Below are 67,225 nucleotides of genomic sequence, written 5' to 3' on the forward strand. Positions count from 1 at the left end.
TGACTCCTATAGTAAGAAAACCATAATACAAGGAATATGCAAGCCTCAGAGGAAATGTATTATATTTAATAGATGAGAAATATGAGAATCAAATTAATCACTATCTTGCACTTTCAATGAAAGAAAAAACAACATAATTAGAAAAAAAAAAACTTCCCATGCTCAAGAACGAAGGATTTGACTGAAAAATATCCATTCCATATAAAACTATTTTTTGACTATTCCAAGTTAAATAAACATGAAAGTTCAAATGATCAGAAACAGGTAAAGGTAAAAGAGTTCCCTCCAATTTAAACAATCTTGTCCCAAAAACGGATGACTAAGTGAGCTTGATTTAAAAGGGGAAAAAATATATAAAATTGGAGATATACATTAAAAGGACTCCAGCATAGTTACAATAGCGCATGCCATAACAAAAATTTTGAAGATGAACTTGATTTAGCTCTTTAACTATGTAAAAAGGCAGAAGTTCAAGCATGAAATGCACAGAAATTCATGTCTTAAAACTAAACCAAGCTCTCTGTACCAAAAGATAAAAACTAAGTCAAGATTTCCTAAATACAAAAAACTTAGAGAACCAGAAATCACAGTACAAACTATACAAATAAGAAATTTATAAGCAGTAAACTCGCTCATCAGTATAAAGTCAACAACCACAACTACACCTTGTTATGACCCAGGGCAGCAGCCACAGCATAAATCACTCTCGCATCACTCAGCTGTTTTATGGATGGCAAAGTATCATTCTGCTCTGCGCTATAAGAACAAGAGACCGAAGTTTTGGTATTTTTCGAGACGCATTTCCTCCCTGATAATAAATGCTTATAGACCCTATGCCCCGAAAGCATGGTATTTACACTAAATCTACAATGATTCTTCCATTGTTGCACTTGGTTTCGAACCAAAAACATCATAGTTCCTACACCAATTGGAGCCAGCTTTGATAATTAGAACTACATAACCACCTTATTATTAGCACACTGATTCTGAATTTGGTTGAAACAAGATTCTTTTCTTTATATTCTTCCATGTCCAGTGCAAGGTCCAATAAACTAACCTTGTAGAGGTCATAATATTTTCAACAAAAAATATAGATAAGCTAAAATTAAAAAATAAACATAAAAAAAGGGGTACAATCCCAAAATATGCAGAGAAAATGAAAAGAAAACAAAGTTAATTATATCCTGTTTCAATGAGAATGCCATAATATTAGTAATACCCAAAGTTCCATACTGACCATGTATATATATAATCTATGGGTTCTTCTGAGAAAACTAAAGCTAAGGAAGGATCGAAGCTAGTAGGAACATAAAAGTTACCTGCAAAAGAGGGAGGGCGAAAGGTTTGAAGCTCCATTAGATGACTGAGCCCGAATATAATAAATAATTTTTTTATATTAAGTTTGAATTTATACTAATTACTCTTTATTTTATTTCTAATTATTATAATATAAATATAATAAATAATTTTTTTCCTAACCAAATAAGGCATAAGAGTTTTGAAGAAAAGGAACGGAAGTCTAGAATAGACCTGTCCATGGGCCGGGTCGGGCTGGGCCCGAAAAAAATTTCGGCCCGCCTCTTAGGCCCGGGCCAGGCCCGGCCCGAAATATGGGCCTAAAATTTTGCCCAGGCCCGGCTCGAGAAAAAATAATAAGCCTGTGCCCGGCCCGGCCCGATTTTTAATAAACACAAAAAAATATTTTAAAAATAAAAAAAATAAAAAAATATTTTTAAAGTGTTTTAAAATTAAAAAATAAAAATAAAAAATATATTTATTATATTCAGGCCGGGCTCGGGCCAAAAAAGTTGAGCCTGAGCCCGGCCCATTTTTTAAACGAGCCTCGTTTTTTTACCCAAACCCATATTTCGGGCCTATATTTTTACCTAAACCCTCCCATATTTCGGGCGGGCCGCCCGGCCCATGGACAGGTCTAGTCTAGAACACTTCCCTTTATTTTATTTTAATTGTTATCCAAATAAAAGTAAGGAGGATTAACTTACCTTGCTTTCATATCCTCCCTTCCACTTCTCTCCAAATCGAATGCTGTATAAATTATCTAAAAACATACAAATAATGTATGGTCGGCATGTAACAGACGACGGAAATGATTACATTTATTTGGAGTTTCCTATGTTTCGTTAAACAATATGCTCAAATTTTACTTTTCATTGGAGCTCAGCTGAGATTATTTTGACTAATAATGATAAAAATGATTCAAGAGGGACCACGTGCTTCAAGCATAGTCGACCATACATTAATTATTTTTGCTACCTCATAAAAATAACTTTTTGTTAGTCTGTTAGAGTAATTTATATAACAGTTGACAAGTTTAGTTTACCAATTCAGATCAAAACAAAATATTAGGTACTAAATTAGGAAAAAAGTGTCCAAATTTAAATACTAAACTGGACTAGAAAAATATTGAATATCAAATTAAAAAAAGTGTCGAGTTTAAGTATCAACTGACCCTAAAAATCTAAATATCAAATTAAGCGAAAGTGTCGAGAAACTAAAAAGTTGTAGTAAACCTTTGTATTTAAGAATTGAATTTTTAAAATTATAATTTATAATAAAGGGGGGAGGCACCGGAAGCAAAATTTAGCTAAGGTGGATATATACTTATGGCTTTAGTTCTTGATGCCATTAATATACTTCAGTTCTCCACCACCATTCCAACTTCCTAGTTTGGTTATGCGTTAAAAATTCAAGCAACTACTGTACCACATTAACATGTTTTTTGATAAACAGCTTTTGGATTTTTCATCATTTATGGGATAATCATCACTGAGCCCAAGATAGAAGTTTTGCCCAGAAAATCAAAGAATATTTTATTATAATGGATTGTGAAAGGAAATCCCTACAGCTGTCTTTAATTGTTTTTCTTTATCAGTAAATCAAGTCTGATAAAGCTTAGACAGTACATTTAGGCATTTAGGCTAAACTAAAGCAAGACCATGAAAACATTGGTTTTAGAATTGTTTATGGGTTGGGTCGGGTCCGGATTGAACTCAACAAAAAATTTAGGTCAGTTTATTAGACCTGGATTTCGCCCAAAAAATGAGTTTAAAATTTTGTCAAAGTCCGATTCGAATAAAAATGTTAAAATTCGGGTCAGTCCGGCTATATTAATTTTTTACATATATTTTTTAAATATATATAATATCAGAATTACATAAATATTTCTCAACAAATTGAAAATAAAATTTAAAAAATATGTATACTTAAATAACACTAAGATAGATGTAACTTAACAAGTAAATGTCTCTAAAATAATAACAAAATTAACAATAAAACAAGTGCTATATAATATCCAAACAATAGTAACAAAATAATAGTAACATAATAGTGAAATGATAACAAAATAATGAGAAAACAACAAAAAAATAGCAATTCTTATTTGTCTTTTTGTGAATTCGGGTTGGGCCGAGCCTGGAACAAAAATGTCTTACACGAGGCCTGACCCGTTTTTTCTAAATAGACATTTTTTTGTCCAAGCCCATTTTTCGAGTCTATATTTTTTCTCAAACCCTCTCACTTTTCAGACGAACCTTTAGGTCCACCCATGAACATTTCTAATTAGTTTCATGTAAGAAAGATTAACAAAATAAACTAATATTTGTTTAGAGTGTGGTAAAAACTGCTGTCAAGATTCATGCGCAAAGGAACATAATTAAGGTTTGCAAAACAACTAAGGTTCGCAGAATAATCTATATCTAATTCTTAAAATATTATGAAAAATCTATTTATTTGAAGCTTAATCACCCACTAATATAATCAAGTAAATTATAGTTATGAAGATAATTTTATAATTTTAAGGACTAGATTATTGAGCACTTAAATTCTTTAAAATTTTATCTCGTAGACGCACTTCAATCTAAATTGATGTAATTGATTTGTATCGTTAACTATAAAAAAAACTTAAATAGAAATAGAAATCTTCGTTCTTATTTATTCAATCTTGTAATCAAAGAGTGTATTTTTACTCTAAAAACTTTCTCGAGTCTTTCTTCTTTTTTGTTTGCTTCACTTGACATCAATGGCATAGAGAATTTTCTTTGATATGCTCAAATTTCAAGGGCAAATTTGAAGGGAATTCACCGTCTAAGGGTGGGTTTGGATGGGCGATTGGGTGCGGTGATGTGCGTTTAGCTTACTTTTTGTCTCACGCTACAGTATCGCTACAGTATCCAATCTCACCGCCACCACTGTTTTTACACTAACCGCAGCTAAACGCACCGCCTATCCAAACTCACCCTGATGAGGCTATATGGCTTGCTAGGCTAAAGTCTAACCCATGACCTTTCCATTTGACATTTAGATGATGCGAGGTCAAACTTTGTCTTTCCCTTTTTCTCTCCCAATATTATAATGATAAAAAAATATTTCTTTTGTTGACAATCCAAAAATCAAGTTTCGAACATTATTATTATTTTCTCTCTCAATTTGTAATATATACTAAAAACATATATCTTTTTCAAGCCTCTCAACATCTTGTTCTCAAAATTTGGGATTATTTTTAAAAGTATTATTATATTTCACATTTTATTCATATAAATTTTGTATACAATTTTTTTAATAAATTAATATTAATGTAAAAAATTAAAATAATTTTATTCCAGTCTTTTTCTATTATTGTCCTAAATAAAGATAAGTTAATCACCTTATTCTTAAAAATTTATCCATTACTCTTATGTATAAAATTTTCGAACTATGCCAACCGCCTATAATAGTAAATTTATTATGTTATAAATATAAGAGTTTAGGTTCAATACTAAGTATACATTTCGATCCTCACTTATGATTGTCACATTGTTGGTATATGCATGCATATTTTACTAAATGACTTATTACTTACCTTGTTTAGCTCAACATGTGCTAATAAAGAAAGTTTGATGACATACAAAATAATATAATACTGAACCCTACATCTACATATTAGAGCTAGATTCAAAAAATTTTCTTACTGGTTTTTTCTTCACATTATTATTTTCTTCCAGATTGGCCAAGATTGTTGACAGCCTACCCACCAACCAACCCAATTATAGCCATTCAATCCACCATGTTCATGCCTTATACTTACCAATCATGCAATTCATTTTGCTACCATAAAATTTGCACTTCTATTCTAGGCAAGTTTACTTGTACGGATTAAAATCAAGCAAAAGTTAACAATATGAAAGAAGGTTCTTTTTGGAGAGGAAGAAGAGTTTGGAGTTTTAACTCAATTAATTAACATTGTTTTGTGCTGATTTTGAGGAAGGAAGAGTTTTAAGCCGTGGTGGCTCATTGGCTCCTTACCTGCATCGCATTATAGAATGAGTTAAATTTAGCATGAAATCAAAGGCTAAGCAGCTAAACAATGAGAATATTAAATTGCTCAACCACATATCGCTTTACATGCATGCATGTCTTGCGGTGTTAGTATTATTTTACACAAAACTCTTAACAATCTCAAAGTTTTGTCCTTAATATATTAAATTTATCTCACACTCAGTGATAAGTTATAAAAGTAATTTATTTTAATCTCATTTTTAATGCATTTTTGGATGATTAATTATGCAAATTAGTGAATTGATGTTCCTAATATTTTAAATTCATGTTTCTATACTTAAAAGAGCATTTGGGAGCGAAAAGAGTGAAAAACGAGCCAAAATCGGACAAAAAGAGTTCTTTTCAGGATCCACACGGCCTGGACATTTCCACATGGGCTGGACACACGCCCGTGTGAGCCACACGGGCTAGCCACACGCCCATGTGTTAGCCCGTGTCGATATCGCACCCTACTTTCCAAATACGCAGAAAACCCAATTTTTAGGCTTTTTGAGCATTCTAAAGTCTATAAATACCAATTAAAAGAATACATGAGGGGGTAATCAAAGAAGATCGAAGAAAGCACTCGAAAAACACCATCGGAATCAACTCGGAAGCGGATCTCCTTCAAGATCGAAGATCTCCTTTTAATTTCTTTCGAAATTTTATTGAGTTTCTTTATGTCTTGTGGTTATTCTGACTTTGAGATGTGTTCATTTAGGATTATGAACTAAATTCCCTAGATACCTAGGGAGGATGAAGCCTATGATGAATCCTTTTATTTAATAGGACAACATAAATCTACCGAATTAGAGTCAAATCTAATAGGGGAATTCATAGATCAAGTTAATGTGACAATAGGGGTGTTACTTAGAAAGAATTTCAATTAATCAACCTAGAGTTAGTTGTTCTTACTCTCGAAAGAGATATTAACATAATTTAGGAATTTCTACGGATCAAGACACAAGTGAATAAATCGTTTAATTTAGATTCATAATAATAGATGAAGTCTAGGTGGATTCTTTCCTGGGTATTGTCTATCTCATTGGTTATCTTTGATTATTTCTTTGTTTCATTCTCTGTTGCGTTTTTAGTTAAATTAGTTTAGTAAATTTTAGATTAAAACACAATCACTCCAATTTGTCGGCTAAATAATAAGAAGACGGCAATTACTAGTACTTTTAGTCATCGTGGATACGATATTCTCTACTTACCATAATTATACTACTGTTCGATAGGCGCGCTTGCCTTTATCATAGTTATAGTTAGTTTAGTGACCACCACTCAGTTTAATTATGTAGATTGCCTTGCCCAAAACATCTCACCAATTCAATTACTTTGACTTCAATTTTGAGAGAAAATTCATCTCATTAAAGCAGACCCATTCTTGACATTTTTGGGTCCTAGGCAAAACAATAAATTAAGATTTTTTTTCAATGGGACCCCTTAAAGTTGGTAAAATTTTTATTTTTTTACTTTTAAAAATTAAAATTTTTTTAGACCCCTTAAAAATTAGAAAACAATATTTTAAACTCTTTTCAGCCTTGAGGCCTGTACGGCCGCACCTCCAAATGACCCTCAAGCTAAACCTGCGTCAAAGGCGAACTTGCTTATGTACGTTGCCTTGTCCAAAAACACCTCACCAGCAAATTGAATCTTTTTTCCGTCAAATCCAATCACAACTTGACAAAATGTCCCATGAATCTACTACCAACGTTCTATGGTAGAACAACCGTCCATTAAAATTCATTGCCGGCTCACCACTAACATTTTCGTCTATATAAGTTCCCTTTCACCACCAAGAATGGGATAAATCTCTTCCTTTCACTTAACTATCAAAACATTCTTAGAAACTTACCACTTGATCTCTCCTCTCTTACCAACTCTTAATATTATAGTGTGAGACCATCAAACCTCAAACACCATATTAACCATGTACAAAAAAATCTCTAGTCTAAAAATAAATATTAAAGAAGAGCTTAAAATTCAATTTTTGTAAACACCCAATATCAATTATAACATTCATTTTCCTTTCCTAATATAAAAAATCATGAGAAAGAATAAATTAATAATTAGAACAATATTTTTGAGTACATAAACAAAAAAAATGAATATAAATATAAAAATTATTAACAACATAAAATCTAACGAAATTACAATTTTATATAATCCTTCTTAATAAAATTATAATTTCATATCGTTCTTATCCTATCCTACTGATAGTTTCTTTTTTCTTGGGGGAACCATCGCATTTCTGGCTGTACACAGATGACGAAGGTTGGCGGTTCACGGGCGAAACCTGTGGGAATAGAGCAAAGCCGAAAAGCAGGTGGTGATAGTTGATAGGTGGAGAAAGTGGGGCCTTCTTCACTTACAATAATATTTTGCTTTTAGCAACAACACTTCACGAGTGCTGCCATCCTATTTATCTCCGATCCTTCTCACGTACTAGAAAATTATTTATTATTTTAAATTAAATAAAAATAAAAAAGGTACAAGACAAGTTAATTTGGTCGGTCCCTATGAAAACTCACCACGAAATTAGAGCCCAACAATGTGGAAAATTCAGATATTTTCTCTTCTTCTCAGCCACTAAAAATATTCACTCCTATTTTTCTTTTATCATTAGTCCCTATACTATTAGTTTATTCATTTTAATTCCGCTTTTAAATTTTGAAATATCAATTTTAATTTAACGACAGCCTTAAATTCATTAAGGCTTTGTTTGTTTTAACGTAAAAGTATTTATAGAAAATATTTTCAGTCTTTTTCGATATTTGCTTTATGTAAAATAAGATGGTTAACGTAAAATTATCCCTTTATTCTTATAAAATATCTTCCAAACTGATAAAGCTATACTCACTGTTACATTTTCTACTACATTCTTCACTTATCAAATATTTTATTATAAACTTTCATTATTTTTCAATTTAGTCCCTTTTTGTCATAAAAGTTCAATATTCACTAATTAATCATATTATAAACCAATTTTCTTTCTTGTTACACTTTAATCACATAATTTATCTCAATATATTGTTTCACATCTCAAATTTCTATGTATTTCAGTTCTATTATTTCATCCACATATTTTCTCAAGTTTAACAATTTAGTCCTTGTCATCATAAAATTCCATATTTTCCACAATTTCACTTTTACAATATTTTATCCATATTTCACCATCTCAGAACTCATTCATTAAATTTTTATCATAATTTCCTTATTAACATATTAAATTGTTTCACACTTGAACTTTTGTACATTTTTAAATTTAGTCCCTATTGCCATGTAATTTATTTTTCACCATATAAGCACTTTAATCAAATAATTCATTATAATATCTTATTTCGCATAACAATTTTTCATGCATATCACTTCTCTTGTTTCAATTATAAATTTCACAAAGTTTACAATTTAATCCTTAACATCATGAAGATTCATTATTTACTATAATTTCGCCTTAACATCACTTTGTAATCAATTCACTACTTATCATAAATCTCAAATGTATGTTTGTTTCATTGTTAATGAAATATTTTCAGAAAATCTATCAAACAACAGAAAATATTTTACACAAATTCATCAAAACACCAAAAAATATTAGCTTCCCTAAAAAAGTAAGTCATTTTCTAGAAACCATATTCCGGAAGCCATTTTTAGTGAAACAAACGGAGCCTAAGTTTTATCATTTCCAAAATGTTGTGCAACAAACATATTTCACATGAGTAATATTTTGCTAACTTGTTATTTTCACATATTACTTACAAAAACAATCCAATTAATAGATTTAAGAATTATTGTTTACATCAAGACTAAAATTTTAAAATTCGAACAATATAAAAATTAAAAATAACCAAATTGAAAAATATGAATTAAATTTAAAACTTTACATATAGTACTGGAACTTAACTAAATAAATTTAATTACAAATTTCAAAATTTAAAAAGATATATATATATATATATATATCTCAAAACCCACACCTTCTTAACAGAAAATTTAGAAGTTTGTCAACTTTATTTTTCAAATCATTGCAATTGTTTTGTTTTCTTTCCTATGATAGTGATAAAAAAAAACTCTTTCTTAAGGATAAGAGTATATGAAACTGTGATTTCACGTCATCTTTATCCATTTCCAATAAGAGGATGTTAAATCAGTTTTTCCTCTTAATTTTTAACTTTTTCGCTTAAAATCAAGAGTAAAAATTTAATTTATCATTCTCCTATTGAAGAAAGATAAATATAACATGAAATCATAGTTTCGTACAGCCCTTCCTCCTTTTATGCTCATTCATTTTTCTTATCTTATCTGATAAAATATTGGGTGAGCAAAGATGATTTGACTTGAACAAAGAATTTTGAGGCATCTATAATTTTAGTTTAATTAGAGCCACAAGTTAGATAATTCATGGGGACCCCTTTTGAATTAATTTGGTCTACACCTCCCCTTCCCTTGCTAGCTTTTTCAATGATTGTAGTGTAATAGTATTTCAAAATCTACGTACAAAGTCCATTGTTTACTTTGTTAAAGCCGTTACCCAACACAGTAGACCACAGCTCGTGAAGCTACGAATTCCCATGCCAACACACACAAATGGGTCACGTGAACCCTCATTCAACATTAAAATTCCATCATTTATGTATTTACATTTACACATTTGTATCCTATAAATACTATTTTTGCATACGTAAAAATATTATGTAAGTAATTACAATTAATATGGTAAAACTTGAATAATAAATATAACTAATACAATTCGAACCCAGATTACACTTGAGACACTGAACACCCTTAACTTACATATGATTAGCTAATTTATTGTAGCTTAAATAGTTGGAATCGTTTCATTTAACAGGCAAATAGGGAAATAATTAGGTTGAATTAAATGTAACTGTTTGAGTTTTTTTAAGTTACGATATGTCGGGCCACTTAAATATGAAATGATAAAAAAAACAATCATTGAAATGTACTTAATTTGCATTCTAGTATAGGGATCTATACAATATTTTCCCCATATATATTTTTATCATATTAAAATTACAGGTTAACGTAACTTTTAGTCTATGAACTTAACAATTATGTCTATTTCGGTATATGTAATTTTTAGTCCATTTTGGTACATGAACTTGATAACTAGGTCTATTCTTGTATTCAAACTTCACAAAAATAAAAGTTCAATGATATGATACTATAAAATTATGTCATGTTATTACTTAAAAATTTAAAAAATATACATCAAATTTTAATGAAATTCAAATTTAAGTACTAAAATGAATATAATCGCAATATTTAGATACTAAAATAAGAAAAAATAATTTCAAGGCTAAAAGTTATATTATGTCAAATTATTGTCGTAAAAGAGTGGATGATATTGCCAGACAAGTGTAGTTTCACTTTTGTTAAGTAAATTGAGACCATAACCTTTGGATTATAAAAAGAAACTCTGAAATTAATAATAAAAAAAGAGAGAGAATATTTTAGTACTTATTTCAGTACAAGTTGAAATAGACAAAGCTGTGGTAGTAAACTAAAAAGAGCGAAAGAAAGAAAGAAAGAAAGAAAAAACAAAAAGCAGGGAGAGCTTTCTTCAATGAAGAAACAAGGCTGTGAGATTGAAGCTGTTGGCATCAATTACAAGATCTATAGACAAAAGAGACAGAACCCTTTTAAAATCTTCAAAAAAAACCAGCAAGAAGTGGCTGATCAAGAACTAAAACAACAACAGCCATCATCCCAGTTTCAAGATGCATGTCCTGGGATCAGACATGTCCTAAAGGATGTAAACTGCAAAGCCAAACCATGGGAAATCCTCGCCATTGTTGGTCCAAGTGGAGCAGGGAAATCTTCCTTGCTTGAAATCCTTGCTGGGAAATTCACCCCACAAAGTGGTTCCATTCTCGTCAACCAAAGCCCCATCGATAAAGCTCAGTTCAGGAAAATCTCTGGCTATGTTACCCAAGCTGACAATCTTTTTCCCCTCCTTACAGTTGAAGAAACCCTCATGTTTAGTGCCAAGTTACGTTTAAGGCTTCCTCAAGCTCAGTTGAGTAGTAGGGTTAAGTCCTTGATCCAGGAACTTGGACTAGAGCATGTAGCCATGGCTCGAGTTGGTGATGATCGGGTTCGTGGGATATCTGGTGGTGAAAGACGACGGGTTTCTCTAGGTGTAGATGTGATTCATGATCCCAAAGTGTTGATTCTTGATGAACCAACTTCAGGTCTTGATAGTACGTCTGCACTTCAAATTATTGATATGCTCAAGGTCATGGCTGAAACCAGGGGAAGAACGATAATTCTCAGTATTCACCAGCCTGGTTTTCGGATTGTTAAGTTATTCAGTTCGATGCTTTTGATGGCTGATGGCTCGGTTTTACATCATGGAACAGTGGACCAGCTTGGTGCAAATTTGAGGGGAATGGGATTACAGCTTCCTCTTCATGTCAATATCGTTGAATTTGCTATCGAATCTATTGAAACCATTCAACAGCAACGAAAAGGACAGCTTCAAGTGCAAGAACAAGGATTTTCAGCCCCACCACCACAAAAGACAGGTGAAGAAGGTGAGAGCAGAAGTGGTAAGTTCACCCTTCAACAGCTTTTTCAACAATCCAAGGTCGTTGATGAAGAAACAATGAATGTTGGGATTGATTTCCCTAGAGATTTCGCCAATTCAAGGTTGAAAGAAACCATGATTCTCACCCATAGGTTCTCCAAAAACATATTCAGAACCAAGGAGTTGTTTGCTTGTAGGACAATCCAAATGCTGATTTCAGGGCTTGTTTTAGGCTCTATCTTTCACAATGCCAAAGATGATCTCAGCGGAGCAGAAGAAAAAGTGGGTCTATTTGCATTTATATTAACATTCTTGCTTTCATGCACCACAGAAGCATTACCAATCTTTTTACAAGAAAGGGAGATTCTAATGAAAGAAACCTCGTCTGGAAGCTATAGAGTTTCATCCTACGCCATTGCTAACGGGCTTGTATATCTACCCTTCCTTCTCATCCTAGCCGTTTTATTCTCAACACCATTGTACTGGTTGGTAGGACTAAACCCAAATTTCATGGCATTCATGCACTTCCTGCTACTCATTTGGTTAATTCTCTACACAGCAAATTCAGTCGTAGTATGTTTCAGTGCTCTAGTACCAAACTTCATAGTCGGAAACTCAGTGATATCCGGCGTGATGGGGTCATTTTTTCTCTTCTCGGGATACTTCATATCAAAACATGGGATTCCAAAGTACTGGATTTTCATGCATTACATATCATTGTTCAAGTATCCATTCGAAGGGTTTCTAATAAACGAGTTCTCAAAATCAGGGAAGTGCCTGGAATACATGTTGGGAAGCTGCTTGGTGACGGGAGAGGCAGTGTTAAGAGAAGAAGGGTATGGGGAAGAAAGCAGGTGGAGGAATGTGCTGATAATGGTGTGCTTCATCTTGGTTTACAGGTTCGTTTCTTATGTCATTCTTAGATGTAGATGCTCACAGAGGGGCCTGAGGGCATCACTTTCATGACCTCTAATTAATTCTCTCTCACTCACGTGAATGTCGACAACATGGTTCACATGATTTTGGAACTACATAAGATAGAAAGGCCAAAAGGACAAAAACAAAACTGTTTGTATTGTAATTTGTAACAGAATATTATTATAAGGAAAATAAATGTATTAATCTACCTGCAAATTGTTCTAACATGACCTCCTCTCCTTGTCTTGTTCTTCTCTTCTTTTATGAGGCTTGTTTATGGTATTCGTCTATTTATTTTACTTTTTTTTCAAGCCACGAAATATATAAACTTTTGTTGAATTTTGTTTTGTGAGATATGGGATTTTGTGTGTTTGATGTTAAAATTGTAATCTTTTTCATAAAATTCATGTTTGATGCTTTTTAATACCTAGAAGGATAAAAAAATAAGTAAATATAAAGGTAAATCCATTGTAGAGTAACTTGTAGGAGTTAAATTGCATGTTGTTTCTTTTACTTAAAAAATGAGTAAATTAATTCATATATGATAGATCAAAAAGTAAATTGGTTATTTTTATTAAAAAATTCATCCTTTTGTACTATCATGAACTGGTGTGGTGGATAGAATAACCAGACAGTGACACTTGGTGTGCCATGTGTATCTCATGCTTATATACAAAGACCAACTTTTAACCGTAGAAAAGAAACAAAAAAAAAACTAGTTTACTTTTCAATTTAACATATAATAATTAATTTATTCAATTTAATAAAATTGTCAAAGTGCATTCTAATTCCAAATTCAGTGACTTACCTTCAAGATAATTAGATTCTAGAAAAGGAAAAAGTTACTTTCTCATCTCTTTTTCTTGTGGCTAAATTTTTTTTGTTTGAATATGAAACTGTTTATGGTTTCAACTTTCATTTTGTCTAAATTAATTATTGATTTTAATATTGTTGACCTAAATTTTATTTTAGTTCAATTTAATCTTTAAATTTAACATTTCACGTTGAGGCTTAAACTTTTTTTAAAGAGATATCAGGGTTTAATTTAGACAAAAAAAGTTTAAGTTCCAAAATAGAAACAATTGTCAAGTTTAATGATTAATTTAAATAAAAGAAAAGTTCAACTCTAATATAAAAATAATTGTCAAGTTAAGAGAATCTCTCTTTAATTTGTAGTTTATAGTCTACTAGGAATTTGGAAACTTACAAGAGTTACCTGTTTTCGATAATTATTTTTATTTAAATAAATAGAAATACGGGATCACGATAATATTTTAAAATAAAAAAATTATGATATAAATCAGGGTGTTCAAACGATTAATCAATTCGAACTAGTATTAACTGAACTTTTTAATCTTTTAACTGTTAACCAAACCGAATTTTTTTCAAAAAAAATTTAACCAAATCGAAATATTTCAGTTAATTCGGTCAGCTAACCAAATTAACCGAAATTTTTATGTTTTTTTATTAAAAAAATTATAAAACATATCAATAAATAAATAAATTGATAATGTTCATTTGACCGAATTAACCGAATTAAAACTACATATAATTTGTATTATTAATTATTAAGTTCGATTAATTTGGTTAATTACTCGATTTCGAACCAGATTAACCGGTAATTGAACTTTCAAAAAATCATTAACTAACCGAATTAGATCGATTAATCAAATTAAATCGATTCGATCGATTAACTCCATTTTAACATAAATTTAAACACCCCTAACCATTCCTGTACTTGCTTAGGGTAGAAATATTCGTTTCTTGATAATTTATACATGTACAATTAATTTTGTTAAAGCTTGCAGAAGTTCATTTAGAGCCTTATATGTTTGATGAGGATATACTTTTTTTCTACCCAATTGGGGCTTCCAACTTAGGAGATCTTTTAGCTCAGGGACAGAGAACAGTAGTACAAACTTTAAATGCTACTTTTAGCTTATGTTTTCTCGGCTTGATTGTCCAATGTGTTGACCTGCTTCTGCTTCAACTTTGGTGTCGACGGTTTGAACATTGGCCGTCTTGTCTTTTGTTTTCCGTTAGCTTTGGGGTGGACTATCTTGTCTACCTTTCTTCTTGTTTCGACCATAAAAAAAACTGGTAAAATCTTAAGTTGTATTCCATCTTTGAATAGCGAAATGATTAAACTCTTGGAGCACCGTTGGTTAAACTCTGATGAGAGGTGTAATATCCAGTAGGCACTTTCCATCTGCATTACTAATCCAAAATTTGAAACCAACCAAAAGAGAGCAAGAACATAAGACCAAAACTAAGAAAGGACAATGATTACTCAACAGACAAAAGGCAAGTTGGTAGTTATGATAAAGGCGGATCCGTACACAAGAGATGGGTGGCCCCTCTGGTCATTGCTGCAGGGACAAATGTTTTTCCTTCTGTTTCTTTCTTCTTGTTCATATTATTGGAAAAGAATATAATGGATCCCAGAAACAGACAATGCAAGAAAGAAACAATTTCAAAATATGGCACCACCGTTTTCAACAAATAAGCAAGGGTTGAGAGATGTGAATATATTTGCTCCTATGCCTACATTTTGGTCGTGTTTCACCATTGAATCATTTCGATAACCCATATAACTCAATCCAGCTTTCCAATTTATATTTCCCCAAGGCAATGTTGGCACTTCATGTTGGTGTTTGAAGGCAGTAACAAGCAGCCTTAGTCTTACTTGGGCAGCAAGCCTTGAGACTTGCAGAAGAAACAAGTGAACAAAAAACAAAGAACAAAACTTTGCAAGTGGAAAACAGAAAATGAAAGAGAATTTTTTGAATAAAAAAGCTGAATTCTTCATTAACCACAAATAAGGCATAATGCCATTACATATATGAGTCAACAAATACAAAGTAAACAAGTTACCACCTAATTACATACCTAACACCACTAATTTGCCTAGTAACTTGCTAAACTTGCTTGCATATGTTGCTTTGCTGAATCATCAGTCATTCAACACCTAATTACATCAAAATTCAGCTACCAACTAATTTTAAAATAAACTACAATACAAAAGGTTCATTAGAGTAACTAAATGAAACAAAACAAGTTTCGATTTGCTGCTTGCTGCACATTCCCTGCATGGCCACCTTGGTTACTGCTGCATGGGAGCTGACTTCAACACTCCTCCTCAGCTTTCATGCTGCTAACTCCCAATTTCCTTTTTAAGCTCATGAATCTCGATATACCAAGAGCTTTTGTAAAAATATCAGTAATTTGATCCTCAGAGTTGCAATGGATCAACTTAATCTCTCGAGCTTGTTCCATTTCTCTTATCACATGCAACTTAATATTGAAGTGTTTTGTCCTACCATGAAAGACAGGATTTTTAGCAATAGCAACAGCAGATTTGTTGTCACAATAAATCTTAGTTGCTTCACTCTGTTGTAGATTCAAATCAGAGAGAATCTTTCTTAGCCACATAGCTTGATTAACTGCATTAGCAGCTCCAATATACTCTGCTTCTGCTGTTGATTGTGCCACCATTGATTGCTTTCTAGAACTCCAACAAAACATGGTTGAACCAACTGTAAATGCATAACTAGACGTGCTCTTCATATCATCCTTTGAACCAGCCCAGTCACTGTCAATGTAACCAATCAGTTTCAAACTCCTAGCTTTGCTGAAATGCATTCCATGATCCAAGGTACCTTTGGTGTACCTCAGCACTCTTTTTCCTGCTTGGTAATGCTGCTTGTTACAACAATGCATAAACCTTGATAGCATGCTTACAGCAAACAAAATATCAGGTCTTGTTGCTGTTAAATACAACAAGCAACCAACAAGGCTCCTGTAAACAGACTCATTGACAGGCTCATGATCTTCTTGGCTCGACAGTTTTATGCCAACTGCCATAGGTGTGCTTGTTGGCTTGCAATTTTGCATCTAAAACTTGGATAAGACCTTCAAAGCAAATGTTTTTTGTCCCAAAAAGATTCTTCCTTCTGCTTGTTGCACCTCTATTCCAAGGAAATATGTCATCAGACCCAAATCAGACATCTCAAACATCTTTCTCATTTTTGTTTTGAAGTCTGCTAACCTGGTCTTGTCTCCTCATATTACCAGAAGATCATCCACATAAAGAGACACAATAAGCTGTGTTTCAGCTTGATTCTTCTTAACATAGAGTGTTGGTTCACTAGGACTTCTTTCGAATCCTAAGCTGATCAAGTATGAATCAATTCGAGCATACCAGGATCTAGGAGCCTGTTTTAGGCCATACAAGGCCTTTTTAAGCCTGTATACCATGTGTTCTCTGCCAGCCATTACAAAACTTGGAGGCTGTTCAATGTATATCTCCTCTTCCAGGAAGCTATTGAGAAATGCATACTTCACATCCATCTGGTGAATTGACCACTGGTTTTGAGTAGCTAGAGCCACAAGCAATCTGATTGTATCAAGTCTGGCTACTGGAGCAAATGTTTCCATGTAGTCTAAACCATATCTTTGACTAAAGCCCTTTACAACCAGCCTAGCTTTCAGCCTGTTAAACTCCCATCTGCATTGTGCTTGACTCGATAGACCCATTTTACTCCAATGATCCTTCTTTTGACAGGTTTTTCAACCAGTTCCCAAGTCTGATTCTTCTCAATCATGCTGATCTCTTCTGCCATTGCTTGCTTCCAGCCTTCATTTGTCTCAGCTTCTTCAAAATAGGTAGGTTCAACTTTGGCAACTTGTGCTCTTTCATAAATTTCATCCAAGGGCCTTGTGCCTCTTATAGGCACATCATCAATGTCCATTTTAAGACCAATTTGTTCAAGTTCAGCTTGGTTAGGCACCATTTCTTTTGAATCAACTTCTAGTACATTCTTCTCCCAATTCCAGCATGCCTTTTCATCGAAAATCACATCCATGCTCATTTGAATTTTGCTTGTCAAGGGGTCCAGGATCCTGTAGCCTTTCTTGACTGAGCTATAGCCTACTAGGATACCAGGTTGAGCTCTCTTTGACAGTTTATCCCTCTTTACTGCTGGTATTTGTGCATAGCACAGGCAACCAAACACCTTTAGATGTGCCAAGGAGGGCTTGAATCCAAACCAAGTTTCAAATGGTGTCTTGTGAGCAAGAGCCTTAGTTGGGAGCCTATTTTGAAGGTAGACTACTGTATTAGCTGCTTCAGCCCATATGGCTTTGGGCAGATCTTTCTCAAACAGCAAGCACCTTGCCATATCCATCAAGCTTCTGTTCTTCCTTTCAGAGACCCCATTCTGCTGAGGTGTGTACACATTTGTTAGCTGGTGTTTGATACTAACATCATTGCAGATAGCTTGAAACTTAGCTGAAGTGTACTCAGTGCCATTGTCTGACTTTACTGACTTCAACTTGCAACCTGTTTCAGTTTCAACTGGAGTCTTGAACTTCATAAACACTTGAGCTACCTTAGACTTGTGTTTCATAAAGAAAATCCAGTAATATCTTGTAAAATCATCAATGAAAATGATAAAGTACCTTTTTTGCTGAGTGACTCAGTCCTCATTGGGCCACACACATCAGTGTGCACCAGTTGCAGTCTTTCTGTGGCTCTCCATACAGTGTTTGTAGGGAATGGCAACCTTGCCTGCTTTCCCATCTGACACACTTCACAGATTTCATCATGCTCCACTGAGTTAGTGAAATTTTTAGCCAAGCCTTCACTGACCATTCGAGCCATCGACTTGAAGTTGGCATGTCCAAGCCTTTGATGCTAGATCTTGGAATCATCAGCTGAGGCAGTGTATGCTGATTTTGAGTCATTTGACCAATGAACCTCAAAGCATTTGTCAGTCATTGTGACTGTCATAAGGCTTGATCCACTTGGATCAGCAATTTGACACTGCTTGTCTTTGAACACAACTGAATAGCCTTTCTCAAGCAGTTGAGTTATGCTGAGAAGGTTTCTGTCAATCTCAGGCACCAATAGCACATTTGCGATGACTTTGTTGCTTGTAAGATTGCATACCAGCACATCCCATTTTCCTTCAGCCTTTATAAACTGACCATTTCCAACCTTGACCTTGGTTTTGCAGTTTCGATCCAAGGTTTTAAACAAAGAAGCATCTGGTGACATGTGGTTAGTGCAACCACTGTCCAACAACCAGCCTTTTGAACATTTCTTCTCAGCAGCTAAGCAAGAAACAACAAAAACCTACTCTTCATGATCACTACTGTCTTCAGCTATTCGAGCTTCCACCTTTGGCTGCTGAAATTGGTTCTGCCTTGGCTTGTTTCTGTTCTCACAGACCCTTTCAACATGGCCCTTCTTCTTGTAGTATTGGCACACAGCATCTGATCTAAACCATCATATATCTTCAGGATGACCAGCCCTTTTGCAATACCTGTAGGGTTGGTCAGTGCTTCTTGCAGCATCAGGCTTAAGCCTGTTTTTTCAAAACTTCTTGCCTTTGTGAGGATTAGTGTTCGAGGCTTCTCTAGTTTTGGCTTGAAATGCACCTTCCTGGTGATCTTCAGCCCTGCTAGCTCTTCTTTGTTCCTGAGCATAAAAGGTGTTAATCAGCTCAGTCAAAGATATGCTAGCAAAATCTCTTGAGTCCTCTAAAGAGGATATATTTGCTTCATATCTCTCAAGCAAAGTGGAGAGGACTTTCTCCACAATTCTTGACTCATCAAAGTGCTCACTAAGGAGCCTTATACTGTTGACCACTGCTGTAATTCTCTCTGCATACTGCTTTACTATTTTTTCCTCCTTCATCTTTAGATTTTCAAAATCCCTTCTCAAATTCAACAACTGCTGTTGCCTGGTCCTTTCCGTGCCTTGAAATTCCTCCTTAAGCTTGTCCCAGGCCTGTTTTGGAGTCTCACAGGCCATGATTCTGGTGAAGATGACATCTGACACACAGTTTTGAATGCTGAACATGGCTTTGTGCCTTTTAGTCCTCTCATCACCATGTTGCCTTATCTGAGCTACTGTGGGATTGGCCCTCAGTGGTGCTGGCTCAGCATCTGTGTTGACAACTTCCCATAGGTCAAAGGCCTGCAGGTAAGTTTTCATCTTGACCAACCATATGTGGAAGCTTTCTCCATTGAAGACCGGTGGGGCTGCTGAAGAAAATCCTGAAGAAGTCATGGTTAGTGAAGTTGATTTAACACAGGTTCTCTAAGAATGCAGCTCTAGATACCAATTTTTGGTGTTTGAAGGCAGTAACAAGCAACCTTAGTCTTACTTGGGCAGCAAGCCTCGAGACTTGCAGAAGAAACAAATGAACAACAAACAAAGAACAAAACTTTGCAAGTGGAAAACAGAAAATGAAAGAGAGAATTTTTTAAATAAAAAAGCTGAATTCTTTATTAACCACAAATAAGGCATAATGCCATTACATATATGAGTCAACAAATACAAAGTAAACAATTTACCACCTAATCACATACCTAACACCACTAATTTGCCTAGTAACTTGCTAAACTTGCTTGCATATGTTGCTTTGTTGAATCATCAGTCATTCAACACCTAATTACATCAAAATACAGCTACCAACTAAGTTTAAAATAAACTACAATACAAAAGGTTCATTAGAGTAACTAAATGAAACAAAACAAGTTTCGGTTTGCTGCTTGCTGCACGTTCCCTGCATGGCCACCTTGGTTACTGTTGCATGGAAGCTAACTTCAACACTTCATAATTCAACCAAATGATTGGAAGAGCCTAATTAGTACAATATTGAAAATTTACTTCTCAGCAAGTTCAATAAACTCGATAACGAAGTGTTCAACTATGAACTAAAGCAAAAGCCAGGCAGCGATGCCTCAAGAACTATGGGTTACTAACCCTTCTCTTCCCACTACTCTCTTGTAATTTCTTCTGGATCGATCAAGTTTTATGCAACCAAAGAAGCAGTTTCTTGTCCAATTTTCATCACCATTTAATAATGAATGGTTTTGTTTGATGATAGGGGGAGCTTGTGGGATAGGGATGAGTGTCAAAATAAATATATTTTAGTCTTATTTTTTGTGTATTTTTGGGTGATTATGTGATGTTAATTGTTAATTATATACTACTAATTCATTATATTCATGTTTTGATGCTTAATAGAACATTTGGAAACAATATGAATGAAAAACGAGTGAAAATTAGAACATTGGAGCAGTCTGAATGCTAAACACGGGAAAACCACACAGGCTTGTATTCAAGGTGTGTCGATTTCGAGAACCATATGTGCTAACAGCTGAAAGTTCCGATTTTTTCATTTTTTTGACACTTTAACAAGACATAAATAAGAAAATAAAGAGAAAAAAATAAGCAATCGTCAAAGGATAGCACAAAGATTAAAAAATAAAAAAAACACCATTGAAGTCGATTCCCAAACAGTTCTCCATCAAGATTCAAGATTCCAAACTGATTTCTAAGGGGGTTATCATGGATTTCTTTTATTTTAGTGGTCTTATTGTATTTTTTGTGTTTATTCTTGCAAGAATGAACTAATTCTCTTAATACCTACGAGAGATGAACCCTAAAATGGATTTTATTGCTTGATTTCTAGTTTCATGCAATTAAATCTTAGTTTCTTTGTTTTCAATTATGAATACTTAATTATTCTCGAGTTGATAATTCTAGAGTGTTGATCCATGTTTAATGTACTTAATAAGATTAGATCTTGCATAATTGAATGAAGTTGCATGCAATCCTAAAAATAGGATGACATAAATATACCAGATTAGAGTCAAATCTAATAAGGGATTCATAGAGCGAATTAATGCAATAATAGGGGTTTTAATTATATTGAAATTTCAATTAATCAAACCTAGTGTTAATTGCTCTTATGCTCGAAAGAGATAATAGCTTAAATTAGAGATTTCTACAAATCAAAGAATTAAGAAAAAAAGTTGTAAAAATTAGATTGAGAATTATAAATGAAATCTATGTTGATTCTTAACTAGGCATTGTTTTGCCACTTGATTGATATTTGACTGTTTTTGTGTTTTATACTTGGATGCAATCATTAGTTAATTTAGATAGTTTATTTTAAATTTTAATTGATCTTTTAAATTGTTAGATTAAATAATTGAAAAGTGATAATTACTATTAATTATAGTCCGAGAAGAAAATAGATTTATGGATGGAATCAAATATGTAGTAGTTACAAACAAAAATATTCAGTTATTGGTGAAAAATCAATATACTTATAATTCGAATCAGGATCAACTAGGACAGAAATAAAGCATTGGATCGAACTCTTCTTTGGTGTCAAGGTAATAGCTATGAATAGTCATCGACTCCCCGGAAATGGTAGAAGAATGGGACCTATTATGGGACATACAATGCATTATAGGCGTATGATCATTACGCTTCAACCAGGTTATTCTATTCCACCTCTTAGAACGAAAAGAACTTAAATCAAAATACTTAATAGCATGACGATACATTTATAGAAAACTTCTACCCCAGGCACACGCAATGGAGCAGTAGACAATCAAGTGAAATCCAATCCACGAAATAATTTGATCTATGAACAGCATCGTTGTGGTAAAGGTCGTAATGCCAGAGGAACCATTACCGCAAGACATAGAGGGAGAGGTCATAAGCATTTATACTGTAAAATTGATTTTCGACGAAATGAAAAAGACATATATGGTAGAATTGTAACCATAGAATACGGCCCTAATCGAAATGCATACATTTATTTATGTTCACCATAATCATACTATTAATTGATGAGAACACTTGTCTTAATCAATTTATTAGTTAACCTAGTCGACATCAAAGACTTTTGTCTACCCAACTTTGCTCTCGCAGACATTACCAGAGGAACCTTTAGTCGCGAGTCTTTTAAGTTGTGACGATAACTTGAGGCTGTAGTAGTATTATTGGAGGGACATTTAAATGCCATTTGGGTAAAATATTTCTTTTCGGGTGAGAGTGGACCTCCCACCATTCTAGATTAATGATGTGTTAGATAACTTTGGAATTTTGGAGCTTCAAGATCGGGAGGAGACATAAGAGAGAACATACCGAAAACAAGAGCTTTTTTAAAGATGTCGTTGTTAGCAGAGCTGAAATCTGAAAAATTTTATAAATCTTTCGAGTTTTGATGGCGGTGGTCAAAGGTGTATGCTGACGGTTAAGTGTCGATAGCTGAAATTCCTTTCTGCTATACTCGAACTTTGTCTCAGAAAATACGTAGAGGACAATTACCACCTTGAGACAAACCCACTTCTATTTCTTTGGAAATTATGTAATATTGTTTAGCGGTTGGAGTTGAATTAGCCAAAAGTACCTTCTTTTTTTTTAAGTATTACTAAACATAACCTAAGGTTAGTTTAGCATTGTTTTTGAGAAATGTTTTTAAAAAGTGTTTTGAAAAAGTGATGTTGAGGAGTATTTTTAAAAAGTTTAGTTTAAGATTTAAGTGTTTAGTATTACTGTTAAGAAGTTATTTTGAGAAATAAAATGTCTATTTTAAATATTGTGTTATAAAGTAACAAATAAACATTTAAGTAATGTTCAAATTAGTTAATATTATGATATTTTAATAAGAATATAGAAAATAATCTATTATAATTTGTTGTTAATATTTTTAATATATGAAAAATAAATTTTAAATATTTTTTAAGCAATTAATCAAAGAAGAGAAAATACCATGTGTTGGAGGGATGAAAATGTAATTAAGCTGTCAAAAGTGCTTTTGGAAAAAAAAAACTAAAACATTTAACTTCTCTATTTGAGGAAAAATACTTTTGAAAAGTAAAAAATTTTCCTAAAAAATTGTTTATTTAGAATCCCTTTTGCTTTAAAAGTGTCTTTAAGAAGTACTACTAAATACAACTTAAGAAGACGTGAGTTGGCTGTCGATGGTACATGTCCTGGGCTGAATGAAACAGTAAATAACTTGTTCCCTAGTTGATCGTTTGCTAGTGCGGTGTGGTTTGGATGTAATCCATCCTTGAGATACGAAGCCTCCGACGAATTCAACTGTATTGATTCGGTCCAACAACAATTGCTGCCACCAGGTTTGTAAGGTAAATGAAGCACAACTTTATTACACCACATTTGCTGTTGTTTTGTGGCTCATTTGGAAATAGAGGAACAATAGAATATTTAAGGACCAGAAAGCTAGTCCAGGTCAAACGTTACGCATATTCTATTGTGCATTGGCAACCACCTTTAGCGACTTGTGTCAATGTAAATGTCGACGCGGCTTTGGACTTAAAAGGGTGAGCTGCTGGGCTATGCGCTACTGTGCGAGATGGGATGACAGACTACTAGGATGCCCTGCACGGCGAATGGATGAGTGTGTGCAAGCAAGTTGGGTCGAAGCTTGACCAATCATCATGGGTTTAGAGCTAGCTCCCAATGGGTTTTATAAACATAGTTGTCGAATCCTGATATCTTACTAATCTGGTAAGACACTCAAATTTATTTCTTTTAGATAATATTATTTTGGAATTAAAGAAGATGTTGAAACATTTTCAAATATTTATAGTGTTCCAATAACTATAAATGAATGGGTGTAATTAATCAAAAGATTATATTATTTTATTTTTTGAAAAAAAATAATTATGTGTTCATTTTAAATACATTATTATGAAAGACACCTATTGATGAAAGATGCCTCTATGAAGAGGCATGAAAATTCCTATCAATAGGAATGAGATTTCATTTGGAAAACACACCAACAAATTCTAGATATTCTTTCCTTCCTTCATTTTCTAGTATTATTAGATTATTCTATAAAGTATTACTGTAGAAATCCTTTGTAGAAATTGAGTTTTTGTTATACATTGCTCAGTGCGTAGTGGACTATTCTCGTCAGTGCAAAACGAAAATAGTCATTGGCTTCATTGTATCATCGAGGTTAATTTGCTTGAAACTCATTTGCACACCGAAGATAGGTGGGGGCGAATATAACCATAAAGGTGGTGGCTTGATACACGCCTAGGAGTCTTGTCCTATTACTTCTTTTCCTGTTCGAGTTCCATTCGTGTGTTCGAGATTTTCCTCACCGGTGTTTTGTACTAACAATTTTAAGGTTATATTTCATGATGACTAGCACAACACATGAAACTGGAACACTAAAGGAGTTGGCTTCCAACTTTTTCAAACTTGATCGGTTTGATGGTGGTAATTTTCGATGATGGTAGAAAAAGATGCACTTCTTAGTATCAACTTTGAAGATTGCTTATGTTTGGGATACTCCAAGACCTGAAGAAAATGAAAACGAATCTGTTGCTGCAACCCGAGAAAGACAAAAATGGGACAATGCTAACTACATGTGCATGGGCCACATATTGAATGGTTTATCTAATGGTTTGTTCGACACCTACCAAAACAAGGTCACCGCTAAAGAATTATGGGACAAATTGGAGACAAGATACATGACCGAAGATGTTACAAGTAAGATATTTCTTGTCAGTCGTTTCAATAATTATCAAATGGTTGATGGTCATTCTGTTATGGAACAATTCCGTGATATTGAAAAGATGTTGAATCAATTCAAGCAATATGATATGAAAATGGATGAAATGATTGTTGTATCCTCCATAAAAGACAAACTTCCTCTGTCTTGGAATGGCATTAAAAGAAGTCTAAAACATAAGAAAGAGGAAATATCTCTTGAGGCTTTGGAAAATCATCTTCGTATTGAAGAAGAATATCGAAAACAAGATCAGAACCTAAATTCTGGAAATGCCAAAGTGCATGTTACGAAGAAAGTACAGACTACTAAACCATTCAAGAGAAAGTTCAAACAGATTGATAAAACACCTAAGTTCAAAAAGAAACAAAAGGGTTCGTGCTATCATTGTGGAAAGCCGGGATATTTCAAGAATGAATGTTGATTTTTAAAGAAGAAATCATCTTTTAAGGCTAATAATAACGAAGATTTCGTTGCAATGATATCTGAAATTATTTTGGCACAAGATGATAATACATGATGGATTGATACCGGAGCAACCAAACATGTGTGCAAAGACAAAAGCATGTTCACAAAGTTCACACAATGTGAAAATGACAATGTTTTGTATATAGGAAATTCTTCCACCGCAGCAATCAAAGGCAAAGGGTCTGTTGAACTACAATTCGATTCTAGAAAGGTTTTAACCTTAAATGATGTATATTATGTACCAGAAGTTAGGAAGAATTTAGTGTTTGGAAGTCTATTGAATAAGTCTGGTTTCAAACTTATTTTTGAGGCAGATAAGTTTATTTTGTCTAAAGGAGGAATTTTTATGGGGAAATGGTATATGTATGAGAGTATGTTCAAACTCAATATTATTAATAAGAATAAAAATACTATTTCTGCTTATATGGTTGAATCTTTTTGTTTGTGGCATTATAGATTAGGTCACTTGAATTATAGAAAATTGAATGACATGTATAAGTTAGATTTAATTCCTGTTTTTAATAATAATATTGAAAAATGCAATACATGTATGTTGACTAAAATTACAAGAAACCCTTTCCCTAAGGTTAAAAGGAAAACAAAATTGCTTGATTTGATACATAGTGATTTACGTGACATGTATAATACTCCTACATTAGGTGGAAAGAAAATTCTGTTACTTTTATTGATGGTTGTTCTAGATATTGTTATGTATATTTATTGCATTCAAAAGATGGAGTGCTTGATAAATTTAAAGTTTATAAATCTGAAGTTGAACTTAAGATCGGATAGAGGTGGAGAATACTATAATCCAAGTTATTTTGAATCTACTAGAATTGTCCATCAAGTTTCAGCCCCTTACACACCACAACAAAATGGTGTAGCTGAAAGGAAAAATAGAGTCTTGACTGAAATGGTAAATTCAATGTTATCATATTCAGGTCTTGGACAAGGTTTTTGGGGAGAAGCTGTTCTATCAGCTTGTCATATATTGAATAGAGTTCCTAATAAGGAAACTAAAATAACCCCCTATAAATAATGGAAGAAAATGAAACCAAACCTTAATTATTTAAAAGTTTGGGGTTGTAGAGCTATTGTCAAAGTTCCAACACCTAAACGTAAAAAGTTAGGTGAAAGAGGAATTGAATGCATATTTATAGGTTATGCACATAATAGCAAGGCATATAGGTTCATGGTAATTGAACCAAATGATTCAATTTCAATTAATACTGTTACTGAATCAAGAGATGCTATTTTTGATGAAAATAGATTTAGTTCTATATCAAGACAATTACAGCCACAACAATTGCTTCATTCTTCAAATGAGAATGATATTCCATTGGAACAAATTGATAATAATGATAAATCTTGTCAAGAATTAAGAAGAAGTAAGAGGATTAAAAAGGTCAAAGATTTTGGACCAGATTTTATTATGTTTCTTGTAGAAGTAAAAAGTGAAAGTATATGCAATAAGATACCTTATTGTTATAATACGAAATCTGATCCTATTACATTTGAAGATGCAATGGAATCTCAAGACTTTGCTTTTCGGAAAGAAGCAATAAATGATGAGATGGATTCAATAATAGGAAATCAAACTTGGATCTTAGTTGATCTTCCACTAGGTTCCAAACTAATAGGTTGTAAATGGATCTTCAAAAAAAATGAAGGTCGATGGAACCATTGATAAATTTAAAGCAAGGTTGGTAGCCAAAGGTTTTACACAAAAACAAGGTATTGATTACTTTGATACCTATGCTCCAGTAGCAAGAATTGCTACAATTAGACTTTTAATATCACTTACTTCCATATATAATTTGGTTGTTCACCAAATAGATGTTAAAACAACATTTTTAAATGGTGAATTGGAAGAAGAAGTGTACATGGAGCAACTGGAAGAATTTGTTGTTCCAGGACAAGAACATAAGGTATGTAAGCTTATTAAATCTTTATATGGGCTTAAACAAGCACCAAAACAGTGGCACCAAAAGTTTGACAAGGTTGTTTTAGCTAATGGCTATAAAATAAATGAATCCGATACGTGCAAATATAACAAATTTGAAAATGAAAAAGGTGTCATAATTTGCTTATATGTAGATGACATGCTCATTTTTTGCTCAGATTTGGAACAAATAGAAAACACAAAGAAATTCTTGTCAAACAACTTTGCTATGAAGGATATGGGTGTAGCAGATGTTATTCTTGGGATTAAAATAGCCCGAGATGAAAGCACTATAGATTTATTACAATCATATTACATTGAAAGTGTGCTTAAAAATTTTGATCTTTTTAACTGTATACTAGCATCTACACCCATGGATCCTCAAATAAAATTAGTATCTAATGCTGGTAGGAAAATTGATCAATTGAAATATGCAAGTCTAATTGGTTGTCTTTTGTATATAATGACTTGTACAAGACTAGATATTGCATATGCTGTTGGAAAACTGAGTAGGTACAGAAGTAATCCAAGTAGTTTGTATTGGCAAGCTTTGAATAGAGTACTTAGGTACTTAAAGAAAACTATTAACTATGGATTGTGTTATAATAGATATCCTCCAGTTTTAGAAGGGTATTCAGATGCTAGTTGGATTACAAGTTTGGAAGATCATGCATCTACTAGTGGATGGATCTTCATTCTTGGTGAAGAGTCATTTCTTGGGGTTCCAAGAAACAAACATGTATTACTGATTCCACCATGGTAGCAGAATTTATTGCATTAGCTGTTGCATCTAAAGAAGCAGAATGGTTAAAAAATTTGCTTTATGTTGTACTTTTATGGCCTAAGCCAATTTCACCTATTTCTATACGTTGTGATAGTGAGGCTACTCTAGCGAAGATATATAACCAAGTATATAATGGAAAGTCTAGACACATTGGATTAAGACGTAGTTATACCCGACAATTAATCTCTGATGGAGTGATCACTATTAATTATGTGAGGTCAAGTGAAAATTTAGCGGATCCTTTGACAAAAAGTCTTGCTAGAGATGCAGTAAAAATTACCTCAAAAGGGATGGGACTCAAGCCCATTAATTAAAGTCACCCATGATGGAAACTTGACTCAACGCTTGGTATAATGTCAAGTCTTGAGTTCAATGAGACAAAGTACATCATTAGTATGTGACTATTAGCACTATAAATAAATCCATCCTAAGATTAAAGTGCTAGGTACCCGTAATGATAAGGGAATGATGAGTAATGTACTCTTAATGGACCCATAACATAAATATGTTGGAGTGTTATAATTACGGGAACATTCTTGATGGGATCTACCTATATGAGTGGAAGTGTGGCCACTTCTTGGAGCTCAAGGGCTTGGCTCTGACAGCACTCATGAAAAGAGGACATAGACACATGGCCATAATAGTGTCCCTAGATGCTATGCATTAACCATTGTTGAAATCATTGTGTGAGATGTGTTCGGTTAATCAAATGGAATAGTTGGTTCAAAGCTTAGTCTACCATGCAATTTCAATTAACTTTAAGCATATATTCACTAAGTGAAGGTTCAATCGTAAGATATCTTCATTTATGCAAATTGATTTCCAAGAATATCAAAATCTAAAATATTTTGAATATGGGGGGAGATTGTTGAAACATTTTCAAATCTTTATAGTGTTCCAATAACTATAAATGAATGAGTGTAATTAATCAAAAGATTATATTATTTAATTTTTTGAAAAAAAAGTTATAACTATTTAAATAATATTATTTGAACGGTTATATAAATGAATAATTATGTGTTTATTTTAAAGACATTATTATTCAGAAAGACACCTATTGATGAAAGATGTCTTTGTGAAGAGACATGAAAATTCCTATAAATAGGAATAAGATTTCATTTGAAAAATACACCAACAAATTCTAAATATTCCTTCTTTCCTTCCTTTATTTTTTAATTTTATTAGATTATTCTATAAAGTATTACTACAAAAATCTTTTGTAGAAATTGAGTTTTTGTTATACATTGCTCAATGCGTAGTGGACTATTCTCGTCAGTGCAAAACGGAAATAGTCATTGGCTTCATTGTATCCTCGAGGTTAATTTGCTTGGAACTCATTTACATGTCGAAGATAGGTGGGGGTGAATATAACCTTAAGCCTTGGAGTCTTGTTCTATTACTCCTTTTCCTGTTCGAGTTCCGTTCGTGTGTTCGAGATTTTCCTCACCGGAGTTTTGTGCTACCAGAAGAATGGTATGAAAGTCATCTCTAATTCTTTTCAATAAGAGAATAACAAATTAGATTTTTCTACATAAGGCAGTTTAATAACAACTTTATTAAATTGAAAAGCTATCACTTTAATTACTCACGCTTTCGTTTAAACTAAATCCAGCTTAACGTGTACTTATTGTCACTTTGTAAGTCATTTTATTCCATTTCCTTGACTTTTTCGGTGAAGAGAGTAATCAATGTCCAAATCCCACGAATGAAACCAAAACACAAAAAGTCAAAATGTAGATTTCGTCTAGAAGAGGTGACCAAGTTGAGCTTTGAAAGATGACATTTGGAACAAAAATGGAGAAAAGAAGAGAAAAAAAACACCCCTATTACCTTGTTATCCCATCCAGGACGGCAATGACTTTAGGCACCCTCTACGTTCCTATAGACAAATCTTGCTTAATTCATGGTCATTTATATCTCTCACATGTATCAAACTCCAGCTTCACTTGGTCCTAGCCAGAATCATGCTTGACCGCCGGTACGGTGTTGCCGGAGAACAGATTTCTTCATTCAATCCGGCCTACAAGATTCATAATGATTGTGACGGAACAGGAGATATTGAATTTGATTTCTGGAGTGAGCGTGAAGCCTGGTATTACAACAGCAACAACTTGGATGATGTTGATGTTGATGGCAGTGAAGTTGAGTTCCAAGTTGAAGCAGCATGCGATGGGGATAGTCCCTCGCCTTTATGGGGAGCTAATAAGGTGAGTGATGCTTCTCCTCTTCTTCCCAACAACCACTTTTACAGTTATCTTTCTCCTACAAGACGGAGACAAATGATCGAAGAAGGTAGGAAAGAACTAATGGAGATGATCCGTAACATGCCTGAGTCTAGCTACGAGCTTTCGTTGAAAGATTTAGTTGATAAGCAAAATTCATCGGAGACGGTCAAAGAGAAAGTTGTTTTAGAAGACAAAAGCTTTCGTTTGGAAACAGAGATTCGTACCAAGAAAAGAACGGCAAAGGCAAAGGCTGGTTCATTATCCAGAACTGCTAGCATGGAAACTGATAAGCTCTTGTTAAAGATGTTTTTCCCAAGCCATTTGAGCTTCAAGAAGAAATCAATGGCTGAAAATAGCTCCAAGGTTTCCCCAAGTCCATCATGTGAGGGATCCGAGAAGCCGGTCGATAAGCAGTGGTGGATTAAAAAGATTTTCATCCAAAGGGATCATAAGAACAAAGAAGATAGCTGCAAGAACAGCAGCAAAAGCAGGTAGTTTTGCTGTCTTTTTTGGAACTTCGTATTTGTTATGTAGTTGACAAACTTTTTATATTATCAAGGGGTCCAACTTTCAACACGTCTACTGTTGTATTTTCCGGGTGTTTATGATCGATCATAGTCCTGAAATTTTGTCCCCAACCTTGAAGACTGAAGAGGGCATGGGGCACTTATTCTATCAAGGCGCTCTCGGAGCTAAAACCAAATATAAACACCCCAAGAACACAATACTATACGTGTTGAGGGTCTGACCACTCAACAATCCAGAAAAAACATGCAAGGCTTTTGTTTATAACTGTTCATCATGGTGCAGGGATGCAAAAGGAAGCTCCTTGCCTGGTTGCTGGCCATTCTTCTTTTGCAAGAAAAGATGAGCAAAAAGGCAAGAGATAGGGAGATATTTCATCATCTGACAGAGATAACAGAAGAAGCAAAAGCAGACAGTTTTAATACAGTGATGGCATTAGTCTCATCCAGACACCCCATCTGTAAGATCTAAGAAATTGAGATGAAAAGCTGAGATTTCTAAAACAGGAGTTTACCCCTTTTGTTGTTTGTGTAGCCTGAAAACAGGTCTAATAAAACAGAATTTTATTGAACTGCTTTTCACTGTTTTTCCTCATTGATATTTTAATTTATTTTCTTATATAATTCTTCAAATATATTGTTATTTACAAATCAAAATGTATCAAAAGAACGTCACATAAATTCAAGCATATATTTCAAGAGCTGTGCATTGAGGGTCATTCCAGGTGTCTGGAACACCAGGCAAGCACTAATGCAAGCAATCATGGGCTTTCATACCATAATGTGAAAGTGAGCCTCATCTCTTAGATCAGATAGAGCAGTTATATCCAAAAGCTTCACCCTGGTACCCTTAACAGCGGCTGCAACAACCTTGCCGCTCGATTCGTCTTTGAGGACTTCACTCTAGAGGTGATCATGGGCCGGGCCGGGCACAAAAAAATTTGGCCCGTGTCCTAGGCCTGGGCTCGGCCCGGCTTAAAAAAATATGGGCTTAAAATTTTATCTATTCCCGGCTCAGGAAAAAATTCCTAAGCCCGAGTCCGGCCTAGCCCGTCCCATTTTTTTAATAAACACCAAAAATTTATTTTAAAAATAAAAAAATAAAAAAAAGTATTTTAAAAGGGCTAGGCCCGGGCAAAAAAAGTGGTGCCTGAGGCCCAGCTCGTTTTCTAAATGGGCGTCATTTTTTTGCCCAAACTCATATTTCGGGCTTATATTTTTACCCGAACCTCCCATATTTCGGGCGAGCTGTCGGGCCGAGCCGGGCCGCCCGGCCCATGATCTCCTCTACTTCACTACCTCTGGTAATTGGAATGGTGTTATCGCATCCACCACCATCGTTCGAGTCAGCTTTGAAAAAAGTGCGTTGGTGACGTTGTTCTAAAGAAAATTTGCAAGTTGGGATTCAATGCCAACTTAGAATCAAGCCATTTTACTAAATTGTTCACTTTAAAGATCCAGGCATTGGAGATGCTCTTGATATTTCTGTCTTGGACTGGTGCCGTGTTCAAATAAATCACCTCGTTGTCCAAGTTAACCATTGTTTTTTTTTCAATGGTGAGTGATACATTGCGAAATTGACTAAAAATTTGACTAAGATAATTACACTTATTAATTAATAGTATAATTATGTTAAGTAAAGATATCATTCTCATGAAGACTAAAATTACTAGTAATTATCGTCTTTCTATTATTTAATTGAATAATTCGAGTGATTGATTAAGAATTAAAATTAACTAATTTAATTAATTAACGAACACGATAAAGAACAAATCATGAAAATAATCGAGTAACAACTAAAAAGCAAAACAATACCAAGGAAAGAATCTACCTAAATTACATGTATCATTATCAATCTAAATTACGTAAATTTTTTATTTAGCACATTGATCCGTAGAAATCTCTAAATTATGCTAATATCTCTTTCGAGTATAAGAGAAACTGACTCTACGTCGACTAATTGAAATTTTTTTCTAATGAAAACCCTTATTATCGCATTAACTTGTACTATGGATTCGCCTATTAGATTTGACTATAATTCGGTAGATTTATGTCGTCCTGTTTTTAGGATTGCATGCAACTCCACTCAATTACGCAAGATCTACTCTTAAACAAAGTTTATTCAACCACTGATTTAAGCACATCAAATATAGATTAATAATCTAAAAATATCAAATCAAAAATTAAACACACATAATTGAGAATAAGAAACTAAATATTTTTTGTGTGGTGCGAGTCACAATGCCCAATTTCAAATCCATGGATGTGACCGGCTTATACTACTTAAGGCCCAACCAAATTGTCAATTTTTAAGCTGAAAATATTAGTCAACTTGCAACAAATATTTTTATGAGATCCAGACATTTATGGATTAAGATATCTCCATAGAGTTCAAATTTCTATCTCTTAATTTCGAAACACACTTTGAATCACTCGATTTTGAGTTTGGGAACTTAAGTTATGACTGCTTTAGTGAAGACTGTGCAAGCAGAATTTTTGGACGGGATTATGACGGGAATTACGAGTTTCAAACTTTTATTTCGAGTTTAAATTGTATTGGGCTTGAGTTTTATGCTTAATTTTTATTATACATGAGCATAATATTGTATTTATCAATTTTTTTTATTCCGAATTTTTTATAATTATTAAGTATTTTATGTTATTTAGGAGTTTTATGTCAATAAGAAAGTTTAGTTTAAACCTATTTTTTTAGATTAATTAGAATTCTAGAGTACGTAAGAGTTTTATTTAGATTTATCTAGCTAGCCTGTATAAAGGCCTTTACATTGTACACAAAGATCAATTGATCATTATTCAACTTCTCTTTTGAGTTAATAAATTCTCTTTAAGTTTTTCTTTCAAGAATTTCTCTTGAGTTTTCTTTTAGAAGAGTTTTAACAATCTTTTTAGATTATGGGGGATCATTTTCAAACTTTTTTTGCCAAGTTTTCTTTTTTTGGAGGGGAAATTAGAACCGCTTGAAGGAAGTTGTGGATTCTTCTTGTTTCCAAGGCTTTTTAAGGCTTCTACGTGCCACATTCCATCTTTTCCATCTATCTTCTTTATTTTTTTCTTTATTGTTCGGTTCTTTGATTTATTATTCTATTTATTTATCTTAGTTATTTATTTTTATTTGTTTAATTTGACTTTGATTTGATTGCATTTCAGGTTGTATCAAAATCCAATTTTCAAACGTCTAGAGCCCTAAGGCAAATCCGTGGCTTGGATTAACTTTACGATCTTGTATCCACATTCATTCCGTATCATTGCGTAAAATAAAAACCAAACGATATAATCCATCATAGGGTTCATCTCCTCTAGGTATTTAGAAAATTAGTTCATGCTTGAAAATAGAAACATCCAAGATACAATATAACCTAAAGAAATAAAGAAACTCGTGATAACTTCCAAAGAAATCAACTGGGAATCTTCAATCTTGATGGAAATTTGTTTTTAAGTCGGCTTCAATGGTGTTTTTTGAGTTGTTTTCTTCAATATTCTATGACGATTCCCTCCTATCTTCTTATTCTTGTCATATATACGTCTTAAAATGCCCAAAAAACCTAAAATCATAATTTTTCATTGTTCGATGTGTAATTCTTTGAAATCGACACGGTCACACGGCCGTGTGGAATGGTTTGGATTGTGTGGCTCCTACAACTCGCTCCAACGCTCCAGTTTTCGCTCTTTTTGCTCCCAAGTGCTATATTAAGCATTAAAACATAAAGTTAAAGGATTAGGAGCATAAAATTCACAATTAACATTGAATAATCATCCAAAAACGCATTAAGTTCTAGATTAAAACATGTTACTTTTAGCCCTTATCAAATATCCCCACTTAAGCGTTTGCTTGTACTCAAGCAAAATTTTCAACCCATATTCAAGTTAACTTCTTGTAATTTATTGTTTTCACCAACAATGTCTTAGGATAATCTATAGATAATCATGCATTGGAAATTCAAGCTAAATTGACACTAAAGAACACAAACAATTCAAGTAGAAATTTTAAGGCATAAAAACATAGACTTCTCCCTTATCTCACAATTACCTGAAATTCAAACTCAACAAGAATAAACAGCCTCACTAGGGTTCACTCAAACACTCAAGGTGTTTAAGGTTCAAGTAATGTGCACTCAACAGTCAAATAAGAAATGATATTACCATAAACTTGCTTAACAATCAAATCTCCACTACTATAGATCGAGATGACACACCAATCAAGAGGTCTTTATAAGGTGCAGAAAATGTCATAAAAGTTGGTTACAATCAAGAGTTGAGTTAATAAGTTACCAAACCAAGCCAGATAGTGTAGGATTAAGAATCAACGTCAGTGAGGTTTCATGCACATAGGAAGAGGGTACCCTTAAAAGCTTCGCCTCGGAGTCAAATATAATTTAGATAAATCATTTCTTTAGAATTCGAAGCCTGAGATAATAACTTTTGTTCTAACTTAGGGTTTTTATTGTAAGAGACATATATATATTATTTAATAAAGTCTGTTTTAAACTTATTAAGTTTAAATTTTGGTTCTAGTTCAAACCAGTCCATTTGTGGCACTCTATACCCAAATTCGGCGATTGGGTCGGTGAGGGTGTTACACCGCACTTTTAAATTATTTTATATTTTTTTATTTTCTGCGTACGCGCACATGCGGTCAAGTTGTTGGTGCCGTTTCCGAGGATTGTAATGGTGTAAATGTGTAGTCAAGTTAGTTACTTTTGAGGCAATTTTATTTGAAAGATAAGGAAATTAGATAGTGCTTTTTATTTCATTGTATAGTGTTTTATTTTTAATTTTTGGTCTTGTTGAAGATTTAACTTAATCATGTTTAATAATAATGGGTATACGTGGCCAAGAGACCAATGCAACTATGAAGAGCAATCAAGTTCAACAAATAGAGATTCAACGAACCATTGGAGTTATGATGGCTATTATGAGAAGCAAGAGTGTCCATGTGAGCATCCTTATGGTTCATATGGATATGCAACCGAAATAGGAAACTATAATCAAGGGTGGTCAAATACTTATCCAACATATGATTTGTATTCCTCATATTAGTATTTGGAAAGTAATATAGAGAGTGATGAGTATATGGAAGACCCATCCCTTGCTACACGGGTTGGAATGTTGGAGAAGAGCATTTCTTCGTTGCAAGCTACTGTTTCCTCCATGTACAAGATGGTGCAGCAAATATTAGAAGTCGTCTAACACTAAGCCGTAGTGAACACTCTGATGGAAGAGGTGGAGCATGATATTCTTGAGCTCAAGGATGAGAGCTGCTCCACTGTTATTGAGCATGATGAGTTGAACATATGTCTTCAACAAGAGTTCAAATTTTAAGACCGTGACGAGATTGTGAGAAGCGAAAAAGGTTTCTTCACTCTGATTTACATAGGATTAAAAGTAGGAGTAGGATTAGTAGTAGGAGTATGAGTAGTGTTAGATGTAGAGGATGAGCTTAAATCGGAATCAAGTGAAAGTGTGGAGGTTTCGACACACATTCTAACTATTGTTGAAGAAAAGCCAACCGACGGACTTAATGAACATACCTATTTTCTGTTCGAACCTGGAATTGAAGTTCGGGTATCTATGGGTTATGTCGACATTAAGTTTATGATACCCGAGGCTATAGTACCTTAGAACGAGTTGTGGAGTTGGGTAGGCTTTGGAAAGAAGTGGCTTGTGAAGTTAAAAAATAAAGCAGCGACAATGTGCTCAAACACCAAGGGGGTCTTTATTCTAGTCATGAAGAACAAACGATGATTCAAGGTGTCAATGACCTTTTGGAAGTTCTTTTATGGAGGGGATACGAATCGCCCGAAAGTTGATAAGTTTTCTTTTTGTTAGTTTTTATTTTTTATTGCATATTTTTCTTTTGGTGTGTTTGTTTTGCTTTTCTATGTAGGTCTACCCACTGAGAGTTACACAACATTAATAGCTTCAACGAAGTTTAACGACTACCCCAACATTTTTGCTGCACTTAGTCTTAAATCGAGGGAGTTTTCTCAAACTAATCTTTAGTTGGGGACACATTGAGAACAATGTGTAACTTAAGTGTACATAGAAATTTTAATTTATGTGTTTCGTTTTCTTATTTTATGTTTTCCTCAAAAAAATTTCAAAAATCTATAAAAAAATTTAAAATTTTCTCTTTTTTTTTTCTTGCATGGTGCTCGGATTATTTTGGCAATTGGTCATTGGTTGTTGATAATGAATGATGTATGGTTGACTTTTGAGCATGTAAATTTTTATTGATGCTAGATAATTTGGTTCTTTTAAAAGTAGATTAGTTAGTTTAATAAGTTAAATTGCATAATAGACTAAAGGTAAATATTCTTTATGTAAATATGTATGATTTGTGTCAAATGATAGATAGATTGTATAGATGCTTGTAGATAAATAGTGTTTGAATCAATTGTTTTTCATTTGAGGAAATGCATGCATGATTAAAATGGTGTATTCTGAAATGTTTAGGGAGGACCTAAGGCATTATTTGATTAGCCTAGAACCTAAATGCCTAACCTTGATGCTATATACCCGTATTCCCCATGATTTGAGCCTTAATTTTTCCATTCTTGATGAACCTACATCCTTGAAACCTTGAGCCAAAATTGAGTTAAAAACCCAACCCTTCTCTGTTATTAATCTTAAATGCACTATGAAATGAACGTTGGGTCATGGATGTTGAGGGTTAGGTAAACACATTTTGGTGGTTTCAAGTTATTCTTGAGAGAAAAGAGAAGAGATTGTTTAATATGATACATATAGACATTTGTTAAGTAAATTAAACGAAAAAGAAAATCAAGTGAACAAAAGCAAGGTGAGTGGAATAAAATCATGGTTAATGATAAAATCATTATGAGTGAAAGAGTGAAAATTGTAGAAAAAGTTCAAGTGAAAAATTATTTGCGAGCTGAAAAGAAATCTTTTTATTCATAATGTACGAGTACTCACTAGTTTGTATACACCAATATTCAACAATATCTTTCATTTCTTTGGAGAGAACAAAAGTGAGAGAATGAGAAATAAGGAGGTGAGCTTAATGACTATTTTAGGGATGAATAGGAAAAAATGTCATGTGCTTTACTATTTCTAGTGCTTGAAATCGTTTTGAGCTGTCTTTTTGTTTGAAATCCAAACTGTCCTAAGCCTCTAAACGTTACAAGCTTAGAAGACCTACGTGACGTAAACATTTCTTTCGCACAATCTTCTTGACTTGTTTATATTTAGCTCAATGAACAATTTTATGTTTTTGCTTAATTTTCGTTCTTTAGCTTTAATAAGCTCTCCATGCATTTTATACTTATTTTGTGCTATTTTGAAACCCAAATTGGCCAAGGGTGCCATTTGGACCCTAATAAGTGATTGAATGCTATAGGAGCATATTGGTGGCCCAAAATTGAATGGAAACCATGCCACAAGCAGAGGTATCACGATATCGAAGCTTGGATATTGCAACACCTCCGTCAGACCCGGAATGAAGAAGAAAAGAAGTCATCTAAAGTATCCACCTCCAAGGACACCCCTTGAGTAGACTGGTGAGGATATGCGATACCCTCCTCTAGGTATTGCAATACCCCTATCGTATGGAGAAAAAAATGACATCAAAGGTAGTTTTTGTCCACCAGAAAACCAATCAATAATTAGATGTCCAAGGGCATTTTGGTCATAAAATAGGGTTGTAATAAGTCTTTAAAAGCCACTTTTGGCTGAATAAAGAGGAGAATTTTTCACTTTTGTTTCTATTATCTTTTCTCCTTAGTTTTAGGTTAGGGTTAGGGTTTTTTTTCTTTTTTATCCTTTTTCTTTTCTGTTCTTTTCATTTATAGTTTAGGTTTGCTCTTTTGGTTAGATTTTAATTTTGTTGTTTTCTTTCTTCCTTCTTGTTAAAGATTTGTAAATGAATATGGTCAAATTCTTGGGCCTCAATGGATTTCCATCAATTGAATTAGCATTTTCTTAAACCTTTTACTTTCATTTTATGCCTACAATGTGTTTGATAAAATGTTTATTTGGAATTTAAGTTTGATTATGTGCTAAATTTGTTGATGGTTGGTTGATTGATTATTTGTTAGTTTAAGTTAATGTTTATGCTTGACTGATTGGTTGTTCGATTATATTGAAATGCTTAATACACTAGAATTGATGCCTCTAGCGGAAAATCTTGATAAACAAGACCAAGAGGAGAGCTTAGGTGGTTTCGTTTAGTCAATGATGAAATCGAGATGAGATTTCCAGCTAAGAGTGGCAATCAATATAATCGATATGTGTTTATTAACTTAGTTAGCGATTAACAAATCAACCGACCATTACTTTATCATTTACATTGTCTAAAAAAACAAAGAAAGAAATAAGATTAGTTATTTTAATTGATAATTTAAATTTAGTTTATAAATAATTTATTTTGGAATTTTCACTAATAATTTTCGACTCGATTAGATTAGTAATTGCTTAACTTGTAATTAACTTGACAAAAACATTTACCGGTAATCCTTTGGGTTCGATCCTTGGAATGCTCTAGTGTTTTATTGACACTACAAATATTACAATTGACACTGTCTGCTTGCAGTTAACATCACACTTTTAAATTGTTTTATAAAATTGTTTGTTTTCAGCGTATGCACGCATACGGTTAGTCCTCCCTCTCCATGTTGAAGTCTCTCGCCATGTTGAGATTGCAAAGGTTCTTCAAACCGTTTTGATGTTGCAAAGTTCTAGATGGGTTCTCCTCTAGTCATGTTGAAGTTGCAAAAGTTCTTCCTGCCATGTTGATGTTGCAAAGTTCGGAATGGGCCATCCTCTAGCCATGTTGAAGTTGCAAAATCTTTTCTTGCCATTTTGGAAGGATCCACCTTAGTCATCACAAATGTTGTTCGCCTTGCCATATTGATAAGCAATGTTGAAAAAAAACACTAGTCTCTACCTTGCCATGCCGATGTTAAAAAAAAAACCAAAATTGATCTCCATTGCACCATGTTGATGTTGAAAAAAATAAGGATCAAATATCTATTGTGCTACGTCGATGTTGAAAATTTGAAATTGATCTTGGCTCATGTGTCATATGCCTTAACCATCTAGAGTTTTGGCGAAATCATATAGCACACCTTTGGTCCACTCCCTATATTTGACGAAGTCTCTTAAAATCTTGAAGTCAATTCCCCAACAAGCTTTCTTTCCTTTCTTGGTGATACCCTCGACTTCAATGATTGATGGATGGAGCTACTCTTTTTTATATTTGAAATATATCATGATGAGCCTAACAAGAAAAGGACAAAAAAAGCACAACATATCAAGTGGAAGGTAACTTAAAAAGAATGAAGGGGAAGTGGGTATGGAATGAGCAAGCAAGAGCCATGTGTTGATATGCATGCATGGCTATAAAAGATGTCATGGTTGTGCGAATTTTGGAGGGGGAGATGGTACATTTAGCCTTAAGACGATCACAAACCTTCTTAAAAATGAGATTCTTGATTTGGTGATGGCTTCTTAAAATTCATATAAATGATTAAGTCTTGATGGGGTATTTGTAGATGAAATTTTTTTTCAAACTAATGATAAAGTCTCACGTGTCATACTGAAGTTAATGTGGGTCAAACCAAAATTACCATGGTGAAAATGATAACATCATATTTGTCTCATAATTATTTTTTTGTAATTAATTTAAATTACTTAAAGTGATAACTATTAAAATTTCATAGTCACTAATTAAAAATAAAACAATTAAGTAATAATATCATGTGATTATTTTATCTTTTATTAATTAAAATTGATTAAATTAATAAGAGATAAATAATAAATAAAAAGAGTTTGAAGTCGTGAAGAACTATCAAATGAAGTTGTTAAATTCTACAATAACTCTATTTTATTCATGTAATCGACACAATAAAAAAGGTTCCCCAAACCTCTATCCAGAATTTTCTAAAGAAGCCAGAAAAACACGAAGAAATTCTAAAGAACACCACAGCAACTCTGAAGAAAAGTTGCATTTCAATCCAATTCAACCTCAAAAGTTATTTTTGAAGAAAGCTGCCTTTAGATTTGTTTCAACTAAAGAAATGAGGTTCAAACTCATTTCAAAAGCAAGTCAACATGACACTTGAAGCAATCCATACCCATCCAAGGTTAAGTCAAAAGACCCTTTGATCGAAGCCAAACCAAAGAGAAAAAAAAGAGATATTTTTCTTTGTATTCGAAAAATTTTCAAAAATTGTAACTTTTTTATGAAGTCATCACTAAATTTTTTACTCTGAATTTTTAAGTCAACTTTCGACTCAAAATTTATGTGTACAAAGTCACAGTTACCGGCAAAGCCTAACACCAGAAATTGACACCAAACCATCATATCACCACCATGTCAATCATTATGTTTGGTGTCCGATCATTTTCCAAAAGCACTTATAGATTCCTTTCAAGCTCCTGTTTTAATTTAAGGACTTAGATTTTTCAAAGAGAAAAAGATTTCCAAATCAACAAGTCCAAGTTTTGAGTACGAGTATAGAATAAATATAAAAATTATATACACAACCCACTAACAAATGTCCTAAATATAAATTATCAAGTTCCAAAATTAAAATATACATAATATATAATATTAAGAATTAATTTAAATTATATTGAAGTCTTTTTCATTTTATTAATATATGTAACACCCTTATACCCAATTCGACTCAAGGAACCCGATATAGGAATATTACATTTGGTGACAAAGCTATTTTAGCTAATCACTAATAATTTGAAATATTAACTGATAAAGTTTTCATCAAATTAATTCAATATTATCATTCCCGAAGTTCAGGGTCATTACCAGTTAACCAACTATGCTTGAAAATGTTTAAAATATGACTTTTGTACAAAACTAGGGCAAAGTATCGATATTTTGGCAATTTTTGCTTAAAAGCACTTGGAAAATTTACCAAAAACCCCTTGCATTTATTCAAAATAGTCTAATACTTTGAAACCGAATTAATTCACCTCCAACCCATTAAAATTCTTCACTTAAGTATACCAATTAACTTGAATATAATTCTTTATCTAGTTTAGCTTGAGCATACTTTAATTTCTAATAATTCACGAAATTAGTAGGATTTGTAAAACCTTACGTTTTAGTCCTTTAAATAACTAACTCTATTCATAACTTAACAAACCTATGTTCATGTCATATCTAAACTAAAATATTTGCATCTTACTCTTGTTCGGGCTTGGTAGATGTGATGAGATGAGTTGAGGTCGATTTTTTTTTTCTGAATCCAATGCTCAATGTCTAACTTGTACCTAAGCATTAGAGAATAACGCATTAAGCTTGTGATAACTTAGTAATGACCCATGATATCAAAATCTATTAAATTCTTTAATTCCTAATATTTCATTTCTTTGTTTATTTACCTTATTTCATCTTAATTTCTTATTATCATACTTATTTATTACTTTTTACTTATTTTACAATTTAGATCTTATGACAACAATTCAACAAATAGAATTTACTACTCTTGTTAATACATGTATCCCATTTCACTAATTAACATAATTTTCATAATTCGTCACTAACCTTTGTCATTTCTTTCACATATTATTTTTACACTTTTAACATATTAGTCCATGTCTTTATTAAATTCCATTAAGCACATTCACAATATCTCAAAATCATTTTATGTATCATTCTTTCACTTTTTTTTTCCTTCATATACTTACCATGACTTTTCCATTAGCCTGTGCCAGACACATTGAACGGAATGAATACACGAAACATATTAGATAACGCAAAGCACAGAAGTGCTGTAACACGAAGCACAAATGTGCTATATCACAAAGCACCAAAGTGCTATAACATGAAGTACCAAAGTGTTGAGATCACGTAGATCACGATAACACAAGGGCGTTAGGGTTCCTATGGCATGCCAACTATATCCATGGAGTTCAATACTAGTCTACATGGGCATTTCACGATGCTAAATTTATATCATTTAAACATGAATACTATATTTCACGAATATCACGATTTAATTGTATTTCTAACACTTATTCAATTTAATCTCCATTTTCACAATTTTTTTACAAAAATGCTTATAATGACACGATATTCTAATCAATAAAGTTTCGATTTATAATTCACCATCTATCTCGCACTTTCTTCATCTTTTCGATTATCAATAATAGCATGTAGAACTTTTATAAACTTACAATCTAATCCTTTAGACCTCAAAATTTTACATTTATTTTAATATCATTTCAAATTCGTCTTTAATTCAAAATTCACTATCATTTAGCACTTTAATCCATTAATTCACCATAATATTTATTTTCACATACTAAATTTATATACTCTTCACTTTTACTATTTCTAACATAAATTTCACAATTTTACTACTTACTCCTTAATTTTCCTCAACTTAAAATAAAAATTGTAATTTGAATTTCAATATTCATATATTCTTGTTTTTCTCGGTACCTTTTTTTCTTATCAATATTTTCTTGTAAACTCTTGTGTCTTTTCTAATCTAATCCATTTTGTTATAAAAATTCAATATTCGTTAATTAATTATATCTAATCAAAATTCGTAATCTATTTAAATGTCTCATTTCCCATAGCACATTTCACTTCTTTTATTTTTGACCACATAAATTCTCAAACTTTACAACTTAATCCTCGTTATCATAATTCCACATCTTAGATATTTTAAATATTTTTCATCATTTCATAGTACTTCCATTATTCTTGTTATCATATTTTCTCAATTTATAGGTTAAATTTTCCGTACTTCATTTTACTTACTGCATGTTCTACCAAACATTTAATCCTTAAATAATAAGGAAGTACACGGGTACTTACCTTTTTCTATCCTAAATCATTTGTTTTTCTCTTCTCTTACCACTTGATTTTCTTTCTCAATTTCTCTCTTCATCAACATGTTAAAAATACAATATTTTCCCATCAGAAATCTTCACTTTAACACCGTATTATACTTTTCTATCACTATTCTTAAACCTTAACACCTCTTGAAATCAAACCTTAACTTGATTTTCTCCTTCCTCTAAAACTTTCATGAATGCTCCTTTAATGAAATTTATGTGGCTACTACTCTTTTCTATTGTTTTCCCAAAAAATTGGAAGTAACTAGCTTATTTGGTGAAAGGGACTTATTTGAAAGAAAAATAAAAGTTGAAAATGGTAGAAAATGGTGGCTTTCGTGAAACATGAAAGGGCTGATGGCTTTGTACAGCCCTTTCATCTTTTCTTTTTCCTTTCTTCTACACTTTTCCAAAAAAATCTATTTAGGCTATATACCATTTTACCTTTCTATTTCCATTTAATTACAATTTTACCATTACTCATAAATATCTTTTCCTTAATTTACCATTTTATCCTTTCACTTTTCTTGTAATACGACCCATGTGTCTTATTTACTTTTGGTATATTTTCACCTCTACTCCCTTCTTTTCCATTGATTCAATTTAGTCTTTAATCATCCGTTTTCTTTACTTTTTTAGATCCTTCCGCTCTTAATATATTTTCTCTATTGGCCCTTGAACTTTTCCATATTTATAGTTTAACCCCTTAAACTTTAAATGTTTACTCTTGAGTCACAGAATTTTCCTCACATTTGCAATTTAAAATCCTCAAATTAAGTTAATATCTCACAATTTTCCTCCTAATTTATTGTATCGAGAACAAAATCTCGACTTCCTACTAACTATAGCAAATTTCGGGGTGTTATAGATGTAAATGCTATTTATAAATCAAAATGTATCTAAAGAATGTCATATAAATGCAAGCATATATTTCTAGAGCTGTGCACTGAGTAGTTCATTCCAAGTATCTGGAACACCAGGCAAGCACCAATGCAAGCAGTCAGGGGATTTTTTACCATAATATGAATTGTGAGCCTCATCTCTTAGATCAGATAGAGCAGTTATATCCAAAAGCTTCACCCTGGTACCCTTAACTGCAGCAGCTACAACCTTGTCGCTCGATTCATCTTCGAAGACTTCACTCCCTCTGGTCATTGGAATGGTGTTATCGCATCTACCGCCGGTGTTCCAGTCGCCTTTGAAAAAGTGCGTTGGCGACTTTGTTCTAAAGAAAACTTGCAAGTTGGGATTCGATGCCAACTTAGAATCAAGCCATTTTACTATATTGTTCACTTTAAAAATCATGGCATTGGAGATGTTCATGAGATTTCTGTCTTGGACAGGCGCCCCGTTCACGTACATCACCTCGTTGTCCCAGCTAACCAACGTTTTTCTCCAATGCTGAGCCGTGTTCATGACTAATACATTAAGGTGATCGATGTTTTCTCGAATGAAAGCTGGCTGACGGTCCAAATGCATGGCGTTAAGGGTGTTAGGATCGGTGGCATTAATAGGCTCTAGATCACAGAGTCTTGTTGACTTAGAATACAAGATTGTGGTATTGGTACTCCGAAACCGGTAACCCCAACCAGGGTGATGGATCTCTCCGGTGTATAGGAACTGAACATCTTCAATGTCAGAGCTCTCTTGGCCCCCGGTGAGCATGCACATCATGGATTCAAATTGCTCTCTGCTCAATGAATCTCCAACAAAGGCAACTATTTTGTCTTTCATCCTGTTATATATATATATGATACAAGCTTATTCTTTTAGACAACTCAAGCATTCACTAGGATAAAAACCTGCAATGGGATTCTCTTTGATCTTATTTTATGTGTGTGTGTGTGTGTGTGTGTGTGTGTGTGTGTGTTTGCCTTAAACTGTTTACCTTTCCAAGAAATGAGAGGCCTCAAACTCTGGCTTTTGACAATCTACGGACTGCCATCTATAACCTTCGTAGGAGAAATCTGTTCGACTGGAGAGTCTGCATGCCCACTTCCTTTCCATATACTTGCATTTAGCAGTATATAAAGGCGGCCTGCTATCAGCAACCCATCTACCTCTTGCATAATTACAGACTGCAAATATGGATATAATACAATTTAATCCTCTGCATCCTTCATTAGTTATACAAGGAAGAAAATGCATCGCATTGCATTCTCGTGTACCTTTTGTATCAACTGAGGCTGTCCCATTTACAAGGCTACGATCTATTATCTCAGCTTCAAAATCATCACCATTTTCCATTGGCTCTTTCCCTTCTTCTTTCTCAAGTGATTGATACTTATCTCCATCAGTTTTCATCTCAGCAGGCTTCATAGACTCTGTGGAGTAATTTGGGTCGCAATGAATGCATGCTGGGGCAATACCTGATATGGGAACCAAAGGTTAGCCCAGTTATTCATGCAGCCGGCCATTAAAGGTGGAAGCAATTACTTCGTAAGTAATATCCATTGTAGCTAGAAAAGCTTGAGTAATGGTTGAAACAGCTAGGCCTACAACTTTCATAATACCTCAAACCAACTTCAACATAGCTATAGCATGCACATAGATTCTGAAATTCAACAACTTAAAAATAGATATAAAGAAGAATGAAATGGGAAACAAACCAGGAGGTGTGTTGGACCGGTATTGGGTTGATTCATGTGTATAAACAAAAGGATTGGTCTCCCAATCCCAAAGCAAGAAGGGCATCAAAACCAGAGCAAGCAGAGCCACAGAGATTTTCTTTCCAGTTGTTCTGAAACCATCTCCTCCTTTCATCTCCTCTTCTGCACTGCAAAAGAAACAAACACATTCCGAATGAATCAGATCCTCGGTACCACCGATTTAAACAACGGTCACGATGTGATGTTATAGTCACTACTTTTCTGATTCCGACCCTCTCCGCTGCCAATATACATCATTAGTATTTAGCATGCAGGAAGATGAAATAATGCAAGTATGCATGCATAGCATGAACCAAACATAGTAACACTAGAAAGTAAATGGAAAAATGTTAAAAGAGGAAAACAGAAAGAACCTTGTTAGTAGGAAGTGCCTCCTCTGCTCTTCCTTTGTGTTGGATAAATTGTACGTCTCAATTATATATATACTCTAATATCAATAATACCTACTATAAAAGCAATCCTTATGTGCTTGTTGATATGTATGTATGCATGGCATGTTCATTTCATTATATTATCTCATATTTTATATTTTTAAATATTAATTATGTAATATTCTTTTGTAAACAATCACTTAAATATTAAACTTTCGTATTGCTCGTTTTACACCATCAGCTAGTTCTCCATTGTTGTTGTCATTTTTTTATCTTTAAAAATCAAATATTATCGGTAAAAAAACACTTTTAATTAAAAATATTTTCTCAAATTAAATAAGTTAAAGTTTGAAAACAACTTTAAAGAACATGAAAATATTTTTACAATAAGTTCATGTAGTGATTTGACATTGAAAATTGAAAAAGTAAGTTATTAATTAATATATTGCATATAATACATAAATGAGATTTCATTATTGACGTGACATTTTGTATTATAATTTTCTTTTGGTAAAGAATACTTTACATCATAAATAATTAGTGATATAAACAATAAATATTACATGAAAAATATAAATTAATCTGAAATTTTTCATCAATCTTGCAACTTTTTTTGGTTTTTAAAACTATAGAACTTAAATCCAAATTGAAATTAGAGGAATAAATGAAAACAGAACTATATCTTTAAATAAAATTTAGTCTTCATTGAATCTCTTAGTAATTGGAAAAAGAAATTCAAGCACCCAACTTCTGAATCGATTGTGTTTAAAAGGGTCACTTACGATTGGCAAAGCCCAAATTCTGAAACAGGCACCCAACCATCATACCGCCGTCATGTTAACCATCTTCTCCGGGGGCCAAACATTTTTCCAAAAGCACTTTGATCTAATGGCTTAGATTTTTCGAAGAGCAAAAGAATTCCAAATCAACTCAAAGTCCAAATTTCGTGTACAAATATAGAAAAAAAACCAAAAAATTTATATACACAGCCAACTTTCAAGTGTCCTAAAAAAAAAAAAAGTTTAGATATCAAGTTTTGAGATTAAAATATACATGATATATAAAATTAAATTTTAATTTATATATAATATTAACAATTTTCATGGCTTTGACCCTTTTGTTTTATACATTCAATTTAAGAAATTAAAATAGATGATAATCGAATAACTTTTCTTTAAAAAAAGAAAAAAAATTATATGAAAAATGAACATCAAAGGTTAATTACAATTTTAGTATGGAAACCAACACCTGGAGTAAAAGGAAGTATTGAAATTCAATTGCGAGTAAGGTGATAAATGTACATACAATAAAAATACAATGGAAATCAAATGCTGAATTGCATGTGTTTATTTGTTGGGTTACCGTAGACATCAAGCTGTTCAAAATACATTTTGGTTTTCAACAATGACATTCTCAGTGGTGAAAAAGGAGAAATGATTTACCTAGTCTCTAATCAAGTACAAAAGGGAGGAAATATGAAAGAATTAAGGTAATTTTAAAACCAGCTCCGTGTTGTATCTTCATAAAACTGCCTCTTCATACCATATGCATGGAAGGTCCTATATCTGTGCAATAAGGATTTCGTTCCATGTGTCTGGTATGCCAGGTAGGCACCAATGCAAGCAATCATTGACACTCTGTGTCGGCCTAATACTGTAACCAGACATGTGAGCTTCATCTCGGAGTTCAGAAATCGCAGTTATATCCAAAAGCTTTACCTTTGTGCCCCTAACAGCACTCTCCACAACTTTGTCATTAGATCCATCTTGCAAGACCTCACTACCATTAGTCAAGGGAATGGTATTATTGCAAGTACCTCCGGTGTTCCAATCTCCATTGCGGTAGTGCCTTGGAGAGATTGTCCTAAAGAAAACTTTCAGCCGTGGGTGTGATGTAAGTTGTGAATCTAGCCACCTGACAAAACTATGCACTGTGAAATTCTTGGCATTCCTAATATCTTCAAATTCTTTATTCTCATTGGGCTTCCCATTAACATGCATCACCCAACGGTTTCCTTCAAACTTCCCTCTGTTCCAGTGGTGACCTGTATTCAAAACTAATACATCAAAACGATGAAGGTATCGTCGCAGGAAAGCTGGTGGACGGTCCAAATGCATGGCAACATCTGAGGCTTTGTCTGTGCTGTTAATAGGCACCAGGTCTGAGAGGCTAGCTGACCAGTAATATAAAATGGTGGTATTTATTTTTGTGAAACGATAGACCCATCCATCAGGACGCTTGGCTCCACGAGGTTTAACAAGCCCATATTCCCTTGCAGCATCTTCAACATATATAATATGTTCCCCGCCTGAGACCATACACATCATGGATTGGAACTGCTGCCTGCCTAATGAGTCTCCTACAAAGGCAATTGTTTTATTCCGCATTCTGAAAATTACAACCATGGTTAGAATAGAAAAAAGAGGCCTGCTAAGTGAACTTAACAAACTTAAAACCGAGAAATTTCACATAAGACAATAGAAAAAGAAAAAGCATCATAAAATAATGAATTTCCAGCTAAGCAGTGAAGAAAGAATACAAAATCTAGGAAAAGCAGTAGCATGTGACGTAAGGCAGTGTTAGTGTGCTACCATTGGTAATCTTTATTAATCATAGTGTTCCAAAACATGGTGAATTTGGTCAGTAGTGAATAGTAAGATGCATTTAGTACCAAATAGGAAAAGGATAGCAAGAATATTAAGGATACATTTTGTGTTGGCAGAAAACATTAGAGGATAAAGGAAAAGCAGTGAAGGGTGACTACTGTCCCGATAACAGCAAAGGTTCATTAAAAGAATCTCCTTTTTTTTCTTTTAGGACAAGCTCTACTAAGAATGATAAAAAATATTTAGATTGACCATTTATTTACAAGAATATGACTGGTAACTAACCAACTTTAGGAACATAAGGAGGAAAAAGAGAGCTATGTTGGGAAAGGGCATGGGAAGAAGCAATAACAAGAAACCGTACACAAAGACTTACCTTCTCAAGAATGAAAACCGGTTAAACTTTTTCATTTTACAATTCTTAGGCTGCCATCGATATCCCTCAAAAGAGAAGTCTGTCCGTTGGGTTAGTCTGCAAGCCCACATTACTGATAACCATTGTTTACATCCAAACCCAGAATACAATGGCCGCTTGCTGTCAGCGACCCATCTACCCTTGGCAAAGTTGCAATCTGAGTGACCAAAAAGTGGAAATGCTTAGTGATAAATCATGAAGGTACCTGAAAAACTTAAATTTCATCCATAGAAGCTTCTCAATAAATTTAAATGCTACAAACATAATAAAAAATTGAAGGCTGCAACTAATGAGCTATTAACAGAGCATAAAGATTATAAAATAGAATGACGAAAGAAATAATAGTAAATTAGTAATAAAGAACCGTGCAGATCTTTCAGTATTTCCTAATTTATTAAACTTCAGTGAAGTTTGTTAAATTATATGGCATATAATTTATAAACATTATTATTAGATACAAAAGAAGAATCATTATTCCCTATAATAGATATTGTCCTCCTTGAGATAGTTGGTTACCTTGAATAGTCGATGATTAATAATTAGTGATTTAACTCAATAGGCATATGGTACTTCTATGTCACTTACGGTTCACTTCTGGCCAAATTCTATGTCATGTTATTCTCTCTAGGAGAAATTCATTAATCAGGTTTATAGTTTCCCATTCTACAATCTAAGTTCTTAGAAGACACAAGAAAGCTAGAAGACTTTCTAGCTCATTTAAAAATGTGTAGACACTTTTAGTTTTATGTAACTCTGTCCCTCAAGGAATTTTTGACACTTGAAGGATCTCAGAAGTAATTTCAGGCATATAACTTGCCTACCCTTTATCAACCTTTTCATATTTGCAACAGGTTCATTTTACTCTTATGAGGGCACACCCCTTATATAAACCTTTAATGAGCACAAGTTTAACACTAACTAGTAGATATGGTCCCCAATTTTAGCAGCTATACAGATTTAGTACAAATGTGTGATTAATTTCAATCAGCCAGGTATTAAAGCTGAATCTTTTAAATCTAATCAGACTTAAGCACCCACTCTTGCCCTAACAAGGACTCAACACCATAAGCCTTTGACAAACAAGTAATTAATTAAATGCACCCTGTATTAAAGTGATCCAGTGGGAGACAGAAGAAAAGAGAAGCAACAATGATCAGTACAAAGTAGATTTAATCTAGATGCAGCCCCATGATCCCCCAAAAACCTAGTTAACTCTCATGAAAACAGATATGTATGCTTCTCGGCTCCTTTAATCATCAAAAACCCAAATTTTCCAGAATCTCCCATTTGATTTAGGAATTAAACCATTTTAATAAAGGCTTTCAGTATAGCACTTACGTTCATCTCGAATCAGAAATAACAGCTAATGCACTTCGGTCACCTAAATGTAAGTAAAAAAATTTCACCCTGCATGTCTTAGCTTGCAAACTTAAAACAAGAAGTCTAGTGATAAGAATAAGTTTATTTTTCATTAAAGAAAGTTGGAAGATTTACTTAAAATTGATTATTTATTTCGAACTCAACCTGCATTTTGGGGTGATAACTCCTCCTCATCACTATCATTATCTTCAGAAGAGAATGTGGTTACAGGTTCTGTTGATGAAGAAGAATTATGATGTTCTCCCGTCCTTGTTGCTTCTTTTTTCAAAAATGACTTATTGGCTTCCTCTGTATGCCCTCCACGGCTCCTGGAAATTGAAGAATTATTTGGTGCATCCACAAGCAAGTCTATGTGCAACAAGAAAATTAAAAAGTCAATGAATTTAATATTAAGTTTAGAAAAATATTGTTCAATTCAAATATTTCATACGTTAATATCTAGTAAACCATGGTCCATATATCCATCAAATAGAACCCAGCAGAACAAATGGTCTTTGCCAGCTAACTTCACAACCCTTAGCATCCAAAAAGCATCTCATATAGCATACTCTTGGATCATTTATTCATCCCAGTAGAACATATGCCATAACTACCACCTAAATAAGATCTATACTGTCTTAACAATTTTTGAAATTGAGCATGGTTTGTCCCGTTAAAGGATATAAGGAAATGAAAGTTCATGGATCAAGAAGCTAATACTATTACGACTCTGCTACTTAGCCCTCGTATACATGGAGATAGCTCAGTGAGTGCTACATAAAACTATGTTGTTGTCCAGGAATATTAATCTTTTCTTTTTGATCTATATCATCTAACTTCTTGAAAAATGCATATAAATAAGTAATCTAGAGAGTAACAAGTGCTGCAAACATATGTTACTCAAAAATAAGAAAGTTCAATTCAACATTAAAAGAAATGACAAAATACTTATCATTGAACCTTAATGTGATTCATAGCTTCATACTAGTGAGACTGGTCCCATGGGATTCTTTAGACCACATAGCCTTTCAAGGGTCATATTTACTATAGAATATAAACATCCATCATACAATTTTCACCATCCCAGCAGTCCGCTTTGCATATCTTCTTGTGCCTTCAACCTTTTAATGCACTTTCAATTCCAAAACAAATTTCAGATCCAAATTACATTTCCAGGTACATAAGTTCATCCTCATCTTCCCATCTAGTGAAAAATCGAAATCTTACATGTATTCTTAGACCCATTTTTCCATGCATTATAACTGAAATAGATTCTGAATTACATCTCCAGGCACATATCTTTCTTACTTACGGACTAAGATTCATCCCTTCCCCTCCTAACCTCTCTTTCCTTTTAACTTCATATGTTTAAATAGCCTAATGAGTTACAAACCTAGAAGTTCCATTTTTCTTCTCAAACGGTAACCAACAATAGTTAACTGTTTTAATGTTCATCCCAGCTAGACTACCCAACCATTCTTCATGGAAAACATTCAGAACTACAAAATAAATAAATAAAAAGATGTGCAAATTGCCAATGGTGATGTGGGGGAACCAAACCTGAAGAAGGTTGTCTAAAACGTTGTTGGGCCAATAGAAGAGTAGTAAGAAAAGGATTATTCTTCCATGGCGAAAGCATTATAACAAAAAAACACAGAGTAAGGAGAGCAATAGAAACATGGATTCCTTTCAGTATATTAAATTTGCATCCTTTCATCATTCCTTCAACCCTTCTCTAACACCTTAAGATATTTGCCACTGTAATTTCAACCTTATTTAAGGAGGCTTCGGCTGTATTGTAGAAAAAAACAAAAATAAAAACAAACATTAAAGTGAATGATTATGAATTGATAATTTAAAAGGAAAAATAAAGTAAAAAGGAATGGAGAAGAAAAGGAACCTGAATTAAAATTCCAGCCTCCTCAGCTAAATCTCAGTGTGAAAGTATCAATGGATCTGCTGATTTTGGCACTGTATTTGGGTTTTGAAAGTGAGAGATCGTTCAATGAAAGAAAGAAAGACTTATTTTATTTTTATAGTTATAATTTACATTTTTAGTTATTGAGGGCGGGGGGTTTTGCCTTACGTGGGCGGAGCATGTTTGGCTGAGCATTAGGCCAATGGGAGGGAGGCTCGTCTCAATATGTATGTGCAGAGTAATACGTGGCACATGTTTGTTGGATGTGGTAATTGTGAATATTATTGAAAAGAAAAATACGAAATAAGAAAAGAATTTAAGGTTCAAGGGAATGAATTATAGTTTTTGTGGAGGGTGTGCTTATTCAAGAGGGTATGGATTTTGGGTTTGTGTTTGCAAAGCCTAGTTGATAGCTTTTTTCATTAAAAATTCCACTATTAAGAGCTTTATGTGCTTCTTCGACACAATGCTTAATTAGCCAAAAGACACATTTTGAAACAGATGGTGCATGCCTCTTGCTCACTTCTCTCTTTTTTATAAGGTCAAATGATTATCTTTGTTGATGTCTTCTATAAAATATTTAATTATTGAGTGTTTGTTCTACTGTGTCTATTTGAATAGCTCATTCACACCTATATATAAGATATGGTTCTTTGATGTAACGTGCTAAAGGTTACAAGGCGTCATGTATGGTGACATGTTACCCTCTTAGGGGTTACATGTGTCTTAGATACCCTTTAGAGGATTATGGACGAGCAGGGTGAAATCATGCAAGTAGCGGGCACTCATAACAGACGAGCTCTTGGAGAGCTCACTAGGTTGATTGCGGACGAGTCTACGTGTCAAGCAGGCAACCACGTTTTATATTTGTTGTATAACACAACTTCAATACGATAAATAAATATTTAATTTGTTGATTGTAACATCTAACATTATAAAGTTAAATGTGATGTTGAGAAAATACTTTAATTTGTTGGTCACTTTGTCCAATGTTAAAAAATAATTTAAAATTTGTCATTGTTTAGTTTAGATTAGGGTTAACTATTTTATTTAATATGAAAACTATTAAATAAAATAGCATCTATTTTTAAAAAAAGTTATTTATATTACCCTGATTGATATCTTAGGGTCTATGTAACGATCCGATTTTAGTCAGTGTCGCAAAATGCAATTTCGAAACTCAATTTCGTATTGAGTTCATAAAATTATGAATAGAATGATTATGTATTTAGTATGAAAGTATATTAGAGGACGATCAAGAAATTAAATCGAGAAAATAATTAATTATAATATAGGGATTAAATTGTAAAAGGACAATCGCTATTGAATTTTAATTTAGAAAATATACAGGAACTTGATTAGCAATTAACCAAGGGACTTAATGATTATTTAACCATAAATATAATATGGATGGTGGAAAGTCACGGCCATCCACTCACTTTTAATTAAGAAAGATTAATTATTAGAGTAATCATGTTATAAAGTTAAAATTTAAGTTAATTAACACTTTAATCTAAGTATAAATATGAAATGTGAGTGGATGAGAGAAAAACATATCATCCTTCCTTCTTGTTGCCGTCCAAGGTTGAAAGAAAGAATTTCCCTTTTTGTTTTCTTTTATACTTTGGTCCAAAATTAAGTAATGTAATTGAATATTTTCCTCAAATTTTCTATAGAATTTTACTTATTTAAGCTTAATCTATAAATTGTTAAGTATACATTAAGTTACTATTAGTAGGATTTGGTGAAATAAAGCTTGATTTTGATAAGAATTAGAAGTGTGAGTTTTGGGTATGTTAAGGCTAAGTTGAAAAGTAGAGAAAAATGTTGGAAATGATTAGAAATCCAATTAAGCTAACTAGTTGATTTATGACATTAGGGACTAAATTGAATAAATTAAAAGTTGTTAAGAAATTATGCTATAGATTGAAAGTACAAGGTCTTTAATGAAAGAATTGTTGAATCTGGTGTCCTAAGTGTAGTATTTTCGTCTATGTACAATTGTAATTTTTTCGAATAGATTGGTTAATAAAATAATTAATGGATTACATTAATATACTTTGTATAATGTCCTTATTTGGTTTTTGCATACAAAGCAAAATAGAAACAAATATTGGCTTACTAGTTGTCTAATGTTTAAACTAATACTAAGCGGTATTATGTGGTCGAATCGTAATACAGAAAAACTGCTTGTATTAGTAGAACCTAAACATGTCATTAGTCTAATTGTAAAAGAGCAAACCGATTGAAAGACTAATATGTTGTCTATCAAGTCCAATTGGGGAGATGTTTTGTCTTGGGCATAAGAGCGGATAACTCCAAAAAAATAGAGACATAGATATGACTGATAGTATATCGGACTGGACCCAAGAAGAATAAATCATGAATTTGTTTATGGATTTATTCATTTGTGATGTTCAAAGTGTGGCATACCTTAATCCTATGTGGATGACGGACTATGCATGCATAACTCATATACTTTGGTGTAAGTAAAAGTCTGAGTTCAGATAGATAAGGAACCGAAAACTGGTGTGTTAGGTATACGACTTCTGTAGTATGTAACGTCATTCACAACAGTGGAATTCATAGCCCGCATATAGGTAAATGATATCCTCTCATTTCCATTATATGGTTGATGAAAAGTAAACATGGTCACGGGTCGTTCGTCTTTGTGATGAATGACTTGATTACTATTTGATAGTAATTGACATTTCATGAAGGAAGATATAATGATTACCGTGAGATACAATAGGATCATATTGGGAGAATGAATTTATCTCAAAGAGATTAAAGATAGCCTATAAAGGTAACACATTTATGACAAGGTCATTGAAAGAGCACTAATTGAGTTACTTTCATAATTGTATGTTGTCACACCCAATTTTTTTTTTAAGTCTCGAACCTTAGGAAAGGTGGGGAGTTAATTGAATAAAGTAGTAAGTTGGCGAGATCTACTAAAATCTTGAGAAATTTCGTGGCTGATTGGTACTTAGTTAAGTTTCAATTCTAGTTTGGTTAAGTTGGAACCGACTGGTTCCATAGTGGGAGACATAATGATTATCGATGGATGGCTAATTGAGGTTCGGAGATCGTGTAAAAAGAGTTATATATTTAGGTGAGAAGTCTTATTCTAAAAAGGAAAAATTCTTCCCAGATCTGTGTATAATTTTCTCATCTGCATCATCTTCTTTGGCTCCTCTGGAAAAGAGAAAGTTAAAGAAAGCTTTGCATAGAGCGACAAATGTGAGACTCAAGTCTAGAAAGCAATACATCTAGTAGGCTGGTAAGCTCCTAAGTCTCTTTGTACTTGTGAATTGGAAGAAAGAGAAGTAAGAATTGCTGAAACCTTTAGGAAGCTTCTGAATGGTACTGAATTTCGGGTTTTAAGGTTTGAATACCTTCATTTTAACTAGTGTATATTGGTTGTTGTGCTTAGCTGCCAAGACAATGAAGGCTTTAGCTTTTAGAAAAGCTAAGTTGGAGAGGATAAAGGATTTAAGATGAGTTTTTGTACTCCATCGTCGGCCCTATTTCACATACCAAGCCCAGTTCAACCAGTTTTTGGGTATCGATATTGATTTGGGTTTTTGGGCCCAATTTTCGATATCAGGTCTAATTTTCAAGTTCAATTACCTATTGGACCAATTGTCTGACTTGAAAATTAATTTCTAAAAATATCATATTATTTTTAATTAATTTGATTAATTTAATTTTACTTTATCAAAATTAATTTTCTAAAAAATCAATAAGATTTTCCAAATTAAATTTTCAAGAAAATTTTTTAATCAAATTATCTAATTGAACAATTCTCATGAACGCCTAATTTAATTCCACATCAAATAAATCAACTCAATTAATTTATTTCCAAAGTCGTAAAATTTTCTTCTAATTCAAATACAATTCGATCGAGGTTTTGTTAAGCTAGTGGAGGGACCAATCAGACATATAAAATTAGGATTTAATGAATGCAATTATGTCCAAAAGAACCGTTACGATAATTCGCAATTTACTTAATCATGGAGTCAGTCTACAAGAAGTAGCATAATTGGAAACTCCTTATTGTATACTTTTTACGAAAATAATTCATCCAACTACTTTGTCCAATGACCTCGTTATATGTGTGTTACCCTCATATGATATTCTTGATTCCTTTGAGTTAAATCCGTTCACTCAATACAATCCTATTTTATCTCATTGTCACCATTGTGTCTTCTTAATGATTAATATATTCATTGTCAACAAATGACTGTGATAAATTGCTCGTTTGAGAACAAGCAACCCGTGGACACATTCCATATTTATCAATCCACACAATGTTAACGAGAGGATATCACTAACTCTTTAATCGAGCTATAAATTTTATTGTTGCTAGTAAAACCATGCCATACACAAGTCATGTACCCAACATATTGGCTATGGGCTTGATCATTTTTAGAGCATAAGTTTCCATGTATATCAAAACACATGAGTTACATACACATGGTTAGTGACTAACTTAGGATTTAGGTAAATCACACTATGAACGTCACAAGTGAATTGATTTACAAACGGATTCAAAATTAATTTATCTTGGATCCAGTCCAATATATCATCCTTCCAATAAGTACACATATGTCTCTACCTATGAAGTTAACTGCTTCGATAGCCAAGACTAGTCATCTCCGCAATTGGAATTGTATATGACATAATAATTCTTTTAAGTATTTGAATCGAATGCTCACCTTGATTCTTTTATGATATTACAGTCTCGTTTAGATTATCTACTGATGTAAGTTATCTTTCTCGCAATACAAACATTCTTGCAATGCCACTTATCATTAGTTTGAACTTAGACAATCAATGAGCTAATATTTGCTATTCACAATTTCGCTATGCATGCAAAACATGAAAGACAGAAACACAAAGGACATAATAGTGAAATATGAAATTAGCTTTATTTATTTATTCATTGTTCAAATACACAGAAAATAATTACATGTTTACTACAATATGAGCACATTTCCCAATAGTTTTTAGGTCCATTTAGAATGTTTTGATGCAAATGGTATGACACGTTAACATTTTGAATATGACCATATATGTTAAATAGTATGCATATGTAGTAATTTAATGTGTTAATGATTTGTTTGTCATTTGGTTATGTTATATTTGTTTTGAGTTATTTCTTGCATGCCAAGTAAATGATTGTGATGCATGATTCAAGAATGAATATGAATATGTATGTGATCATATGTTAAAATATGTTTAAGTGTACTAAGTTTGGTAGTTTTGCATTTGCATTTAAGCCTAAAATTTGATATGTTGAACTTTTCGGTCACTTAGACCGTTTGGGATTGGTGCTTGGTAGGTTTGAGAAGAATGATGCAAAATTTGAAGGAACTGTTTTTAGAGTTGCGGCGTTCCCCTATTAGTGTCATGACATTAAACCCCTATCTTCATAGTCATGACTCACCCTAGTTTGAAGTTGAAACATTATGCTTCTGCCTTCAGTGTCGCGACATCTATCCTTTGATGTTGTAGCAGAACTTTTACTTTAGTTGTTTTTATGTTTTAGTCCCTCATTTGTTACCGTAGTTTCATAAGAGCATTCATAAGCCTACTTATAACCCAAATTTGAATAATTAATGTCATTAGAAGTTTTGAAAAAACACTTAATTGTTTGTATGATTTGTCTTTAGAATATTGAAATGAAATTGTAGTTGTTTCGGTAAAAAATGTGGCATCTTACAACACGGATTTGGTAATTGGATCAGTTGTGGAGTGTTACAGCCTAAGAAAAGTAATTCTTTAAATTTATGACGATTTTTAACTTACAAGTTTCATTCATAAATAAATTATTTAATAAGTGATTTTTTTTCAATGAATCAAATATAATTAAAAGTAATTACATAAAGCGTAATTAAATTAAACTAATATATATAACTAAAAGAATTACATAACTTTTTTTCTAAATAATTGAAAGAAAATCACTAGTGGCATCAATGCGGTGAATGTGTTTCACATCCTAATAGCTAACGATTATGGGTTGGATTCCACCGCAGTAGAGCTTGGACAAGAGTTCCACCTTTACCTCTACCTTCATTTGTTTGAGGCGTTGATGGGATTTAATCAAACTATACACCTGAGTGACCCATGACTAATAATGATGTAAAGCATGGGATGGTTGAAGTGTGTATAAGCTCGTTAAATCAATATGTGCAACTCTAAAGAGCTACGTAAACTCGAGGTCCATACATGCCATATTCATTTTCAACATCATATATGGTGAATTAGGAGAATTTAATTGACTGGATCCTTTTGTAAAATGAAATTCAAATAGTATGTTGCACAGGCAAGTAAGACAAATCCAACCGAGTTGGTGATTTCGACAAGTGGCTTTAACTTATAATACTTGACAAGTGCCTGTGGCTCAACAAGTTTGGCCACTTGAGCATGAACTTGCTACTATACTCATTAGTACACATAATTCCTTAATATGAGGACATTCTTCGCTGGCGTATGAACATGTTTGAGCAATTAGCCTAAATCAATCAATATATGGTTAAGAGGGTTAGAAATTATTATCTTGGATAATGTTTTTGATAATGACATGGTCAACATGATGGTCCTAAATATCAATCTAAATTTCATGCTCTTTAGGGAAATACTTATCTTGATCTCTCAAATCAATCAAACAAAAAGAATCGAGGTTCTCAGGGCCAACAAGAATCTTTTGCACCAACACAAATTGTCATTTCACTTGACCAATGGGTTGCCACTTGATAATGTGGAAGCATTTAATCAACACTTAGACCTCCAAACTTCAACTTACTCGCACACTACCTCTTATAGAATATCAATAATGTCATTCTCCAAGTACGACCTAAAATGTTAAATATAAAGGACATTATATATATTCATAATTTAATACATCTAAGATATTAAGCATGATTATATTTTTACCTTCAATATGGTTAGGAAGGGATTGGTGCTAACCATGACATTTATCTACACGCATATGCTTGCAAAAGCATATTGCTATTTTTAATTTCGTTGATATAATGTCAAGTCGCCTTACAAAACCCCTTATAGAGATATGCTAGAATTGATGCTCTTAACTTAGTGTACTGACTAAATCAAAGTTTGACGGTAGATTCAAATACATGCAATGGACCATGTTGCTTGAATTATCTAGAAATAACATTCCTCCTATCATGTATAACATCAAAGCTCTGATATATTGATCCATCCTTCTTGGCAGTTGCATTAGCTAAAGGGACTAGATTGATAAGTGTCATCAACCATGTTAATTTTACCTTATTCCCATTGCATTCCTTTTGCTGCTTGTCCAAACTCGCACCCAATAATTGATAACATAACCACAACATGTCAATGTTACTCTCTTTGATTATTTTTTGTTTGTAGATTTGAAAGTCGATTATTAAAGCTACACCTTCCAATGTTATGATAGTTTTCCTACATGGAAATTGAAACGAATGCATTTCAGGCCTCCATCTTTCAAGTAAATTAGCAAATAACTCCACTATTTCAAATTGAAGCATTACCTGTTGCTAATAAACCAATCCTCTTTAATTTGTTTTTGAGACATCAATTTGACATGCCAAAATGAAATTTATGTTAGGCCTTAGCATTCCAATTTCTTCCACTTAAAAAATTAACAATAAAAATATTATTTATTCTACTAAAACCTAAAATAAGTTTCATAATAATAAAGTTTAATTTTAAAAAAATTTAAAAATCAAGTATAAAATTTTACCATGTTTACGAATAATGAAGTTACGATTCATGTTGGAACCTCAATAAAACCTTTTTTTTTATGGTAAAGAAAGCTGAGAATTTAATATGTGCTTGAGGAGAGTTGAGTTTTTTTAGAAGATTTTGTGTGAAAATAAACTAGAATAGAATGAATGTAAGATAATACCTCAATGTATTAAATGGTTAGTTGAACCTATAAGTAATAAATTCCAAAATTGAGATCTCACACTTTGTTGAGGCCAAGCCATGTTATTGGTTCTAATACTTATTAAGTAAACTACATCCAAAGTTATTAAACTTTTAGTAAGTTTATGTTTTGATCACATAACTTTAAAAAATTACAAAATGGTCATTAAACTATTTGAAAATGTTCATTGAAGTAACTAAATTATTTGAAAGTTTTTATTTAATTTACTGGGTTGTTAAGTTTTTTCTAATTGTCCAGTTAGTGAGCTCCAAGCAATGATTTGATGATCAGTACATTGGATTAGTATCCATTGACGAGCAGAATAACATACCTTAGATTCTAGTTGATCTAATGGTTAGTGTCGGAGATCGAAGAAGAAAGTTGTTCGGATTTTGGTTTTGCAAATTGATAACGTTCAAAGATGTTTCACGAAAAAAAAACCCCTAAATTATAGAAGAGAAGAGGAAGGACAACTTTCAATTGGTGCAAGCAGTGCGAACAAAGAAGGCCATATAACAACGATTTTAATAGCCTAGGACTTAAATGAAAATTGTAAAACAATTCAATGACCATTTTGTAATTTTTTAAAGTTAAGTGACCAAAACATAAACTTGCTAGTAGTTTAGTGGTATTAAGTGTAGTTTACCTATATTTATATTCTCTAAATCCAATAACCATTTAATTAGGGATGACACTAAGGGGACAGACATGGCTTTGACCCACAAAATGACAAATTATCATTTTTAGTTCTTTGAAAATTTTAAAATTATTAGTTTAATGGTAAAAATACACTTAGGTCTTTCTCAAAGATGAATTTTTTTTAGTTTAATTCCTTTAAAATTGTAAAATAAGAAGTACATATAAAGAAAAAAAAATTCTTTGATCACTTTATAATTTTATTTTGGCCTCCCAAAATAAACTTGTGACTTAAGACCAATTTAGCATTATTTTGAAGAAGCATTTTTAGAACAAAAAAAATACATTTGAAATAAAATTATTACTAAATAATATAGTTGTAAGCTTTTTAAAAGTGTTTTTTTAATTAAAAACAAAAATAAAAATAAAAATTTTAACTTTTATTCAAAAATACTTTTTGAAAATGGTTTACATATCATCTTCCTTGTTCTAACAAAGGACACAACTCTTTAAAAAAGGATTTAAAAAGTAAAAAAAACTAGTAAAACTAAGAGATAATATTTAGTTAAAGATGGTTGTGAAATAAAAAAAAAAAACTGTCCTTGAAATTAAAAATTAATTTTTCTCGTATATTAATAAAGAGCCCCCTTTTTTTAAGTATAGAAAAGTATTTATGTGGAATTAAACTATTGTAGTATTCTTGAATAAGAAATAAACTAAATATAGTAATACAAAGAGTTGGAATTTGGAGATCGTCATTTTTTTCTTTGAAAGAAATTAATTTGGAGATTGTCAGTGGTTATGCGCTGTAGACAACAGAGTTAAAGGTAAGAGGAAGAGGGAAGAAAAACAAAATTAAAATCAAAAGGAAAGGGATAACAGATTTACCTCCGCCGCTAAGGCTGATTGGCGGAGAGATTTGGGTCCTCTTCCCAACAAAATCCTAATACAGAGATTAGTTGTTTCTTTTTCTTAATTGAATTGAATCAGTAATAATAGATGGGGAATTTATTGGCAAAGAAACCCAAGATCACCGAAGTCGATCGAGCAATTCTCTCGCTCAAGACTCAGAGACGCAAGCTTGGTCAATACCAGCAACAGGTTTCTTTGCTTCTCTCTCTCTCTCTCTCTCTCTCTCTCCTTAAAAAAACTATTTGTGTTTATAAGTTAATTCAGTTCTAATTCTCTTTTTTGGTCATTTTCTGTAATTTTATTTATAGCTTCATTTTTGTTTACATTTTTCGTCTTTCTTAGCTGGAGGCTGTAATAGAAGCAGAAAAGCAAGCTGCTAGAGACTTGATTCGTGAAAAGAGGAAGGATAGAGCTTTGTTAGCTTTGAAGAAGAAGAAAGCTCAAGAAGAACTATTGAAGCAAGTTGATACCTGGCTTATTAATGTTGAGCAACAAGTAATTGAAACCTGAATTTTCATGGTGTTTGATTTTGTTTAATTTTGTTTATTATTTGATATTTTTGCTAAGTTAAGTTCTTGCAATTCTTTTTGTTGTTTAATGCAATAAGGGTTTGATCAAATATCAAGTCAATCCTTTGCAATGTATTATTACAGAGCTAGTATTGACATGGGCACTACTCTGTTACCTTACTTTTGGGTTCTAGTATTACTATTTGAAAATGCATATATAGATTTAAAATACTAATTCTTCTCTCAGTTGGCAGATATTGAACTAGCAAGCAAGCAAAAAGCAGTTTTTGATAGTTTGAAAGCAGGTAACAATGCAATTAAGGCAATACAAAGTGAGATCAACATTGATGATGTGCAGAAGTTAATGGATGACACCGAAGAGGCTAAGGCTTATCAAGATGTGAGCTTCGTTTCAATTCTTACTAATCTTTGTTCCTTTTAATTCATTGTGAACTTGCTTGCTTGCTTGAGTTCTCTGTCGAAAATGAATATGATCCTTGATGTAGATGTCTCTTCTCTGTTGTCTCGCTCACTATCCCTCATTGTTTGTTTTCAAGTGTCTGTCCACTTCAGATAAGATGTTTATCATGCCATAAGTTAGTTGCTTATGAATCAGGGCACTTTAATCTATTTTGAAGTTCTCTTCAAAAAGAAGAAAAAGGTAAACAACTAATGTTTAAGTCTCTAAAACAGAATGGTTTGTATTACCAGGTTGCCATTAGGATGTAGAATTCAAGCTGGCAGAGGACAGCATTACATTATACATCATTTTCAAGAAGATTTTATCACATTTTTTTCTCTTAGATATGTTTTTCTTTTATTATTTCAGATTTTCCTTCTAAATATCCTTGACTGACATAGATGATCATGAAGCCTGTAAACACAACATGCTTATGGTTTTAGACAAGGAAGCTATAAATGGAGATTAAGACATGTTTTCTAATTTTTCTGAAGAATCACTTGCATTTTCCTTTTTCTCATGTTGATTTTATTAACTAAGCTTTCTCTTTATCTGCCAAAAGGTGTGGCATTTTTGTCCATTAGATCATATATTCAACAATTCCTCATCACACGGGCTTTCTGCTTTTTCTCCATTATTATTTTCTTTTTTCTCTGAAATGGGCTGTATATTGGTAATTTTGTAGGAAATTAATGCGATCTTGGGGGAGAAGTTATCAGCAGAAGATGAAGAGGAGATTTTGGCAGAATTTGAGAACTTGGAAACTCAGGTATTTGTTCAGTTATAACTAGTAAAAATACAATTGCATTTGATTAAATAGCTATCTATGGTTTGCTGATTCTTTAGATGGTGCTCAGAGATGATCTTATTTCTTCAATTAAGAAACAAAATTTATAGAAATATTATTTTATGCGTCTTTCCAAAAATATGCCAAATATTGGCCCTAGGCTCTATAATGCTAAAGTTCCACAGTTCTAGTAGTTAAAATTTACTATAGTTTGTTTATTTACAGAATAGTACAAATTAACCTTAAAATTTTTATGATTTGCAACTGTTCCTAACCCTTTGTCTATTTTCCTCTCCACTGTTTTTATTTTTCTGAATTTGTTTAATTCGGAGACCAACAGAAATTAGGAATGGAGGAATAGAGGTTAAGTAAATTAAAGGTTGGTCTTCTTGTTTCTAGTGCCAGGAAAGGAAATAACAAAAACAATCTGTTCTGATTCATAGATCTTACATGGAACCTACTCATTAAAAATAAAACTTGTACTTTTAAATAGTAAAAATCAAAAAGACATAAAACCCTAAAACAGAATCTACTGTAGTTAAGAGATCGTGAAATAAAATTGTCTAACATTACTCCTACAGCAGTATGAACTACACATGCACGCATGTGTATTTTATGAATGTACACATTTAATTTTTACCATACACAAAGTCTGAGGTGGGAAAGTCAACTGCACTGTCTAACCTCTAGTTTTCAATTCTTTAGCAACTGCACTGTCTAACCTCTAGTTTTCAATTCTTTAGCTTCTCTGCACATTTCTGCTTTATATGTTGCTGGCATTCAAAAGCTGCTCTGTGAATGTGTATTTACTGTTTTATACTCTTCACTGGTTGCAACCTGTTTTACAAAGTCTTTAATCACTACATTCTCAAAATCATCACGCAACATCTTATCTTCACTCTTTACAATTCTTCCAAAGGATACAAGAACGATAACCTAAATTCCTTATTGTTATATTTCCAAATTGCCGGGGTTTGAAAAAGTATCTAGTCTTGTTAACTTTATTTACTTTAACTAAAATAACCTTTCATGGGATGGTATGTGAGCTCATTGACCCTCCAAGAAGTTACTATTTATGGCTGACCAATAAACTTTGACAACTATCTGCGTTGGCAAACATCATACATCCTCATAGGTCTAAAACAGTAAGGAGAATATCTAGAAATAGCTGAAAATTACTGCCAATGAAGTCAAATAGGTCATCTCATATCTTGAAAGATGTGGAAAAATGGCTGAAAATTTCAGCCGTGTGAAAACTATTAAGGTTGACCCACACGATTAACTACTTACGCTATCTATGGTTTGTTGGCCCCCTTGCAATTCCCTTTATCTTGTTTCCTGTTGGTTGTACTTATGGTATTGTCAAAAGGGAAGGAGAAGTTTTGTAAATATGTAGAGCGAATGTGACCATCAGGATAGTCTTAAAAACATTGAAATCTTGGGTAATAACCAACCCAAGCTGCTTAGTTGCAAAAGTCAGATTAACGAACTTAGATGTTAGACTTATCAAACACAGACAATAACATAATCAAGAAAAGGAATCAATAATGGAAGCAATAAAGAGAGAACACACTGATATACCAGGTTAAGCAACAAAATCTCTATATCCATGAGCACAACAAATAAGAAATTCACTATCAAAGAAAAAAGATTACCATGTTGAAACTCACCCAAAGCCCGAGTTACTGTGTCAAGCCACTTACTTTGGGTTTTGTGTGTTTCCCATTATCTTGATCATAGGTACATAACCAAACCCTAGACCTAACAAAAGAGCTTAAAAAATTTCATGTTCCTTTAATCTGTTTCTCTAGAAAACTCCTCCATGGTCTCCCTTTATATTTACAAATTTTTCCTTTCCTTCCCTAAAGGCCATAAAGGTTCCCAATAAAAGACAAGGAAAAGGGCAAAAGGGATTGCAATGGGGATAACAACTTGTAATGGCACTGACCTTATGAACTTTAATATGGCTGAAGTTTTCAACCATTTCTCTACAGCTTTCAAGATGACCAAAATACTTTGTTTTGGCCAAACAAACCATTTGTTGACTCCTATAGAAAACAAGACATTTCTTTATAGATTGCCAATGATTTTCTAGAACCAGACTAGGTGTTATGAACTCAATACCAGCAATGGGAAAAACACAAGATAAACCAAGATTGAATTGATTAATAGATTGCAAAATGCAGCACAATCAAGAACAAGTAATATAGAAGAGCAACAGAATAAAGGAAATAGGAAAAGAAGAAAGAAATGAAGAGAGAATTGAGCTAACAGATTGATTCCCTCCCCGTTGACCTTTTCCCACTTTTATTAGCAAAGTAAAAACGATTATAAGAAACTAAACATAATCAGCAAGGCCTGAGGATGTTTTCGCTCATGTGTACTCCTCCTTGGCTGATCTGTCACTTGTTGAGATGGCAGCTGCTGATTTGGTTCTATGGATAAAACACTAGGCCACAATTTTTTTGCCAGTAGGTGATGGTGATAATCATCTCTCTGTTAGTCCTCTTCATACTCTTCTCTTTACTTCCTTTGCACTTTCCTAATAGTTTTTTGCCTTTGGTACCAAATATGAGATAGAAAAGCAATTCAAAATTTCAACCTGGAATTTGTTTGACTTAAAGATCTTGGGAGAGAGCTTTAGAGAATAGGCAGCCCAGAGGTGTCTTCTGGTTTCTAATGCCAGAAAATGAAGAAAACAATTTCTTTGAATTG

The 67,225-nt window shown here is 33.0% G+C and overlaps 6 protein-coding genes across 6 annotated transcripts in view; 3 read left to right on the forward strand and 3 right to left on the reverse strand.

Annotated features, from left to right (window-relative positions):
* LOC107935785 (histone deacetylase 14) overlaps positions 1–1,378 on the reverse strand; it is a 4,795-nt gene extending 3,417 nt beyond the window's left edge. The window contains exons 1-3 of the mRNA XM_016868407.2: positions 1,320–1,378; positions 666–919; positions 1–6 (exon numbers count right to left, since the gene is read on the reverse strand). The exon at positions 1–6 is cut by the window's left edge and continues 69 nt beyond it. Coding sequence (XP_016723896.1) covers positions 1–6; positions 666–919; positions 1,320–1,356 — 297 coding nt within the window. The 5' untranslated portion in view covers positions 1,357–1,378. The remainder of the gene's footprint in view (positions 7–665; positions 920–1,319) is intronic.
* A 9,359-nt stretch (positions 1,379–10,737) lies between these two features.
* On the forward strand, positions 10,738–12,989 carry LOC107935811 (ABC transporter G family member 5). Its single transcript, XM_016868431.2, has one exon. It carries the CDS (start codon positions 10,901–10,903, stop codon positions 12,827–12,829), a length of 1,929 nt encoding a protein of 642 aa, XP_016723920.2. The 5' UTR covers positions 10,738–10,900; the 3' UTR covers positions 12,830–12,989.
* A 17,120-nt stretch (positions 12,990–30,109) lies between these two features.
* LOC107935790 (uncharacterized) lies at positions 30,110–31,652 on the forward strand. The gene is made up of 2 exons (XM_016868412.2): positions 30,110–31,047; positions 31,367–31,652. The coding sequence occupies exons 1-2, from the start codon at positions 30,296–30,298 to the stop codon at positions 31,425–31,427; spliced, it is 813 nt and encodes a 270-aa protein (XP_016723901.1). The 5' UTR covers positions 30,110–30,295; the 3' UTR covers positions 31,428–31,652.
* A 13,006-nt stretch (positions 31,653–44,658) lies between these two features.
* Positions 44,659–47,059, reverse strand: LOC107935799 (protein trichome birefringence-like 14). Its single transcript, XM_016868420.2, has 5 exons — positions 46,949–47,059; positions 46,536–46,702; positions 46,095–46,295; positions 45,815–46,004; positions 44,659–45,661 (listed from the first exon to the last, which is right to left on the reverse strand). The coding sequence occupies exons 2-5, from the start codon at positions 46,687–46,689 to the stop codon at positions 44,860–44,862; spliced, it is 1,347 nt and encodes a 448-aa protein (XP_016723909.2). The 5' UTR covers positions 46,690–46,702; positions 46,949–47,059; the 3' UTR covers positions 44,659–44,859.
* Positions 47,060–48,220: 1,161 nt separating this feature from the next.
* LOC107935808 (protein trichome birefringence-like 14) lies at positions 48,221–53,460 on the reverse strand. Its single transcript, XM_016868429.2, has 5 exons — positions 53,247–53,460; positions 52,907–53,137; positions 51,512–51,715; positions 49,949–50,144; positions 48,221–49,354 (listed from the first exon to the last, which is right to left on the reverse strand). Exons 2-5 carry the CDS (start codon positions 53,064–53,066, stop codon positions 48,526–48,528), a joined length of 1,389 nt encoding a protein of 462 aa, XP_016723918.2. The 5' UTR covers positions 53,067–53,137; positions 53,247–53,460; the 3' UTR covers positions 48,221–48,525.
* An 8,879-nt stretch (positions 53,461–62,339) lies between these two features.
* Positions 62,340–67,225, forward strand: part of LOC107935807 (vacuolar protein sorting-associated protein 20 homolog 1) — a 5,784-nt gene continuing 898 nt past the window's right edge. The window contains exons 1-4 of the mRNA XM_016868428.2: positions 62,340–62,943; positions 63,097–63,249; positions 63,511–63,663; positions 64,409–64,492. Coding sequence (XP_016723917.1) covers positions 62,842–62,943; positions 63,097–63,249; positions 63,511–63,663; positions 64,409–64,492 — 492 coding nt within the window. The 5' untranslated portion in view covers positions 62,340–62,841. The remainder of the gene's footprint in view (positions 62,944–63,096; positions 63,250–63,510; positions 63,664–64,408; positions 64,493–67,225) is intronic.

Source organism: Gossypium hirsutum, chromosome D04, assembly GCF_007990345.1.
Source record: "Gossypium hirsutum isolate 1008001.06 chromosome D04, Gossypium_hirsutum_v2.1, whole genome shotgun sequence".
Taxonomy (NCBI): domain Eukaryota; kingdom Viridiplantae; phylum Streptophyta; class Magnoliopsida; order Malvales; family Malvaceae; genus Gossypium; species Gossypium hirsutum.

What these genes read in the sequence shown, in the direction of transcription:
- LOC107935799 (XM_016868420.2), bottom strand. Translation starts at nt 46,689, where the DNA reads ATGAAAGGAGGAGATGGTTTCAGAACAACTGGAAAGAAAATCTCTGTG. An exon ending in AGCCTCAGTTGATACAAAAG is followed by an intron (nt 46,005 to 46,094) that starts GTACACGAGAAT and finishes CCATATTTGCAG; the next exon opens with TCTGTAATTATGCAAGAGGT. An exon ending in GCCTCTCATTTCTTGGAAAG is followed by an intron (nt 45,662 to 45,814) that starts GTAAACAGTTTA and finishes TATATATAACAG; the next exon opens with GATGAAAGACAAAATAGTTG.
- LOC107935811 (XM_016868431.2), top strand. Translation starts at nt 10,901, where the DNA reads ATGAAGAAACAAGGCTGTGAGATTGAAGCTGTTGGCATCAATTACAAG.
- LOC107935808 (XM_016868429.2), bottom strand. Translation starts at nt 53,066, where the DNA reads ATGATGAAAGGATGCAAATTTAATATACTGAAAGGAATCCATGTTTCT. An exon ending in TTTTAGACAACCTTCTTCAG is followed by an intron (nt 51,716 to 52,906) that starts GTTTGGTTCCCC and finishes TGTTGCACATAG; the next exon opens with ACTTGCTTGTGGATGCACCA. An exon ending in CGGTTTTCATTCTTGAGAAG is followed by an intron (nt 49,355 to 49,948) that starts GTAAGTCTTTGT and finishes TGTAATTTTCAG; the next exon opens with AATGCGGAATAAAACAATTG.
- LOC107935790 (XM_016868412.2), top strand. Translation starts at nt 30,296, where the DNA reads ATGCTTGACCGCCGGTACGGTGTTGCCGGAGAACAGATTTCTTCATTC. An exon ending in AAGAACAGCAGCAAAAGCAG is followed by an intron (nt 31,048 to 31,366) that starts GTAGTTTTGCTG and finishes ATCATGGTGCAG; the next exon opens with GGATGCAAAAGGAAGCTCCT.